General features: G+C 36.0%; 1 protein-coding gene across 1 annotated transcript; it reads right to left on the reverse strand.

The window, feature by feature from the left end:
* Positions 1–22,683: 22,683 nt before the first annotated feature.
* Positions 22,684–31,528, reverse strand: LOC120092995 (endoglucanase 4-like). The gene is made up of 7 exons (XM_039051281.1): positions 31,334–31,528; positions 29,715–30,122; positions 28,058–28,150; positions 27,602–27,829; positions 26,257–26,365; positions 24,908–25,074; positions 22,684–23,013 (listed from the first exon to the last, which is right to left on the reverse strand). Exons 1-7 carry the CDS (start codon positions 31,526–31,528, stop codon positions 22,684–22,686), a joined length of 1,530 nt encoding a protein of 509 aa, XP_038907209.1.
* Positions 31,529–59,758: the final 28,230 nt, after the last annotated feature.

Genomic DNA, 59,758 nt, shown 5'->3' on the forward strand with positions numbered 1-59,758 from the left:
AGATGATGCATGATCAATACATAACCAAAGGTGAGATTTTCGATATGTGCATACCATATGACATATAAATAACCATACATCTCATGTAATAAATTAAAGATTAATAGACGGGATGAACCTTTATAAAATCAGAATGAAATAATTCTATCTTTTACATTTTTCATCGAGCAAACCGGCTCACAGGCAAAACAAGTCTTGAACCGCCAGGTGAAGCTCTATCGTTCAGTAAACGCTGCAGGTAAACGATCACTTAGCGCACACTAGATGATAGCGCGAAAAAGCAAAACGATCACTTAGACGACAATGAGGCTGCGAAGCCTAATCGTCTAGGCGATTGCTTAATGTACAAAGAGGTAAACAATTTATCGTGCGTTACTCTGCGATCGTTTAGTCAGTTACTAAGTGATGAAGCTTGTTGAGCTAAACGATCATCTAGTGCGCGCGCGCGTTAAACGACACTCGAGTATCCGATACTCAGCGATTGCCTACCCCATCGTCTGCACGACCCGATCAATTCTTTTTCTAAATAACTTCCTTGAGTGGGTGGTTATATGCGGTTTAAGGTAACTGTGAGATGAAAGGAAAAATAGTTTTCGAAGTTCACTATTGTCGCAAATATGATCTATTTGCATGCATTAATGTATGCGATTTTTAATGTGTGGAATGCGCTAGGTTTCTTTGCATCTTAAAACATTAGGCATGCACTATCATAAGTTTTCTCACTCACAAGCCAAGCATAACTTGTTTACAAGTTTCTCATGATGACTTAAGATCGAACACGAAGATCTATGACTGATGCGATAATTAAATGTGATTCATGCAACAATAACAAAAATAGCGTGTATGGAGTTGATTATATGCTAAATTGAAATCAAAATTACCGGTGCCTTCTTTAAACTAATTTTTCAAAGGAAGCAACAAAGTAATTCTTGAATTAATTAATTTGACGAGAAGGTTCGAGGGGGGAGGGCACTAACGCATCATTAAGATCGATTAAGGAGAGCCTCTAGGCTCATGTCCTTTCGCTGCACTTAACTTTCGGTGCTCAGCCACAATTGTCATATTTCTAAGACTCATGAATGAATGTACTAAGGAGAAAAGATTTGTTTCTATCTCTAGAATCACTCCTACTTAATGGTTTAGATAATTTCTTCCCTCTCAAGGAGTAGTGTAAAAATGGCAGCATTCATGGTTAATGAACACTGGGCATTTTCTGTGTTTAACCATTAAGCAAACGAGATGCTTCCCTCTGATCTTTCTTAACTGGCAATGGCTAACTCCCCCTTGTCCCCAATTAAGTTTAGCTACTCATGCTTAGAATGTAAAAGACCAAATATAAATGGACCAAAATAAAAGAAAACATAGTATAAATAACTATTAATTCAATTAAAGATATGAAATGGAGGGAGTTCTAAACGAGTTCAAAATACAACAATAATTCTATTCTAGGATTGAATGTAAAATGAGTGATACCAATCCCTTGCTATCACAATGTTACAAAGGGTGCCGATTGAAATGAATGCTCAGGTGGAGAGGGCCTTCTCCGACTGATTTTCCAAAGATACTTCAAAGAAATTCGGTGAAAAAGTGGATGTGGTAATCCTTCCAAACTCTAGGGATTCTTTCTAATTCTTTTCCCCTTTTCGCTTTCCCCCTTCTACTTTCGGCAAAAGCCCTATTTATAGAGGCTCACACTGATCTTCATAGGGATTCCCAGCATGTCCAATCGTTGTCGCCTGACACATTAGGTAAGGATGTCTTCACAATCATGGTCAAAGTTTTGCAAAAAAACCATTATGCCTACTTCAGGGATCTCGAGGCAAGCGATCACTGCTTGCCTTTGATCAATTAGCGTATGTTGCATCCCTTGTGGTCATTCTGCGAAATAATCATCTTTGGCACAATATTTCTTATGATATATGGTTAGCGCAACCTTTCTTCATATTTAAATGCAAACATGTTGTATGCTATGATTTCTAAGCAAGATTGCTGCATATTTTCTTCCTTTGCCCTCATTATTCTAAGTAAAAGGCTACAATAACTTGTATTTGTACAAGTTATCACACCCTGAAATTTAGAATATTGCTTGTCCTCAAGCATATCTTATATAAAGAAATTCATACTCTTGTTACCTCTTAACGCTGCGTCAATTAGCTTCTCAGATTGCTCTCACTCTTGCAGACTTGCCCGTATCGGCAATTTCTTTCAAGTCCGGTCATTATTTTAAGCAAATCCTTTCTTAATCTTGATCCGAACAAGCTTTTGCTCAAACAATCTTTTTCTCATTTCAAATAGCTTTATATCATTTTTCCTTATTTTGAAATTTGTCAATGTGCGAACTTGACTAACTACGTTTTTGCTATATTTTCTTTTAAGTGTCGCGTTGATTTTGGTTACATTCTTCATTTTGGCTCACCCCCATGGGTGTCATACGGGCATCCAACTTCGGTTGCGCGCCATATTCAACTCAACTCTTATCTTAGCTAAATTTTAACTTTCGTCAGATAGTGGCAGTTGTTATTCTAACGTTGATCCTGGTCACCTACTCGTTTTGCTTACTTGCACAGGTGTCATGCGAAGTATCCAACTACGAGCAAGTGCCTTTCTCAACTTAACTCTTATCGGGTTGGGTTTTCTTCCCTTTGTGCTGATAGCGGAGTTGCTGGCTTTTTTTTTTTTTTTTTTTTATTATTATTATTATTATGTATTCACTTTTTTTTAGTATAAACAACTTGTAATGCTTATTATAATTGACGCATCTACTCAGACTTCTCCCAACCCCAAATTTTTTAGAGTAGCAAGGTCCTCATTGCGTTTAAGGAAAATGAAGTAAAATGCATTAAAATTTTTTTAAAGAGAAGGTTGAGCAGAAGTTTGCACTTGAAAACGTTAAGTAGGAATTTGAGTAAGAAAGCTACTAAGTTTGATAGATATAGGTGATATGGTGGAAGAAAACAAACATCAGAAAAAATAAACTCATCACTGATGCTATATATATCGGCGCAACGAAATAAGATAAATAACTAATGAATTTCAAAAGGATGAAATAAAGGTGATAACAAAAACAAAAGGAAAAGATAATGCGCAATAACAAGCAGAATTCGTATTACAATAAAATTGGCGCATAAGTAAAAGAGTATTAGAGAGAAAGATTCAAAAACAAAATACAGGAAGGACACCTTCAAATTTTATTGCGGTGCTGGAGGGCCAATGTTGGGAGGGGTCGAAGGCGCAACACCTTGCGAATCAGGGAAGGTTAAGAGTTGTTGCAAGTGAGGAGAAATCTGGGGACCATTCAAGTAGGCTGTTAAAAAGTTAAAGTATTCATGATTCCTCTCAGCCTGTTATTGTTGGTTATTATGAAGAATGAGAAGGTTGCGATGGATGGTAACAAGGGATTGGCAAAAAATGTTATTATGTTGCTAGAGGTCGTATATACTTTGGCGAAAGAAAGAAAATTCAGAAGTGAGAAAAGCCCTAACTTCATCAAATGGAACAAAGGGGGGCTGCGGAGGTGTTGAATGGTGCGAGGATGATGCACCAGCAGTCTCGCCAGCATCGGGTTGGGACTGGGTAGATGAGCCAACACCTTCCTCGTGTGCTTCATCAACCACCAGCGTTAAGAGAGAAAGAGGAGGACTGGGCGATGATCACGACGATGGCGATTTTTGGGTAAGAGATTAGTGTGGTTGATTGGTTAAGAGGAAAGGATTTGTCAAGTAGTCAGGTAAGGGAGATAATGGCTCGAAAGGGATGATAATGAGTGGAGAAGGTGGATCCAGGCGTGCATCAGGACTTGAGCGCTTGGGACTTGTTGGTGTAGGCTTGCAAGTGGAAGCTTTGGATAGTCGACGTCACTTGGGACGGGGAGGCTGTGTGTCATTAAGGTCGATGACCGGCCACTTAGTAGGAGCTGGGTAGTATTAAAAATCGTGCAGAATGATTCATAGGATCTTGGTGCTTATGATACTATGGGTTTCCACCATGGGCTCTTCTTCAATATCGTAGCGCACAGAAACACATAAACTTGTGATGGTCCACGGAAAGAAGAACTAGCTTCGCTGCTTTTCGATGTTGCTTCGAATCTGCCTTGCGACTAATTGCCCTATGTCAATTGGGATGCCTTGCTTTATGAAATATGCGGCCATGACCCTATCCCTTGAAATTGTCTTATCATGCATTGTTAGGATAAGCCGTTTTTTGACCAAGTAGATCCACAACCACACTTCAGGCAGAACCGATTTGATGCCAAAGTGTAAATACCCTTAGGTGAAAAAGTCCATTGGGATTCGGGATTTGCTAAAATCCTCAAGGAATCTTCCAAGTGTTCATCACCAGGGTTATCGATCAAATAATTGCCTGGCGCATCAGGGCGATCCACCAACTTAAACATCTGATTGATGACCCGAGCATAAAACGGAATGATCCGATCGTTAATGAACACCGCATCTTCCGATTCATGCTTGGTCCCTTGGTAGAACGTTCGAACCACACTCAAAATAACAATTGACGAGCATTGGCAGAATGTCTCCCACCCAAGCTCCACTATTAAACTGGTGATGAAGTCGGGTAGAGGTGTTAGCACAGGGAAGTACCCCATTTCCATTAGCAGGTCCTCATTATCCTTCCTTCCTGACCCTGTTGGCCTCAACAAACTTAGCCTTTCCTTTTAACTTGGTGGCCGCAAGCCTGGCTTTCTGCCGCTGGACTTTTTCTGCCTGCTTCCTTTCTTCCTTCTCCCACTCGTATTCGTTATTCTCTTTCTTTTTTAGTGCTTTGTTTTGGCACACCTTTGCCTGCATTCTCTTTTCCTTTGCTTCTGCCGCTGGACCTCTTCTTCTTCTTACAATTCTTTTTAAAACTTCTTAGCAGCAGCCATAATGCACCACTCATCTTCCTCTTTCTTCTTAGCTTCCTCGGCGGCTATCACATTTAAGCACCAAAACTCCTCGTCGTGCAACCTTCTAGCCAAATCAGCGAATGCGATGATTTGGCGAGCCTTTCCTTTCTTCTCCTTCTTAAACCTTTTCTTCTATTCCCTCTTGTCCTTATTTTTTTTCATGCGCTTAGTTAATTTTGCCATTTTGGGCTCTACCAGTGGCCCTGACGCAGGGACTTTCGTGTTATCGGAAGGAGTTGCATCGTTAAGCCTCATTTCAACATTTCTTTTTTCTTTCCCTTTTGACCGCCTGATAAGCAGCGCAACGGGTTCTTCTTCCTTTTCATCTTGCTCTAGACGAGTTGAGCCTCAGCCATGGCCAACCTCTCATGAAGGCTATGCGACCCTGGCTCAGAAGCAATGATTGCTAAGTGTGCTTCTGCCCCTGCAGTGTTGATTCTCCTTTAATTGCTAAAATCAAAACCTTTTGTCTGCATTGTTCTTCCTTCTGTATATGCTTCTCCTCCTGCCTTCTTTACTTACTCTCAGCCCTCTTATATTCCTGGTTCTTTCTTCCTCTTCCTTTTTCCTTTTCTCTTCTAATTCATCTAGGACTACTCTTTTGGGTCCTTCATTGGAGTCAGCTGGCGTGTCTTCCTCATGATTTGTTATCACAAAGTTTCTCTCTTGCGGCAATGGCTGGTTTACTACCCTAGCTTCTAGCATTCCTCCGTCTTTCTCCATTGTGCTTAAGATACTGCCAAATACTTTCTTGTCATCTTTCCGATGTAGTTCACTGTCTGATGGGAGTTTGGTTGAGGTCACCTCAGGAACAATGACGAGGGCACTCTCCTTATGCAAACCTCCATAGCTGCCAGATGAGGACGAGGACGTTGGAGCCAACAAGACTATCCCTTGGCTTTGGAGAGGGGCTTCGGCTAGCAAGGACGATGAGGCTAGGAAACTGAAGCTTTGTTTGGCAATTGATTTCAGGTAAGGGATCAATGAGCTCGAAGAGGATTGAGGATTGAAGATTTAGGAGTCGAAGAACTATTGATTGGCTGGAGTTTGAATGAAGGTTTCTGAAGAACGAATGAATTTGGTGAAGAGAAGCATGAGAGTGAGAGCGTAATCGACTGATAGTGTAGTTGATTAGTAGGAATGGTTGTCATTCAGATTACGGGGCGCTAAAACGTGCCTACCAATAAATGCTAATCAGAACAAAGGATATTTCATCTGATGGTGCAATTTTGACCTAAATGGGGATTCCCTCCCATAACATTTTCAGATTTCTCTAGAAATATTTTATGTATTATTTGGACAAATAATGCATACAAATTTTAGCATAGGCTTTTCTTTCTTACTATCACAATTTAAACAACCGACAAATTCAAAACAGTGCAATTAAAAAAAAACAGAATAACGCAAAACAAACAAATAAAGAAGATATCTAGGAAAGTAGTAAAATCGGATAAATAGATGCCCTTGAAAGAATTAGATTGTCAATACCGTAGGGCACATCCATGCGGCCATTTAATCTGGGCCGACGAGGTCAATGGTTTCCTTGAAGTGTTCCACCAAGCCTCCATAAAAAGGCTTTATGCATTGTCCATTGACCTTAAAGACATTGGTTTCTTCTTCATTAGAGAGTTCAACAACACCATAGGGAAAAAGTTCTTTGATGATGAAAGGGCCAGACCATTTTGACTTGAGCTTTCCAGCAAAAAGACAAAGACAAAAGTTAAATAGTAAGACCTTTTGTCCTACCTCTAGATCTTTCTTATTGATTCGCTTGTCGTGTGACAACTTCGTTTTCTCCTTGTAAAGCTTTGCATTTTCATACGCTATGTTACGCCATTCAGCAAGTTCGTTCAGTTGTAGCTTCCTGGCTTCCCCTGCATTTGCTAAGTCTAAGTTCAATTTTTTCAATGCTCACTGTGCTTTATGTTCCAATTCTAATGGAAGATGACAGGCCTTTCCATAAACTAGCACATACAGGGACATGCTTATGGGCCACTTATATGCTGTCTAGTAGGCCTAGAAGGCTTCCTCAAGTTTTTGTGCCCAATCCTTCCTGAAGGTATTGACCACCTTTTCCAGGATCGACTTGATCTCCCTATTGGAGACTTCTGCTTGTTCATTAGTCTGCGGATGATAAGCTGTTATGACCCTGTGATTAACATTGAAATTAATTAGCAAATTAGAAATGATGTGATTCACGAAATGCGTACCTTCATCGTTGATCAGAGCTCTGGGCATTCCAAACTGAGAGAAGATGTTCTTCTTGAGGAACTTGGCTATGGTTAATGCATCATTTTTGGCGCATGAAATTGCATCGATCCATTTTGAGACAGTCAATTGCAACGAGGATGTACTGATGACCTTTAGAGATAGGGAATGGACCCATGAAGTCGATGCCCCACACATCAAATAGCTCTACTTCCAAGAGGGAAGTTAATGGAATTTCATTCTTCTGTGATATATTGCCTGTTCTTTGGCATCGATCGCAGGCTACTACACAAGCACGGGCATCTTTAAATAGAGTAGGCCAGAAGTAGCTGCACTGTAGGACCTTTGTCGTAGTTCTTTGTGCACCAAAATGTCCACCATAAGGGGACTCATGACATTGCTCTAAGATACGTTGAATTTTCGATATTGGAATGCATCTCCGTAGAATATGGTCCAGACCCAGCTTATACAGAACCGATCATCCCAATGATAGAATTGGCATCATGTTGCATCTTCTTCTTTTGTTGCGGAGAGTAGTCTTCTGGTGTTTGAGCACATACCAGAAGATTCACTATGTCCACATACCAAGGTTCCTTTTCTCTTACCATCATCAGTTTTTCGTCTGGGAAGCAGTTTTCAATCTCTTTCTCCTTTCTTTGAGTTTCTTGGTTTTCAAGTCGTGATAGGTGACCCGTCACCTGGTTCTCAGTCCATTTCCTATCTTTTATTTCCAAGTCAAATTCTTGCAGCAACAATACCCATCAGATCAGCCTTGGTTTGGCATCTTTTTAAGCCATAAGGTAACTGATTGCAGAGTGATCAGTGAATACCACAACTCTTGATCCCACAAGATACTGTTGAAATTTATCTAGTGCAAAAACTACCGCAAGCATCTCTTTCTCGGTAGTGATGTAGTTCCCTTGTGAGTCATGAAGAGTTTTACTGGCATAATATATTGGATGCAAAATCCTCTCTTTCCATTAGCCTAGGACTACGCTAACCACATAATTACTGGCGTCGCACATCAGTTCAAATGGTTGCGACCAATCAAGAGCAACTAAGATGGGTGCTGAAATTAACGCTTCTTTTAAGGTATTAAAGGCCTAAATGCATACGTCATTGAAATCATAAGTCCTATCAGCTTCGAGCAATGCACTTAGTGGCCTTGCGATTTAGGAGAAACCACGGATAAATCTATGATAAAACCCTACATGGCTGAGGAAACTTCTCAGTGTTTTGACATTGGTTGTCGGAGGCAATTTAGCAATTGCGTCAATTTTTGCCTGATCGACCTCAAGTTTTCTTTGGAAATTTTATGACCCAACTCTATTCCCTTAGTCACCATGAAGTGACACTTCTCTAGATCAAGACAAGATTCATTTCTTCATACCGTTTCATCACATTCTCTAGATTATACCCTGAATAGCCATCAAGGGAACAAAAGAACTCATTCCTAGCGAGTCTGTTCAACATTTGATCAATGAATAACAAGGAGAAATGGTCATTCTTAGTAGCCAAGTTTAGTATGCGGTAATCCATATAGATGCGCCAACCCATCACGGTTCTCATAGGAATCAATTTGTTTTCGTTGTTCTCTACTACAGTCATTCCTCCCTTCTTAGATACACATTGAATGGGACTTACCCAACTGTTGTCAGAAATTGGGTATATGACTCCTGCGTCCAACCACTTAATGGTTTCCTTTTTCACCACCTCCCTCATAGCTGGATTTAACATGCATTGTCTCTTTACCAAACCCTTCTTCCCTTCCTCCATCCTGATCTTGTGCATACAATAAGAAGGGCTAATCCCTCTAATTTCAGCCAAGGTCCATCCAATGGCCTTAATGTTCTTTCTCAGCATGGCTAGGAGGGCTTCCTTGTCTTGCATATCTAAAGTCGCAAAAATGATGACCGAAAGTGTCTCATTTTTGCCCAAATATGCATACTTGAGGTGGGTAGGTAATATCTTCAGCTCTAATGTGGATGGTTCTTCTAAGGAGGGCCTGATTTTTGCTGTGACCCATTCATTTAAGTTTAAAGCAAAACTTTGGTCATATTGAATTATTGCATGGGTTTTTTCTACCTCTTCATTGTTCTTTTCTTCTTCCCATTCGTTAGGCGTTATTTCCCATGATGCATTCCTAACAACATCAATAAAGTGACAGTTATCTTGATCATCCGGATATGTTAATGTATTGAAGACATTAAATTGAACTTCTTGGTCGTCAACTCTGATGGTTAACTCTCCCTTTTACACATCTATTAATGCACATCTGGTGGCTAAAAATGGCCACCCTAAAATGATTGAGGTTTCTACATCAAGTTCATAATCGAGGATAATAAAATCACCTGGGAAGATGAATTTGTCAACTTGAACCAGCACATCTTCTATTTTTCCTTCCGGGTGCGTTATTTACCTGTCAGGTAATTGTAAGGTCACCGTCGTAGGTCTGGCTACGTCAATTTCCAATTTCTTGAATATAGACAGGGGCATCAAATTGATGTTTGCACCAAGATCACATAACACATGGCCAACTTCTTTTCCTCCTATAGACCATGGCAGGGTAAAGCTCCTTGGATCATCTTTAAGCTTCTCCGGGATTCTTCTTTTTAACAAAGCGCTACACTCGTATGTTAACACAACTATCTCATATATTCCCAACTTCCTTTTGTAGGCTAAAAGATACTTCAGGAACTTCACATAACTGGGCATCTGCTCTAGTGCCTCAACAAGGAGAATGTTGATGTGAAGCTGCTTTAAGACATTTAGAAATCTTTTGAACTGTTTACTATCATCCTGTCTTCTTAGCCTACTAGGGAAGGGTGGTGGGACTATCAAACCTTCTTTGGTTTGTTTTGCGCTAACTGGTGCATTGGATGCCTTAAGTGCATCCTTCTCATAATTGGATGGATTATCGAGGTGTTATTTGGAAGATTCAGGTTTTGTAGTAGGTACTATTGCTTGTGTTGTGGAATTTTTATCTTCTTGTAGTTAAGAATTTGCGATGGATTGTGGTCTTACTCTTCTGTTGCTACATAGTGTCACTGCTTGACACTGCTCTTTTCCATTTTTCCTCAGTGCTTTCGAGGTGCTGAATAAGGAACCTTGCTGTCTATTTTCTAAATCACTGGCCAACTGGCCCACTTGTATTTCTAGATTCCGGGTTGAAGATGCTAGCGAATGGATTAGCACATCATTATTTTGGATATATTTTTTAAGCAACGCTTCCAGAGTGGATGACGAATTGGAACTTGAAACTTGATGATTGTTGAATTGGTTTCGATGTTGGTTCGATGGATGCTGATTAAACCTTGGGGGATGCCCTCTGTATGGTTGTTGATTGTGTTGCAAATTTTTCGAACCTGATTGTTCTACATTACCTCCCCACCCAAACTTAGGGTGGATTCTCCATCCAGAATTGTAGGTATTACTGTAAGGGTTGTTTGGATAGATAAAAAAAACTTGTGAGTCTTGCGAGTATGCTTCAACCGAGTGAGGTTCCCCACATTGAATGCAACTTACTGCTGCCATGTACGACATCATGTTTAACTGTGCGTTATTACGGTTCATTGCACCTTGTGTGATGGCCATGGTTTGGAGAAGGGAAGTTACTGTGGCCATTTGCGCAGCTAACGAGTTGACTGCATCTGCTGGTACTATCGCCCCTTCCATTTTTCTTTTCTCAGTATGCCGACTATCATAACCATCGTCAACCCAATCGTTCGTATTTCTTGAGATTCAATCCAAGATGACCTTTACTTCAGTATAGGTTTTGTCTATGGTGCCTATGGCAGAAGCATCTGGCATTTCCTGTGTGGCTCTGTTCAATCTATTATAAAATATATCCATCAAAATGCAATAAGAGATGCCAACGTGCGAGCAGTTCTTTACTAATATCTAGAATCTCACCCATGTGGTGCTTAACGTCTCAGTATCGCCTTGTTTGAAATTAAGAATGTCACGCTGCTTTCTTGCGTTAACTGCAAGAGGAAAGAACTTCTTCATGAACCTCTCAACTAGCTAATCCTTGGAAATTATCTCATTAGGGTCTGATGAATAAGCCCATTTCTTGGCTTCATCCCTCAGAGTGTAAGGAAAAAGTGATAGATGAATCCCTTTCGATGTTACTCCCACGATGGAGAATGTGTTGCACATTTTCACAAAGCTAGTAAGGTGGGCATGTGGGTCCTCCCCTTGCATGCCTCCAAACTGTCTAGCATTCTGGATCATTTGTAGCATGAATGGTTTAATCTCAAGTCTTGCTTTTGATCTACTGTTGGCCGTGTAATTCCGGGTGAGAAATCATAAAGGTTTGGTGCCGTATAGTCCCACATCGGAATGTTACGATCAACAACAAGGAAAATAAGATCCTGAGGTGGCTGACCAAATACTCCATTTGTTCCTTCTTTTGATTATTTTGATTGTTATCGTTGTTAGCCATGTTTCTACAATGTCTATTATGGTTTTGCCTGGCTCTGCGACGGAAAGTTCTCTCTATCTCAGGGTCAATAAGGAATTCAGGTTCTATCCCTATACTCATGTACTGTCTGTGGCTTGTCTCTTGGGCCTGTAGTTTTCTTGAAGTAAAGAGGGTTCCTGCAATAAATCGCAAAGTAATAAATCTTAATCAATTTCAAAATCCCCGAAAACGATTCCAAAAACTTGTTGTTGCAAATACGATCTATTTGCATGCGTTAATTTATGCGATTTTTAGTGTGTGGAATGCGCTAAGTTTCTTTGCATCTTAAAACATTAGGCATGCACTATCACAAGTTTTCTCACTCACAAGCCAAGCATAACTTGTTTATGAGTTTCTCAGGATGACCTAAGGTCGAACACGGTGCTCAGCCACAATTGTCCTATTTCTATGACTTATGAATGGATGTACTAAGGGCACAGGTTTGTTTCTATCTCTAGAACCACTCATGACTCTACTTAATGGTTTAGATAATTTCTTCCCTCTCGAGGAGTAGTGTAAAAATGTCAGCATTCATGGTTAATGAACGTTGGGCATTTTCTGTGTTTAACCATTAAGCAAATGAGATGCTTCCTTTGGATCTTTCTTAACTTGCAATGGCTAACTCCCTCTCGTCCCCAATTAAGTTTAGCTACCCATGCTTAGAATGTAAAAGACCAAATATAAATGGATCAAAATAAAAGAAGACATAGTATAAATAACTATTAATTAATTGAAGATATGAAATAGAGGGAGTTCTGAACGAGTTCAAAATACAACAATAATTCTATTCTAAGATTGAATGTAAAACTAGTGATAGAAATTTCTTACTATCACAACGTTACAAAGGGTGCGGTTGAAATGAATGCTCAGGCGAAGAGGGCTTTCTCAGGCTGATTCTCTAGAGATAGTTCAAAGAAACTCAGTGGAAAAATGGATGTGGTAGTCCTTCAAAACTCTAGGAATTCTTTCTAATTCTTTTCCCCTTTTCGCTTTCCCCCTTCTTCTTTCGCCAAAAGCCCTATTTATAGAGGGTTGCGCTGATCTTCATAGGGATTTCCATCATGTCCAATCTTGGTCACCTGACACATTAGGTAAGGATGTCGTCACAATTATGGTCAAATTTTTGCAGAAAATTCATTGTGCAGACTTCAGAGATCCCGAGGCAGGCGATCACCGCTTGCATTTCATTGACTAGCGCATGTTGTGTCCCTTATGGTCATTCTGCAAAATAATCATCTTTGGCACAATATTTCTTATGATATTTGGTTAGTGTAACCTTTCTTCATATTTAAACGCAAACATGTTGTATGGTATGATTTCTAAGCAAGATTGCTACATAATTTTCTTCCTTTGCCCTCAATATTCTAAGTAAAAGGCTACAATAACTTGTATTTCTACAAGTTACCATTCACCATTTAGGAAAGCGATCATTACATCCATTTGATGTACTACGAGGTTATAAAGGGCAACGAGAGAGAATAAAACACGGATTGAGGTAATTCTAATGACAGGGGAGAAGGTGTCAAAAAAGTCTATGTTTTCTCTTTGTCTAAAGTCCTTTACCACTAACTTGGCTTTAAACTTGTCAACTATTCCATCAGGTCTAAGTTTCTTCCTTAAGATCGGTTTGCACCCTATTTCCATGCAACCTGGTGGTAGGTCTACTAAGTGCCAAGTCCTATTTGACTCAAGAGAGTTCATCTCATCATTTATGGCTTCTTGCCATAAGTTAGCATCTACAGAAGACAAGACAGCTTTTAAGCCTTTAGGATTTTCTTCTATATTATAAGTTTGGAAGTCATTCCTAAAATCCTTTGCGGTTCTAGTTCTTTTGCTTCTTCTAGGTTCTGGATCGACTTCCTTCCTATCTAGGGTTAAACTATTGGATCTTGAGCCCCCACTATCTCTCGATTTAAAAGGAAATCTATCCTCAAAGAAGTTGACATCGTTTAACTCAGTGATTGGTTTACTAGGTCATAGAACCCATTGGCTTTACTATTTATGGCACAACCTATAAAGACACATTCATAGGCTCGACTAGCTAGTTTTCCTTTTTTAGGGTCTGGAGTCCTTACAAAGGCTAGACATCCCTATGTTCTAAAATATGACAAGTTTGGTTTCTTATTCTTGAAGATTTCATAAGGTGAAGTTGTGTTTTTAGACTTTGGTATTCTATTCAGAACATAACACACTGTAAGGATGATTTCACCTCACCAATAAAGCGCGATTCTTGAACTAAGTAAAATAGCAACTACTGGCTCAACTAAAGTTCTATTTTTCCTTTCAGTTTTTCTGTTCATTTCAGGAGAGTAAGATGCAGTCTTTTCGTGTATTATTCTATGTGAGTTAAGGAACTCATTAAAGTTGTCTGAGTCGTACTCAGTTCTCCTACCACTACGAAGTCTTTTAACCTTTCTATTAAACTGATTTTTTTTTTACTTCAGTTACAAACAATTTAAAAGCATCAAACACATCACTTTTGTTTTTCAGCAAGTTTACAAAAGTAAAATGAGAGCAATCATCAATAAAAGTAGTAAAATATCTTTTATTTTTCCTAGTCAAGATGCCATCAAATTCACATAAGTCAGAATGAAGTAAATCTAGAGGCTTAGATACCCTAAGTACAAATTTATGCAGAGTTTTAGTTATTTTAGCCTAACTATAATACTCGCATTTATCACATTCATTCATGAATAACTTAGGTATCAATTTTAGCCTTACCATGTTACTAATTAATTTTTTTATTAACATGACAAAGTCTAGCATGCCAAACATTCAAAGAACACAACATATACACAGAAGATTTCACTTTTTAATGTCTAAATTTAATATGAACATTCCCTCAGTTGCATACCCTTTCCCTATGAATACATTACTCTTAGTAAGGGTATATAAATCTGTCTCTATGGTTTGAGTAAATCCGGCCTTGTTGAGGAGATAGCTCGAGACCATGTTCTTTCTTATCTCCGAAGTGTGCAAGACATCTTTCAATGTGTGGGTTTTCCTAGAGGTAAACTTCAGCTCCACCTCACCGGTTCCAGCAACTTTCGTTGAGTGGTGATCCCCTAATAGAATATTCTTATCCTTATTTTCAGTATAAGTTTTAAAGAGACTAAGGTCATGATAGACATGGCGCGTAGTGCCAGTGTCTATTCACCACCGCTCAGAACTATTGATCACATTTACTTCTGTGATCATGCCAAGTAACAGTTCTTCTTTCAAGTTTGCCTGACCAGTAGGACGACACATGTTCCTACAGTTCCTAGCCATGTATTCAAGTTTTATACAGTTAAAGCAAAGGAACTGTACCATTTCTCCGATGGGAGTTTCTGCTTCTTTTGTTGGTTCTAGTTGCTGGAACCACGATTCTCACATTTCCTCTTTGTCCCCTTGGAGTTTTGGTCAGGCTTTATCACAGCAGAGGCAGATCTCCCAGGTACGATGTGCACCTCCTCCCTCTGGTCCTGCTTTCGGGATTCCTCTCCAATCCTTAGCCTGGTGATAAGACTTTCCAAGGAAAATTCCTTGCTCTTATGTCTCAAGGTGTTCTTAAATCCTTCCACAAGAGGGGGAGGGGGAAGGGGGGAGAGGGAGGATAAGGTTGTCAATAATAACAACAACTTGGAATTGTTCGTCTAAGGGGCATACCTTTAGTTATTATTTCATGGGCTATCTTCTGTAGTTCATGGGACTGAGCCGCCGTAAATTTGTCATTCATCATCTGGAACTTGAGGTAATGGATGATAACATATTTTTTCGACTTGGACTCCTCGATATCGTACTTCTTTTGTAGGGTGTCCCAAACTTCCTTTGATATCTTCATTGTGCTGTGGTAATCATACAGATCATTAATCAAACCATTTTAAATTAAATTTTTACACAAAAAGTATTTTTTCTTCCCAATCAACAACTGCTTTTATTTATTGTTCAGTCTAATCTTCGTTCAGAATAGTTGGCTTATTTGTGGTACAAGCGTCGGCCACTTTCTTGATGGTAAGAAAAAACAACATCTTCTGCTTTCACTGTTTGAAGTTTGCTCCTTCGAACCAGAATAGACGGTTAAGGTCAGATGTCATAATGTTGTTATTACTTGTGAGGGTAATCGCAGCAGCGACAGATAAACATCTTAAATTGTTGGAACTGTCTACCCTCGGATAGTGAAACTTGACAATAGCGAATAGTCACGAATGGCAGTCGTCGAAAATGTGGAATCTGCAAAATAGAAGCTCATTATAGGCTAAGTCGCGAATCTTGCTCTCTCTAAAACGTTTCACAACTCTGCCTAAGTGTGCAAGTAGTTCAACTGAAATGTCACATCGTCCCTAAGATAAAACAACCAGAATAGATAATATTCTTGATTGGAGTAGCACCGTGATCAATTGAAAACTCACACCCTTAAGACTGACTTGCTTGGAAAACTTGAACAAAAGAAGGAAACAAAAAGAAAAAAGGAGCAAGAGAGAAATGGTGATAAGAAATTGTGTTGTGTCTCACTCCCAAAAAGGCTTGCGCCTTTTATAGGCCTCGAGGACCAACAGAAGATGACATAGAGAATGCATAAACCTGCAAAATGCGTGGAGCCACTAATCATGCATGTGCGTGCCTAGAGGAATACTTGACCGGCTCGCAAGCAACACGTGTTGGTTCAGTTTTAAAAAATATTTTTTTTATTAAAAAATAATCCCACACGCGCCTTGCCCGTCCGACCCAGTGGACGTCGGCGTACGCATGTGGGATGTCCACCGTACCCACATTGGTCTATCTCCTCACTCCCTCTAAAATATGGGTATTCCTTGGGGCCCAAACCCAAAGTTCACTTCTCAACTTAAGCAACATGGGATTCTCAAAAGCAATTCTTCCTTTTTTAAAAACTCAAATTTTCACCAACAATAACTATCGAAATTGAGGGATATTATATGAAAACATCTTTATTAAAATAATATTTACTTTTCGGTTGTAGTTAATTTTTCGTACTGGTATTTTCAATTGTTTTAATTTTAATTTTTTTACTAGTGATAAGTCGTAGATTTTACTACTTGTTCTTCCAAAAAAAATCTTTGAAAATTAATTTTTTAATTGAAATTAATTAAATAATAACAATAAATTTCATGCAAGATACTATATGAATATATTTTTATAACGTATAAAGAGGGCTAATATAAACATTTTTAGGAAAAAATCAACAATAAACTAACTACGTTGTACATGAGTTTGGAAAAAACTATCACCACCACCACCACCATCATCATCAACTAGACCAAACCAAAGATAAAACCCACATACCAGAAAAATTTCATTATATAAAAAATTATTACAATCAACAGAAATATCTCCCTAATCCCAATTACAAGAGTTCTCTCAAAGTATTATACCACTAACACAATTGACTAATTGAGCTAGTATATCAAACTTAACGTGCTTTAAATTGGGATAGTTTGAAATAAAATATATACTCTTTTTATAGTACTTGAAACTATCACTTCCTTGAATCTTTCTAGTATGGACAACCACGATTCTAATATTTTGTCAAAATCCAACAACACAAACCAAAATTGAATATTTAAAAATATGGAGACTAAAATACAACAAAATATACAAAACCAAAATATAAAGGCCTAAAATAATATTTTGACAAAACTTTCTAGTATGAATCAGGCATATTTTGTTGTTAGATTTTTGTAAAATAATAGTTCATATCGAATGGTTCTTCAAACTTGGTCGAGGTTAATTTTAACAGATCATATACAGGTACGAATCTATGAAGGGATCAAGAGGCACATACCCCTAAGATCTTCTCGTTTTATATATATGTGTATTGTTTTTTATTAAAAATAAAAAAGTATTGTTTATATTTTGAATATATATCTGCGCGTGCCCCCCCTAAACACAAAATGGAAGCTTGCTTCAATGCTCAATAGGTGGTACTTTAGGTCTTGTCTATCCTGGCGACTGTAGCTTGAAACGGCTAGAATTATTTTTTTTTTTCTTTTTTCTTTTAACCAATTTTTGTTGGTTTCTTTTTCTCTTTTTAACCAATTTTTGTTTGTTTAAAATTTCAAATATATATAACTGGTTAGAAAACTAAATCCCATTTTTATTTTTTCCCACATATATGTTCATATATATATATATATATATATAATTTTAAATTTGTTTGGTAACTATTTGGTTATTAGTTTTAACTTTTTAAAAATTAAGGCATATATAATTTTTTTGTTTTGTTATTTACTTTTCCATGATTTTAAATTACATTCAATTTAGTACAAGTTAATCCTTAGTTTTTAAAATTATGACTAATATATATCTAAACTTTCAATTTTATCTCTAATAAATCTCTTAAAAATGTTTAATAGATATATAAGCTTTCGATTTAGTATCTAAAAATTTCTTACAATATAAAAATATTTAAAAATTAACCATTGTACTAGACAAAAAAGTATATACACTTTTTTCTAATTGAATCTCAAAATTTTCATTTTGTTACCAATAGTTACATTATTTTTCTTAAAATATCTAGTACTACATATTAGACACAATCAAAATATCATTGATCTAGTATATATTTTTTTAAAGTTTAAGAACTATATATCACACAAATTGAGACGTTAATGAGCTAAAATTTTAACCTTATATAAAGTTGTGCCCGCTTCATGAAATTTTGGATCTGTCACTATCCGTATGTTAGTTAGTGCTCGTTCTTTGCGATATTAGATGAGTTGAATATTATATCGATGTATCTAAAATTATATTTATATGAACAAGTACTCCCTTACATAAAATCCTGGATCTGGCATTGATCATATAAGGCATGACTTAATGTTTAGTTAAGTCTAGCTTGTTGAGCACGTATATCCTATCCATGTCCCTTGTCATTATTGATTCAACTCATAATAATATCACTCAATTTTATTATATGACACCGACAATTTGGTTAAGGCTCTATTTGAATTTATTAGAGAATAAAATGTTTTTTTAAAAAGTCATTTTTATTTAAATTTTTTTTATACAAATTCTTTAAGATACACTTCGAAAGTGTTTCAAAAACTATTTTAACTAGTTTCCAAATATATATTTTTTGTTTCAAAATAACTTAGTTTCAAAATTGAAACTTGAAAAGTTAAACCAAACACACCTTATATATTCACTTATATATATATATATATATGTCAAAATATTTGGCAACCAGTTAGAAACTATTATAACTAGTTGCCAAATATTTTATTTTTTTTTCAAAATAACTTCGTTTCAAAATTAAAACTTGAAAAGTTAAACTAAACACACCCTAAATATAATTGAAACTTGAAAAGTTAAACCAAACACACCTTATATATTCACTTATATATATATATATATATGTCAAAATATTTGGCAACCAGTTAGAAACTATTATAACTAGTTGCCAAATATTTTATTTTTTTTTCAAAATAACTTCGTTTCAAAATTAAAACTTGAAAAGTTAAACTAAACACACCCTAAATATAATTGAAACTTGAAAAGTTAAACGGAACACACCTTAAACGTAATATTCATTTGACTATATATATGTATATATATATATATATATAGTCAATTTGGGTATTTACAAGAATCTTGTACAGGCAGTTGGATCCTTCACTCTTGTGATTTTTATAAATTTGACTAGTGATGATGTAAGGAAGAAGACAATTTTTTTAAGTTTCAAGAAGTGTGGAAAAATCATTTGGAACTTTGAGAGTCTTTTTATACCGCTTTAAACATTACTTTAAAAATTTTTGTGGTATGTTTAATCTTATATATGTGTCATCATGTGCACCTTACTTGGAACAATGAAGTAGATTAAAAAAATATCATTACCAATTTTCTCTATAGAACTTTTGAATCAATTTCCTTCTTTTTCACATGTCAAATGTTTATGGTTGGATTCATTGCACGTATAATAGTTTTGGACCCACATGAATTAGACTTTTATGAGATTCGATTTTCTATTTTGTTGATAATTTCTTAAAAGTTATTGGTCACACACTTTATTATATGGTTACTTTTTCCAAATTATGATGGCCCATAAAGGATGACAAAGTATCTTGAAGCCACAATCAATCCATCATCAATGACAATCTCTAATGATCGAGAGAGTCTTATCTCTAACCAAAATCCTTCTAGTTCATCTATAAATCCCGCCTGTGTCTTAACTTAAAAGGATACGTTTTAGGATCAAAATTATTTTTGTCATTATAAAATATCACTTGTTTTTTTCTTAATAATACTGGTATTTGGCAAATGATGAAATTGATTTTAGAAAAATCTATAATCATTTAAACTTGATTTTCAAAAAATTAGTCGATAGGTGTTTTTTTGTTGGATGATTAACCGAAAATCACCTAAAAGAATTCCTCACATTTCATTTGTTTATTCAAATATCGAGTTTGCCCATACACTTAAGAATGAACTTTTGTAGTTAAAATTTCTCAAATAGAAAATGTGTATGGTGGGTTTCATCCGACTTCACTTTGGTGGGTTTCATCCGACTTCTCTTTGGTGGGTTTCATTAGAGTTCACTTACTGAATATTTTAATAATACTTATCCTTTCCACTTTTGTTTTCTCAAGTAAAGATAAGAGTGTCCGCGAGACGATTGACAGGTGTAGGAATGAAAAAACATGCAACGAAAAACTTCAGAATCAATAAGCACTTAAACTACATTTAATTTGAGTTTTAAGCATGCTGTTCATATGATATTCAAAAGAGGGTTTGAAACATATATTACCTTTGAAGATATCCTTCACAAATTCAGCTGAGATCCACCAAGATAGAGCTTGAAACTCCGAGAGGACTACCACCGAGATCTTTTCTACTATGCTCAAGTTGGAACGTGCCTTGGAAATACTAAATCAGGTTGAATTGATGAAGAACAAGAGAGAGGTTTGTAGGGTTTTCAGGTTATCACTTCAGCAAGTATAACACATAATGCTTATTAGTTCTTCATGCATGGAGGTTCTTTATATAGGTAGAATTCATGCAAATGTATAGGGTTGCATGAAGAGCAGCTCAAGCTTGAAGATCATCATTAACTAGAAATGGAATTTGTTGACTATCCATATGGTTAGTGGATTTTTCCCAAAAAATGGAAAAATCCACTAACCTAAAATGATTTAAAAATCATTTATTTTTAAATTATTTTTATAAAATTAATTCAAAGATAATTAATTTAAATGAAACTAATTTTAATTTATTTTAATTAAACTTTTAATTAATAATATTAATTTAATATCTAAATATTTATTTAATAAAATATCAATATCCAAGAAATTAGTTTTATAAAAATCATAATTTAAATATTAATTGATTTTCCATTTTCGTTTAATTTCAATTAAATTAAACGTTTATAATTGTATCATATACAATCAATCCAAAACCCCTAAAATTTGATTTTAAACATTTCAAATTCATAACTCTAATTTCATACATCAATACTCAATTCGTTATTCTAAATTAATAAGCTAGTAGATGGACCTAATGAACCACAGATCATGAGCTCCAACGATCTGTAATTAATTCGTTAAAACTCTTTAATTTGAATTAATTACTATTTGTTAACTATCAAGCACACCACTATAGCTCGATAGTTGCACTCTTCTAACTGTATATATATTTCTATCCATCTAAACCATAATCATTAAGTTGATCCTTCATAGGTCGTTCGTAATTACAGCTGGGTCAAAATTATCGTTTTACCCCAGTAAATACATCTTGTTCCTTAAGTTCCCACTGACCCTCTAATGAACAATTCGATTCATAATACTATTCATGAATCATATCCTTCTCTACCATGAGAAGACGGTGCTCCGATTGTTCAAGACCTGGAATCAGCACTTAAGAGAACAACCTATCTATTAACCCTAAAATGAGTAGGAGTGGATTTCATTTTGCAGGGCTATGTCCCCAGCTATCCATCCGGTCTTATCCCAAAATGGAAGGCTTATTGAGCTGTACTGTTGGACCACTCTCATCCATGCATATCAAAGGATAATCCTGAATAAACATGAGTTCATAGCTAGCTCAAGATTAAGATCGAGTTATCCTAGTTTATTTAAGTATGAAATAGTCAGTTTTAACAGTAAATGGTCGTTATAAAGAAAAAATGATTATTTTGTTGCATAGGATGTCCTCACTCACATGTCTCTACAAGAATGATCTGTGGATCACGTCATTTGTATTATCTATACAAAATGGGTCGCATCCAATTGTGTTACCAGGATGAGATACCCAATTTCATCCATATACTTATAGACCATTTAAGCTATATACTATTAACTTGATCTTGTTTATGTCACCACATAAAGTTAAAGTATTCATACTATAGCGATGGATATGTTTATTGAATTTTCATAATAGAATGCATCAATAGCTTTATTGATAAATAGAATGTTTAACACAAAATTTACGAACTGCGAGTTCTAAAACATTCCCAACAACAGGTTGTTTCTGCATGAGCCTAGGGAATTGTTTTGGTCATGAGCTTCTACATGGTGGTTTTGTTTTGGGGGCATTTTTAAATATATAAAAAATATTAAAAATATTTACACTTTATAGTAAAAAGTTTCAAAAGTATAAAATATTTTTGAAATTTTTATTATAAAATATAAATATTTTTGAGATTTTCTTGTTTATAAGAATTTTCCTTTGTTTTGTTGAATTATTTAAGAATATAAGGACTAGCCTCAAAATAAGTCGAACGTTCCGTTTTGAAACTTCTATTTTGACTTAAATTATTATTTAAGGGATTTCGAACAAACTAAATTGTTACTTTATTTAATAAAGTATTTGTGAATTTTCTTGTTTTTAACTATATTTTCAGTCCAACTTTATATTTTCTAAACCCTACATGCACAATAACTTCCAAAGTTTGTTCTAGGAAAAAGTCGAGTGTTACTGTTCATGTTAAGAAATTTTTTATCATTAATCCCAATGGAGAATATCGTGGTATACTTATTGATCCCTGACTCTGATATATCTTTTTTTTTTTGAAAAACAATAATATAACAAATAGATATAACAATAGAACAAATACATAGATTCATATAAATATTCCATTATTATATACACATTACATTTAAAAGCCAATAGTATGTAAAATCTATGAATTAGGATGAGATTTGAAGTAAGCCAAGAGACCGACAAGAGGGGCATTAATATAAGTAGTTGGTTCAGAAAAAACAAAATCAAGTCGAGAATCTGCATAAAAATCTTTGAAATCAGGTCCTCCAACAACAGCTCCAATTAGCAAATTAGGGTTTGGATTGTTGCTTTGAAAAAATGGTTTCCCTTTTGCACATCCAATGGGCTCTGGATGGTTGGCCATGGATGGCAATGACGAGCCACGATGGTGGATCCTTTGTGGGAACTTTTTACCATAACCCACCATATAGGACATCCCCAATGGGTTGCTTCCTAGTATATAATCCACCTACAAATATATCATGGTCACTCAATTACAAGTTTAGTTCTTGAATTTTAAAGAGTGTTTGCTAGAATGAATTAAACTTATAAAATCGTGGAGGTCAGAGTACAGGTAAGAAGTTAATAAAACATAAAATTGATGTTTTTAATTGTTGGGTTCACGAACTCCTTACATTAGTGGAGTTCACAACTCCAACTCCCTAGACTTAATACCATTTCCGTAAGTTTGTATACTAGTAAGATTTCAAACTTTAAAAATATCTAATAAGTTTATGAATTTTTAGTTTTTGTCCAATATGACTTTGAACTTTATAAATATTTTAATTAATAGGCCTTTAACTTTTAATTTTGTATTGAATAAGATTCTTAACATAAAGATTGTTTAATAGATATTTGTACTTTCAATTTTCTGTTTAACATGACCTTAAATTTTAAGAATATCAAATAAGTCTTTGAACTTTCAATCTTTTGTTAGGTCTCTAGACTTCCAAAAATATTAAGTCCATCTCCATAAACTTTTAGTTTTATGTCTAATTTGTTCATAATATATTCAAACATTTTCAAAATTAATTTTTTTAATTAAAAAACTATTGGAAAAGTTAGGGTCAGGATGACGCACCCAAACATCTCAACTAAGTTGAAACATTTTTTTTTAACAAGGTACTTGTAGGAGAAGGAGAAAGATTAGAACTACACTAGAATATCTCAACTAGATTGACACATCTTTATCATCTTTCTCATATCCCGAACCTACAAGCAATGCATTAATCAAAAGATATCGAGAGTTATATACGGACAAAGAACTCGAGGAAAGCTCAAACTACAACAATATACATGATGAAAGACTAGAGAAAAAACATTCCAATTGATGGCCATTGTTGAAGCATCATAATTACAAAAAGAGAGGATCTTTTTTTTTTTTTTGCACGAAAGAGCCGCCAAATTGATGATATCTTCCTAAGCCTCCTTTGTTCACTATTTAATTTTTGAAAAACAACATCATTTTTAACTCAAAATTTCTTGTTTTTGTTATCTATTTTGATTTGTACCAATATTTTAAAAAATCAAGCCAAAATTTGAAAACTAAAAAAGATAGTTTTGAAAAACAATGTTTTGTTTGTTAACCATTTCGTTTTTTGTTTTTAATTTTTGAAAATTAAACCTATTTTCTCTCCATTTCTCACTATGATTTGCATCTTTTTGAAGTACAAAAGTTGAATTCTTAGTCAATTTTTTTTTTAAAAAAAACAAGTTTTTAAAAACTATATATTTTTTTTTAATTTTCAAAATTTGGTTTGGTTTTTGAAAATATAGATAAAAAAAAACAGATAACAAAGCATGAAATTTAGAGGTAGGATGAGTATTTATAAACTTAATTTAAAAAAATGAAATGGTTACTAAACGGAAGCTTTGTTTTTGTTTTTGGAATTTGACAAAAAAATTAGCTCTTTTACTTAAAAAAATTTGTAAAACATTTATAACAAATTGAGGGGAAATACACTTGCTTTTCAAAAACTAAAAACTAAATGGTAACCAAACGAGGTCTTAGATTTAAAATTAAAATTTTATATCCAAATTTAATTCTAAATTTTGAACTTTCTTCCTAATAGAATAGATTAGGAATTTAATTTTTTTTAAAAAATAAATTAAGGACTTCTTCGACACAAAATTAAATAAATAAAACTAAAAATTCAAAAAATTATTAGACACATAAGGGTAAGTTTAAGGATGTATGTGAAGTTTTTTCCTTTTTTCCTTCTTTAAGTTTAGAGATTTATTGGGAATAGAAGGAAGTTGATGATCAAAATAGAATAAAAATCTAAAAATTTGAGGATTGAAGTTGCAATTTAACCTAAATTGAGTGGCTTAAGTTTGTTATTTGAAGAAATATATATATATACCTGACCCTTGGCAAGTTGTAGGAGACGAGATGGAGAAGCTACAACATTATTTCCACAATGAAGGAGGCGTTTGTTTTGATTCAAGTAATTTGAGTAAACAATAAGAAGAAAAGATAAGGCTGTCGAATGCTGCATGTTACTTCCTCCAGGTTTGAATAGAAGCCCACCTATATTAATACCAACATTAAAAATCTAGGGTTAGCATTTTCATTCCAATCAGTAATTATTTGGTTTTTAAAAATTAAATTTTATAAATACTAGATACTAGTCAAAACGAGTTTAATTCAGTGATAATTACTCTATCGTAGCCACTTTATAGACTATTTAGAATGAACGTAATGGAATTACCTTCTCGAAATCATCAAATAATATTACATAGCTCTGGAAAGATATTTGCGTGTTGGTCTTACCTATCAAAGTTGTTTAAGCATTACAATTCACCTTCTTTTGCTCTTAATATATTTGGGCTTTTTTTTTCAGAAAAAAAACTATTGGGCTTACCTCCATCTTTTTTATCTTCTCTCATGTTTATTGAATATCAATGAGTAGGATATGATGAAGATGCTAAGATTGTGCTAACCTAGTTGGTATAATCCGATGCATCTACTGACCCACGTCATGTAGCTTTTTCAAACAAAAAAAATTGGCATGATCTTTTTTTTTTTCCCCTAGAAGTTAGAGGTTCGATCCTTCACCTTGTAATAGGACATAAAATTATTACCAAACGAGACTTAAACTTTTTATGTTTTAATTGAAGTATGGTATACTATATAATACAATTTATGGTTGAATTACAAGGTTAGTGTTTTCACTATTATAGTTTTATGGGCTATGTTTAACAGCTTTTAGTTTACATTATTATGAAGGGTTAAAAACTACATTTCCTCTTTTTCCTTTTTTATATAATGATAGCAGCCATTGTTGAAATGCGCATCATTCAAATGGCATAGAATCATCAATCTCAAAATTAGATATTGATTCCTTCTCAAATTTTGAAGTAATTTAACATTTAAATCCTATGCCGTAAAAAATTCACTAAATTATTGCATATTAACGTTATGAAAGTCTAAATTATCTTTTATGTGAAATTTGTAGAAAAATTTTCACATTAGAAAAAATATCAAAATATTTATAGAAATAACAAAAAAAAAAAAAACAATGATAGACGTATCAGCATCAATCACATAGTATAAAAAATAGACTAATATTAATTTCTATAATTGATAGACACTAATAGATTTTTTATTAGTCTCTATTAACCAAATAAAAAAATTATTTTGTGTAAATGGTTTCTTATTTTTCTACCAAATTTGTAACTAAATGAAAAATAGAGAGAGAGAATGAATTACCTGGTGAGTAAGAGACGGATACAGAGGGCGATTCAGGAAGAACTGAGCATATGAACTTATCAGCATTATTAATAAACATGTTGGAAGAATCATTTCCACTCATCACAAACTACAATAAATAAACAATTGGGTCAAAGTATTTTCATTTTTCTTTTAAAAAAATCAATTTTTGCACCAGTAACTATTTTGATTTTGTTTTTAATTTTTTGAAAATTAAGCTCATTATCCTTCATTTCTTATAATGATTTACATCTTTCTTAAATAAAATGATTTAGTATTTAGACAAATTTTAAAAACAAAAATAAATTTTTAAAAATTATTTTTTTAGTTTTTAAAATTTGGCTTGGTTTTAAAAACATTCATAAAATGTAACGGACAAAATTTGGAAACCAAACTGAAAGTGAGATTTGTAGGCTTAAGTTTTAAAAAAACAAAAACTAAAAATCAAGATCCCGTTTGGTAACCATTTAATTTTTTTTAAAAAAAAATTAAGTGTATTTCATTCACATTTCTTACAATAATTTGCATATTTCTTAAGTACAATGGTTGATTTCTTCGCTAAATTCTAAAAACAAAAACAATATTTTCAAGCTACTTTTATTTAGCTCTCAAAATTTGACTTTGTTTTCTAAACCTTTGTTGAAAAGTAGAAAACAAAGGAAAGAATTTAGAGGTGGAAGTAGTCAATAAATCTAATTTAAAAAAAAAATAAAAAATAAAATGATTACTAAATGGATAGTTACCAAATAAATCTTAATTAGCCGTTCTAATAATCTTTGAACTTTCATTTTAATCTATTTACATATCCAATTTCATAAATGTATCCATTTACATTTTTAGTTACATTATTTCTATTTCAATCATCTCAGAAAAGTTTTGCGACATGTTGCTCCATATTAGGTACTTGTTGCCGACATAAATTTCCTTTTGAATAAAAAAAACCCAAAAAGTAAAGTTTGGCTTTAGGTTCGAGAGGTTTACATGATGATGGTGGTGAGACTAGATGATTTGATTTTAAAAAAAGAAAAATAAATAAATAAATGTCTTCCATAAATCAACCGTACGTGACATTGGGCGTGTATGAATAAATGAAAACTTAATCGAAAGTGTAAATTTTAGTACACCGATTTAAGTATGCAATTTAAAAGGGATGAAATTGAAAGCAATTCGTTAAGTTTAGGTTCAAATTAATCATTCTTTCCGATCTTTTTTTTTTTTTTTTAAATCAACCCTAGCATAACTCATTTCTTAATCATTCATCAAATTTAGAGATTCAAATTTACCAAAATTAAACTCCGAAATATGAATAATAATAATGAAATTGAGAAACGATGAAAATATATACCTTAGAAATGAGGACATTAATCCCTGCATTTTTGGTATCCCATCCAAACTCAGCAAAACTACCACCAGAATAATGTTGAAATTGAAGGGCATTATTATTTTTAGAGTTAATCACATAATCGACAGCAGGGTTATTCTCTATTTTGTTGATGTTTTTAGTGATATAGTTCCAATAAAATGCAGCCTTTGTTGCCTTGAATAACCAAGCAGCTCCCCATATTAATTCGTCCTACATGGATAATTAAATTAACTTTTTCTTTTATTAAATTATCTATTGAAAATATTTTATTTTAGGAAAAAGTTTTTAAATAGAAATTATTGAAAATATTTATAAATATAACAAAATGTCAAACGTGATTGATGAACTGTGACATTTTCTTATCTTTATAAGTATTTTAGTTTATTTTATTATATTTCAAAACAACTATTTCAAGAAATGTGTATATATAATACATACCTCATAGCCACTGTAATTACAATAAAATGGACAAACCCATTTTCCAAGACTTTCGTTGTAAGACCCTCGATAAGTATCTGCAAACTCAAAAACCTAAACCACCAAAAAAAAAAAAAAAAAAAATCAAATTAATTTAGGCCTGTTCGGTAACTATTTTATTTTTTAGTTTTATTTTTGAAAATTAAGTCTATGGACACTATTTCTATTCCCAAATTTCTTCCTATGTTATCTACATTTTATCAATTGTTTAAAAAAATCAAGCCAAATTTTGAGAACTAAAAAAAGTAACTTTCAAAAAGTTGTTTTTGTTTTTGGAATTTTACTAAGAATTTAACTACATTTTATCAATTGTTTAAAAAAATCAAGCCAAATTTTGAGAACTAAAAAAAGTAACTTTCAAAAAGTTGTTTTTGTTTTTGGAATTTTACTAAGAATTTAACTACATTTTATCAATTGTTTAAAAAAATCAAGCCAAATTTTGAGAACTAAAAAAAGTAACTTTCAAAAAGTTGTTTTTGTTTTTGGAATTTTACTAAGAATTTAACTATTATACTTAAGAAATATGCAAATTATGGTAAGAAATGTGGATGAGATATGTTTCACTTTAAAAAACAAAAACAAAAAACTAAATGGTTACCGGAAGGGGTCTACATGGTTTCACATTTCTTAAAGAAACTATTTTGTTTTTAGTATTTTTTTAAGCAAAAAAAATCATGTTTGTTCCCTCATAAATCTTAGTATGGTTTTGCATTTGTTTAAGGAAGAATTTGAATTCTTATGAGTTAAAATTTATTTCTAAGATTTAATTGATAAGATTTAGTCTAACATTTTCAAAAATAAAAAACCAAATAGATATCAAATAACATACCAATCAAAGACGTGTAGTTTCTCATATAGAAGGTTATTCATTGTATTCTAAAATAAATAATATGTTATTATCCTACCCTTTCAATTGTGTGTTTAATAAATTTCTAATTTATAAAACACATTTTAAAATTTAGATATGTATTACTCACAACTCTAATTGAGTAAAGAAAAACCAGTGTCATTAACTAAATTATCAAATGTGTGTCGGTAGATCAGTATGAGGCATCTTCATTTTTTTCAATATGGGGATCTTAAACATTCTTTCTCAAGATGGTGGAGATGGAATGTCCATATGAGTTTTATGAGCTTTGATATCATATTAGATAACATGAGATTCCATTTTAAAACCAATATTGACAAATAAAATAGTAACTCGTCTATTTTATAAAAAGAGTAAAGGGTCTCTCCAATGTGAGATCTGCGCCATATTTAAATATAAAGGTTATTGCATCGGGTAACACTTTTAGGGATAATAATTAAGTGTATAGCACATTTTTAAAGATTTGCAAATATAGCAAAAACTATTCGTATTAGACTCTATCCTTGATAGACTTCTACTAGTGTGGTCTATCACTTGTAGACTTCGAGAATTGAATCTAAATTTTGTAATATCTGCAAATTCTTTTACATTATGTTATACTTGCAAATACTTTAGACGTGATTGCTATATTTGCATCTCTATTTAGAAAAAAAAAAGTTCTAAAAAACTATACTTCTATCGTCAACCTGTTAAATCACATATAATATAAGGTGAGAAAAATGAGCTCACACAAAAGCAAAATCGTCTCACCATTCTAGCCCTTTTAAGAAGCCTGGCAGAGTAGCCTCTATCAAGGGGCTTAAACACGATGGAGGAGGCAGCAAGCGCAGCAACGATCTCGGCGGAGACTTCGGAGCCCGGAAACTGCTTGCTGACGGCATAAGGAGTTCTGGGCGTATCCATATCTTCGGGCCTCTCCCAACAGAAATGGTCAGCATAGGGTTCGCCAACCTGAGCAAAAACAAAGCCAGGGACGGAGGTGGCTTTGAGTAAGTAATCAGTGGCCCATCGGATCGAGTCCATGGCGTAGGGAAGGTCCGAACCCATGTCTTTCCCAAACTCCAACACGCTCCATGAAAGCATGGTGGTGGTGAACGCCATTGGAAAACTGAACTTCACGTTGTCGCCGGCGTCATAGTACCCACCCACCAAGTCAACCTATAACCATCCATCTTAAAACCTTCATTATTTTTAGTTTGTCAAATTTATGTGTATAGTACTTTGTAAGATACCCAAAGAAAATTTTAGGAAGATAATTAAACATGGTCACATGTTAATATTATTATTATTATGATTTTTTTTTAATCGACAAAGGTGAGTATGACTATACTTAACCATTATACTTTGAGGAAAGTTAGAAGAAATTTTGAGGAAGAATAATGTATATTAAATGTTTTTAAGTCTATCTCCAAATTTCTAAGATTTGCATATAAATTTTAATTTTTCACCAAAAATAAAGGGTTAAATTAAAATTACATTTTTAGGGGCTAAACAATATATTTAATTGCTATGAACTATTTTCTTTTTTTCTTTATAGTTTCAATATGGACACGAGATTCAAATCTTAGACTTTTCACTTCAAAGAACATATCTTTTATACCTTCAATTGTAACTATTATGAAGATTAAAAATTAGACGTAATGATTACAGAAAAGAGGATGAATGGTGACCTTTATATATCTAAAACGTAGGAGGTTCTCCTAACAATTAATATCTTTATATATTAAACAATAATATATTAGTCTTATATGTACGTATATATTCTTCTACGTTTTTCCTCACATAGGCTTAGAACTTAGGATATAGTTAAGAACTTAACTATTAATAATCATTGATGATAAAAATAATTTTCTAGAGGTATAAAACATATGTATAAAACTTCATGATTTCATATGTATATCAAATTTTTACTAAATTCAATCGTTTAAATTAAGATTATTGTATGTCCAGTCAATTTGACAAAAAGTATGTATATATATATATATTTGTAATGTTTAGTTAGAGGGAGCGAGTTGACTGAGGAATGTTATTATTCTTGTTATTCTTCTCCTCATTATTATTATGACAATATAGTGAGGGATATTATTGGCATATCTATCCAATAAAATATTATAAAATAATAGTGTATGTCCACGTCATCATTGAAATTAATTTTCAAAAGTGATAACCCCATTTAAATAACGTTGAAAATATATAATCTTTTATAATTTATAAGAGTGAGAGAATACAAATAAACTTTATATGATATAAAAAAGATAATAATAAATTTAATGGTTAGAATAGAAGCTTGATTGTAGATAGAAATAAAGACTAAAAACGAAGGTTGTATCATAATGACCCCGATCAAAGAGAGAAAATATTGATCTTACACCAAACTCAAGGCCATCACGAAGAGCCGAATCCTTTCTCCAAGTGACCCTCTGATTAGGAGGCAATTTTCCAGACCTCTGGCCTTCAAAAAACAATATACTTTTTGTCAAAGCATCTCCATAGTCATGAGAAGCCATGACCACAAGCTTCAACGTCAAAATCATCAGCAAAAACTTCATAAAAAATAATGCCATTTCTTCTCTCTTTTGAACGTTCTTCACCATATATCAAAACTTATATCCTTTGGCAAAGCGCTTTATATAATGCACACATAACAATCAATTATGAACTATGAATGTGTAGAAAGGAAAAAAAGCTAAGGAAAGAGTTTTGAAATGCAATCACTTAGCTATGAAGCATTGAAAAAGCTCTTCCTTTAGAGAGATTTTTGGGAGGGCCTATCTTGAAGGTACAGTTGGATGCTATGGTTTGAGTGTTGTTTTGTAAAGGGGAGTCAATGCCCTCTTCTTTTGTGCTTCTAATGCACTTTTCTGCGTTGACAAACTGGCGTCAATAAAATGTGAATTATTATCATTTGATAAATATGAGTTTATAAACGCTAGTTTCACGAATAAATTTCAATCTTTTTTTTGTTATTTAGTTTCTATTCAGGATTTTAAAAACCAAATTATGTTTTGAAAACTCAAAATAGTAGGCTCTGTTTGGTAATATATATTAAAAAAAAAAAGGTAAACCAACAAGTACCTTACACCCCGATTTCTTGCTTAACTATATATTTAATTCTACTGATGTTTTCGGGGCCAAATTTTGAAAGCTAAGGTCCATTTTTGTTACTATTTCATTTTTTTGCCTTTAACTTTTGAAAATTAAGTTTATTTTCACTTCATTTTGTATAATAATTTGCATTATTGTTAAGTACAATGGTGAATTCTTAGCTAAATTCTAAATACAAAAACAAGTTTTTAAAAACTACTTTTTTAGTTTTCAAAATTTGACTTGATTTTTACATTAATGGTAAACTAGATAAAAAATGAAGAAATTTGGAAGTGAAAGTAGTATTTATAAGCTTAATTTTCAAAAATAAAAATCAAAACCCAAAAAGTTATCAAATGAAGCCTAAAAAAGTGAGTTTTTAAAAACATGTTTTTGGAATTTGGAATTTCGTAAAAATTCAACTCTTTTACTCAATAAAGACAAAAACCATGGTAAGAAATTGAGAGAAAATATGCTCAATTTTCAAAAATCAAATGGATATCAAATGAAGTGATTTAAAAACTTATTTTTATTTTTAGAATTTGGCTAAGAACACTAGTATTTTTTTAAAGATTGGTGAAAATAATAATAGAGAAATTGAGAGGAAACAAACATAAGTTTTTCTTTTGGGTTGGTTACACAAATAACAACCAGACCCAAAATAATAAAAGAAGTAGAACAAGGATAAACATATTAGGGATATGACACAAAATTAGCGTCATATATCACTGATAGCAGCTATCCGTGATAGCTACATAGGTAAATGACTAAAAATCCCACACATATTCCACCATTTTGTGCTTCTTTCGGTTTTCTCAAATTGAGAACTATTACTGATAGCATCTTTTAGTAATAACAATTGATAGCTACTATTAGTTGCTATCAGTTATAGCTTTCAATTTGGGAAATAATAATACAACCTTAAAATAGTAACACTTGAAATATCACCTTTTAATTTGCTATCAGTTTCCAATGGCTATCATTGATATACTTTGATTAATTGGAATCAAACTTGAAATATTAACACCTAAGGCTATTAGTAGATATCAATGGTAGTTTTTAATAAGTAGTTGTCAACTTTTGAAAGAAAACTATCATCTTTTAAATATTAACATTTAAAGCTATAGGTGATAGAATTCTACCAATAAGAGGTCTATAAGTGACTATCTCATATATTTACCTAAGTCATATCACCAATACTATTAATATCAATCATTTTATTGATATATACCTAACTCATATTACTGATATACGGATATCACTGATAGTTGTGACTATCACAAATAGCTTCAATCAGTGGCTATCACCGATAGCTTTTAGCAGTGGCTATCAATGATAGACTTTCATCAAATGGAATTGACTTTTATATCATTGATATCATCGATATACGAATATTACCTAAGTTCTATCACCGATATCTCTGATATCACTTATATTGTAGTTATCGATGATAAATTCTATTATTGATAACATGCTATTAGAGATAACTTCTATCATTCCTTTTTACCATCAAATAACATGTCATCATTGATAGTTTCTATCACTTCTATAATTGATAACATGCTATTGGTGATAATTAATTCTAGGCATTTCACTTACACTTTAGTTTGAGATTCAATTTTATTAATTGAATTGGTTATCAATGGTAAACTTCTATATGCGGCTATTAACTGTGAAAAACAATCATCAAAGATTAAGCTATCAATGATTGAAAATATGAATGCCTATAATTAATAGACTTACATTAGTGACTATCAATTTTGAAAGATTAACACTTAAAGTTATTAGTGGCTATTATCGAGAAACTTTTTTCACGGTTATCAATAATAAACTTTTATCTCTGATATCTACTTAAGTTTGATATCGCTAATACATGAATATGACTGATATCTAATAATTTTTATCATTAATATCACTAATAATTAATATTATCAATATACAAATTATACGATACATAAATACACAAATATTTCAATTTGTGACCTTCATTTTGGGCCATCTATGTCATTTTTTCAAGTTTATTTTCGATAGACATCATACTTTTTAAGTCCTATAAAAGAAAAAAAAACTATTGACTTGTTTAATATCGTTCACATTTCTCATTTTTTGAGAAATAAACTTACTTAATAACTATTCTCATTTCTTATTTCAAACTTCTAAGAAATGTTTCTAAAAATGATGCAAATTTGTGGACTAAAAAAAGTAGTTTCTTTCAAATCCATTTCCATTTGCTATTTATATTTAATGTTTCATTATTACACTTGATGATTGGCTTGTTGGTGTTAATCACTACAAATTGGGTATTTTTACTTGGGTACGAAACTCAACCTCATAATTCTTATGAAAAAATGGAAGAAACAAAAACCGGATAAAGGAAAGAAAACTAAAAAGGGAGGAGGAGGGGGGGGGGGGGATGAAGTAAAAACTGGAGAAAGGAAAGAAAATTACCAAAAAATGAAAGCAAAAACTGGATAAATGAAAGAAAATAAAAATAAAAAAAGCAAAAGAAAAAAATACGGAGAAAGAAAAAATAAAATATATAAAAAAGAAAAAGAAAGAAGAAAAAATTGGAGAAAGGAAAGAAAATTAAAAAAGAAAAAGGAAAAAGAAAGGGAAGAAGCAATATCAAATAAAGGAAAGAAAATTAAAAAAAAAGAAAGCAAAAGTTGGAAACAAAAATTGGAGAATGAAAATAGGTTTGCAATTGTTGAGGAGAGTTGTAAGGGTATATTCCACTTTATTAAGAATCGCATTGCTAATAAAGTGGAGGAAGCTCTCCGACAATAAATGCATGATTATGTAACTTGACTGCCCTCATAAATTCTAGACCCATCTCATATCGCCACATTAAAGTGGACCATCATATTAAGCACATGTTCAGAACAGAGGTGCCTTCCTCCATTTTTGGATTGAAATGTATTTTAGAGCCTCGTGCTTGAGCTGTCCAGACGGTTGTCCGAACATCCTCCACAAGGACTCCATGATCTCACGCACTGAGACCATGGGCTCATTCTTCTTAGCCAATACGTCGCTAAGACTAGCCAAGATATAGGCTCGGGCCTTCTCGTTCACCTGTATCCATCGCTTGTATGCCTCCCGAACATTTTGAGTGGCGTTTGGAGCTGGAATAGAAGGACGCTCTTCCATACAGACGAACATAAGATCCTCGATGATCAGTATTGCTGTGAGCATATGTTTCCAACTAAAATAATTGTCCCCAGTTAATTTTTTAGCACTTAGCAAAGCTATAATGGCTGTAGCCATTTTAAAACGATTGCTGAAAAACGAACAAACTTTTATAAGTCTTTTGCTAAACCACATTTTAACTAATTAGTTTTAGCAAAATAGTTACCAAGTACCCTAAGTGATTAAGACTTCTATTTTGCAATGATACCCCAGCGAGGCAGGACAAACGTCACCGGTGGTGTGATTAGATGCCCCTTCACTGGGATGAGACATTCTCAGCCATTAGGCAGAACCAACTCTTGGAACTGAACCTAATATCCACCATTTTTTTGGTCTAGAACAGTTAACCCTTAACAATTCTGTGTAAGTGTAACCCCTCGTTTTTTACTCCAGAGTCCCGCCCTGATGCGCCCACCATAGGGAAGAAGCAAATTAGGACAAGAGACTAAGTAACCTTATCCTATACAGGAGATCAAATAAAAAAACGCCCAAAACTGCCATCCTATAGGGGGACACTCCCAGGGTGCCTCGAGACGATGCGTAGAAACTTTATTCAACCTAACGAAAGAGACCGTGGGATATGCTATCACACTTTTCGCTCCCACTTACTACGAACATTCTCTCCATCTACCTTGATATTGACCTACCTAAACACCATCCTTTAGGGTGACACTCCTAGGGTGCCACGAGGCCGAGGATAGGTCTCACGATGTGGATAATAAAGGGAGAAACGTGAGAGGTTTAAATGAAGCATCAGATGCCCCCAAGTACCTCCCACTGAATGTTCTACCTAGGGCTTCATTAACCTAGACAATCCGGCTACTGATTTTAGTCTAAGTCATTTTAATCTGCTCAAAAAACAACTTTTGTCTTTGAATAAAACAAGTTCAAGTAGTCACATTAAACTCTTTAATAGACTATCCTTAATCTTGCATGCATGTATCAAATCTATCTAATTCACCTTTCCAGGTAGGTTCCCAGGTAAGGGTGTTTTGTATTCGTCACCTTAAATACCCTAGCCTAGACAAAACCTGCCTTAAACAAAAGGTCCCTTATATATAGATTTGCTACACTTTAACCTTTTATTAGTCAATTTAATCCTACAAAACTGATTAAAAGATTAAAGCTTAAGGTTGCTAATCATATTAGAACCGTGATCTTAGGTCTATCTCATCCAAGTTTTAAAACATTTTTAAAACAATGATTTAATCCTAAGTTGGCATGCATGTTTTTCTTATAAATTTTAGTTCTAATTTCTTTATAACTTTTACAAAAGAAACAATTAAAACCATACATTGCCACACAATAAAGTATTTATAACGCTTATAAATTTAACCTATGTGTCATGCTTCATGCAATGTCCGGTCATTACTATATATAACTTTTACATACTAGTAACAAACCAAGCACACATGCTTTCCATACACCCTTATACTATAACACTTATAATATAAATATGATGCATGTCAATACTTTATGCATGCATAAATATAACTCTTATATTATATGATGCATGAGCATGCTCTTACGTAATTTAAATCATGCTTTTCTAAATCATAACACTTATAATAAAGAGATAATACATGACCAATGCATAATTTAAGGTGGAATTTTTCTATATGTGCATACCATATGACATATAATAAACATACATCTCATGTATTAAAACATAGATTAATGGACCGGGATGAACCAACACAAAACTGGAATGAAAAATTCTATCTATTACATTTTTCCATCGAGTAAACCGGTTCACAGGCGAATCGGGTCTTGAACCGCTGGGCAAAGCTCCATCGTTTAGTAAACAGCTTTACGTAAACAATCGTGCAGCGCACACTAGATGATAGCGCGAAAAGCTAAGCGATCGTTTATATATCATTTAATTACGCTCAAGTGCTAAGCGATTGTCTATGAAAAGGTAAGCGATCGTTTAGGAAATCGCGAGCGATCGTTTAGGAAAGCGTGGGTGTACAATCGTTTAGTAAGCGGGCGCTATCGTATAGGCTCTCAATTGAACGAACTCTTATACAAGAGTACCTATGAGCAGAAGCGAATCTTTCCAATTCATTGTGACAGAATTTCCACATATTCATTCAAACATAAAGACAAGCATTGCTAACGCTAAATTACTGGCATGCTAAAAGGATAAAATAAGAGATTTAGAGAACATACCAATTGAAGACTTTTCTTCATGTGAACAAATGCCTCTTGCTCTCACTAGTGTACCAAGTAATCGCCCAACAACAGCTCGGTCGTCTACGAACAGCTTCGCATGAAAAAAAGCAAACGGGGACAACACCGCCACTCGGAGCCCTTAGTATGCTCGGAGTGAGAATCCAAATGGTGGACTTTAATGGAATTGGTAGAGGGGAGAAGGAAAGGCTATCGTGTACTACGATCTAGCAAATGGGAGAATGGAAAGACTATCATATAGTCGGGTGATTGATCGCTTAGTGCAGGGTACACGATCGTGTAGTAAAAGCTATACGATCGTTTAGTTACGCTCATACGCTAAGTGATCGTTTAGGAAATCGCGGGCGATCGTTTAGGAAAGTGCGGGTGTGCGATCGTTTAGTAAGCGGGCGCTATCGTATTAGCTTTCAAACATTAAGTGATAGAAGGTTAACATACCTTGAGCGATTATGCATCTCTTTTGCAAAATGAAAACTATTTTCATTTTATTCTTCATTTACAAGAACTGAATTGAATTTTCCACTAACGCATTAATTCGGAGAAAACGCCGACAATTATCTTCTAACTGCCCAATTAATAAAATAATAAATACAATCATATATTCTTAACCTATAGTTTGATATCATATATCGACTATAGTGTTTTTCTCGTCAACTTGATATAAATCATATTTATATCTAATTTCCTCCAAAATAATGTATCTCATACATTTAGTCAATCATATCATATATAATTAACCAGTTCAATTATATCATATATAATCGAACTCCCACTTGTCAATTTGAACATTTCAATCTGACCCAAAAACTGATTCTCAACTTTTATCCAAGCTACCAAGGGGACCTTATGGACTTATGGCTCAAAGCTACAATGGTATGTGAATAGCTGAATAAACTCTTTAGCCACGAGATCCACCATCCGTTAACTGCCAAACATTCCACTAAAGACCGACAACTGAATTCTTCTTACCATAGATATATTTCTATGTCCATTGTATATAACCAATCACGAGTACGATAACCCTTTACAAATGCTTGTAAGTGCAGCTGGGCCAATTTACCATTTTTCCCCTGTAGTTACATCTCGCTCCTTAAGTACCACTAACCCCTTTAATGAACAATACAACATAGTCCAACTATGTGTGAACACCTCTCGGGCCATGAGAAGGTGTGTGACACCACACAGTTCAAGCCTTGGAATCAGCCCTTAAGGGAGCTATCTATCTACTTGCCTTTGCTTCGGGGAAGGAGTGAATTCCATCTTATGTAGTTGAGCTCCTAGCTCCCAAATCAGACAAATCCCCAAAGTGGTAGGTTTGAGTCAGCGGCCTGGCCACTTGCAGCCATGCAAATCAAAGGACCGCTCTCAATGGCAAGAGTTTCCAACTCACTCAAAATTGAGGTCATGTTACGTATGGTCATCCTAGTGAAGTGAAGTCTCTGTCATGAACGGTGTTATATAACGAGACATTAACAATTCGTGGTCAGGTCTTATACAAACTCTTTGTATAGGACGCCATCGCTCACATGTCCTCTACACGAATGATCAGGATCAGACCATCTGTGACAAATCACAACATTTGTAACTATTCCACAAAGTGGGCCGCATCTGTTGCATTACCAGGATAAGGTTTCCCTCCTACATCTATATACTACAGACCATTTTGGTTATCATTTAAGACATGATCCACTTGTATGTCACCACATATATGCTTAAGTTTCATAAAGACAACCAAGGATTTTAGTTTATTGGTTTGTGGTAAAACAAATAAAACATCCAGATGAGCAAAATCGAGAAGTAAAGTAAATATCATATATTATACATCATAAGCGTTTGTACAAACTGTTTATAAACTACAGGACACGAGACTTTAGGGCATTAACCTCAACAATCTTCCACTTGTTCTAAAGCGAAGTGGGGTGTACAAAAACAAGTACAAAACAATAAACTAGGGCACAAAAGCCCAGTACAAAAAAATCTCCCACTTGCCCTAGTTCAGCCGCGGGCGGTCCCGTAGACCCGTGCTCTGAAGGTGACCCTCAAACACTGTAGCCGTGAGAGCCTTCGTAAATGGGTAAGCAACATTGTGCTCCGAAGTGATCTTCGTGGCGATCATGTCCCCTCAATGCACTATCTCGCAGATCAGGTGATACTTCCACTCTATGTGTTTGTCGTGCTTGTGACTCCTAGGCTCCTTAGAGTTCGCCACGACCCCACTATTATCACAATAGAGGGTGATTGGCCTAGACATATCTGGAACAACATCTAGTTCTATCAAGAACTTCTTCAACCAAACAACTCCTTAGCAGCTTTGCAAGCCGCTACGTACTCCGCCTCCATAGTGGAGTCGGCGATGCACCCCTGCTTAGTGCTTCGCCACACTATAGCTCCTCCGTTAAGAGTAAAGACTGACCCTGAAGTAGACTTACGAGAGTCCTTATCAGTTTGAAAGTCAGAATTCATGTTGAAGGAAATCGAACACGAGGATTTCCATGAGCAGCAGAAAGTTCATTCTAAATTACAATCATATATGAACTTTACAATTACAGTCATAAACAAAAACATACGGTTATGCATTCATTATAGAAATTACAGCATGAAAATACAAATGATCAAGGAGAAATGCTACACAGATTTATAGACTCATCGCCAAGCTCCTTGATCATGAACGCTTGAACACAGCAACACAACGACCTTGAACGCTCATCCAACATGACCGCTACACAACACGAACACCGCGTACTCGAACTCAGCGATCGCCTCAATTACGAACACCCCAACAACACGATCGACCTCCATAGAACCTCGACGGTGTCAAGTTGAGTATGACACCACCAAGAAGGCTACCTTGGTATTCTCGGTGCGAGGGTGGGCTTTGTGTGGACTTGGTTTAAGGCAGAAGATGGAGGAAACAACAATCATGTAAACGATTGAGCAAGTGGGAGATGGTTGAACCTATCGTATAGGTCGATGCCCAATCGTTTAGCAAAAGCTAAGCGATCGTCTAGTGATAACTTGTAGAAATACAAGTTATTTATGTTGTCTTACTTAGAATATGCCGCAATAGGAAGGAAATGTTGTGTCGAATGTGGTGAAATTGGCTTAGAAACATGAAGCTTGTAAAAGTATCGCAAACACACCCGCTGACCACATTGCGAGGGCAAAAAGGATGTCCAAGCCTTTGTTTTGCAGGTAGCAGGTATCATTGCATGTGGCAATGACTCATGGACAATAAGATCAACGTAGTCACAGGGATTTCTGAAATTGTACAACTTTTTCTGACGTACGGCTTGACAAATGGAACGTGGAGCAGAGTGAACATTCCTACTAGCCGCGACAAGAAAAACTAACTTTTCAGAGTGGGACCACTGAGGCAAGAGAAGCTAAAATCTATAAATAGCAACACTCAACACAAGCTGGGGGCAGACGAGAAAACGAAGAGAATAACAAAAAAAAAAAGAAGTTTTATGCAAGAAACACTTTTCTCCCAAGAACTCTCCTGAGAAGGAAGTTCTCCACCTCATTCCTTCACTCATCCAACGCGCTGGCAAGCAATCAACCCCGATCGAGATTTATGCCAGGACATTGACACGCAGCTCTCGACTGTTCTTACTTTTTGTTCATCGTTTGTTGTTCATTTTCTGTCTATCATTCATATCTCTGTAATAAATGCTTTGCCAATTAATATCACTACCATGCATCTTCATCTTTCTGTTCACCATTATGCATCCATTCTTCATTTCTTTCACCATGAGTCACTAAACTTCAAGGGTGTGGGGGAAGGATTGAGCAAGTGAGTTAATCCATGTTGAAGATGTCAGGTAAGTTTATTTAAAGTATACTCAATGGCATATTCACCTGTGAGAGCAGAAGCGAAGATGTTAATCTACCTCTCGAAAGAAGGTTGATAGAATACGTTAACTAAACAAGAAGTATTTATAGAAATGGAAACAGCCTTGCATTTGGAAACGTTCGTCCCTGATTATCATAGAAATATGGTGACACAGGCGATCACCGAGAGGTGTAAGCCAAGGGAAGATGGAACCTTAGTTGCATCCTTAACAGGATTGACAAACTCGTGATAATCTTCTCCTTTAACCCGTTTCACCCTACATTTCTATCCACAAGACTTGCCATCACATTCACTCACACACACCTTGCACAATTTCAGCTTTATTTGTTCATTTACCATCGCATTTTACTCTCTAGCACCTCACAATCATAATTTGTTTACGATCGCACATATCACCTCATTTTCGCACAAACATCGCAAATCCCCGCGTTCGACCTCGGATCATTCTGAGAAATTCACGGTGGAATTATACTTGGCTTCATCGCGAGAAAACTTGTGACGCGCATAACACTATCTAAACGCATCAATTGGTATTTTACAACAAAATTTGTAACATCGTATATCATTTATCATCTGATAGCGCAATTAAGAAATAGAAGATAGATCACGCAATTTCAGAGACAACAAACAAGTTTTTGGCGTCATTGTCGAGGATTTACCACGACTTTAGTGCTGATATTTTTTTGATATTATGCAGGGCATGTTTTTGGAGTACGGTGAGCTTAAGCGAAGAGCCGCTGACAGCGTATGAGTATTGGGACAGATCCAGAATTCAACGCCAACCCAGAAATCGAGAGAACCTATCACAGGAGAGCATGCCAAAATCGTAATAGGTGTCGCAGAAATATGGCGCACAATAACAATGATAGGGCCGAAGTAAACCAAGGAATGAATCAGTCGCCGCAAGACCCAGTCTTCTTGGCTGCTAATCGCAATATTCCTATGCGGAACTATGTTGCACCCAAATGATAGAGATTAAATGCCAGGTTCTTGGCTGCTAATCGCAATATGGCGCACAATATGGCTTCTTGGCGCACAATAAAATGCCAGGTTCGAGATATGGCACCCAAATGAGTCTTCTTGGCTGCTAATCGCAATATGGCGCACAATAAAATGTCAGGTTCGAGATTAAACCTATTATGCTTCAAATGATACAAAACACAGGCCAATTTGGAGGTTTTCAAGAGAAGACACGCATGCACATCTCACCAGTTTTGTCGAGATGTGCAATACGTTCTCCATTCTTGGCGTGACACCCGAAGGCATCAGACTTATCTATTTCCTTAACACTCCGAGATGAGGCCAACAAATGGGCCATTCTTTGGAGCCAAACGAAATTAACTCCTGAGATCAGCTGGTAGAAAGATTTATGAAGAATTTCTTCCTTCCCGCCATTAATGCAAGAAGACAATGGGAAGCACTAAATTTCGAGCAGTAAACAATGAAACTCTAAGCACAGCATGGGTGAGCTTTGACATTTGGTGAAGAACTGTCCGTATATAGGAATCCCAAATTGCGTTCTTATGGAAAATTTCTATAATGGCCTAAATAGAGTGATGTAAGCGGTCGTAGACGCCTTAGCAGCGGAAGGTTTTATGGATAAGACATATACCAAAGCCAAAGTCATCCTAGATCGCATATCTCGAAATACGGATGATTGGGTTGATGATGGATATGGAGGTAGGAGCATGGCTGTCTCTTATACACATCTAGATGTGTATAAGAGACAGGACATATACCAAAGCCAAAGTCATCCTAGATCGCATATCTCGAAATACGGATGATTGGGTTGATGATGGATATGGAGGTAGGAGCACGAAACGAAGGAAAACAGACAGCGCCATTGTACCAGTGGACATAATGACAACACTGGCCGCCTAGATGGCCACAGTCACCTCGCTCCTACAAACCATGGCCATGGCCATAAATCAAGGAGCACTTTCTCAAAATGTAACGCAAGCCAACGCACTGACGCAAGTGGCAGCAGTAAGTTGTATACAATGTGGAGAGTCTCATTCAGTGGAAGTCTGCCCGTCAAATCAACAATCAGTATATTCGATCCACAATAACCCCTTCAGCAACACTTATAACCCAGGTTTGAGGAATCATCCCAACTTCAGTTGGGGAGGGAATACTAACCAGGGAAGCCAGAGGAATCTACAGATCAACTATTCAGGAAATAGAGGAAATCTTCTAGGCTTTCATCATCAAGGTCAAGGCCAGAATCATTATCAAAATAGACAACCTCACAACCAACCCTCTTCATCCAACACTTCAACCAATTCATGGTCTTTAGAATCACTGCTCAAAGAATACATCCATAAGAATGACGCGCTCATTCAATCGCAAGCATCTTCCATTAGGAACTTGGAGGTACAGGTTGGGTAGCTTGCGACCGAATTGAAAAATAGACCACCTGGTACACTACCCAGTAACTCAGAAGCACCCAGATCTAGTGGAAAAGAACAATGTCAAGTGATGACATTGGGAAGCGATAAAAAGGCGGTCCTTGTGTCAATAGTACCAAAAGAAGTAAGACGATCGGAAGAAGAAACCATCAATAATGACCACCCAACTACGAGCAGTAGAACCACCAGTCTGGACAAAGGACTACTACACAAACGCAATCTGCATGACTCTTCAAAGACCCTAGAATTAGAATCATCACAAACACCCTCACCGGAACAATCTTTAGCCCCAAGAGCATAGAAAATTAGGGACCTACAAAAACAATCAGTCGATCAGGAAGTGCGGCGGGATCCTCCACCATTCCCATGTAGGTTGAAAAAGAAGGACGACAGTAAGAAATTCAAGAGGTTCCTGGATGTTCTCCGACAACTACATATTAACATCCCCCTAGTGGAAGCGTTGGAACAGATGCCCAACTATGTGAAGTTTCTTAAAGATATACTTACAAATAAAAGGAAGATTGGGGAAAATGAAATTGTTGCACTAACATACAAGTGTAGTGCACTATTCCAAAATAATATCCCTAAGAAAATGAAAGATCCGGGAAACTTCACATTGTCATGCTCGATTGGGGGGAAAGAAGTCGGAAATGCACTTTGTGACTTAGGGGCAAGTATTAACCTGATGCCGTTATCAATCTTCAAAAAGTTAACATTGGCGACGCAAGGCCCACCATAGTCACATTACAGTTGGTTGATAGGTCGATAACGCATCTGGAGGGCAAGATAGAGGATGTGCTTGTACAAGTAGACAAATTTATCTTTCTAGCTGACTTCATTATACTAGACTACGAAGCTGATACCGAGGTGCCAATCATATTGGGTCGCCCATTTCTCGCAACTAGGCGTGCACTGATTGACGTACAAAAAGGAGAGCTTACTATAAGGGTTGATAATCAACAAGCCAATTTCAACGTTCTTAATGCATTGAAATACTCGAATGATACAGAAAACTGTCAGTATATTGGAGAATTGCAGGAAGGATAATGACACAAGCTTCAAGAAGAAACTGAAGAAGAAGATTTTGAGATTGACGCAAAGATGGAGGAAAGTTGCGGCACAATACAGATGATGCGTGGTTAATGCGATGAAATAATGGTGTATAATGTGATGGTGGAGTATGCATTGTGCATGCAAGTTTTCTTAGCAAGATCCAAGTATAAACCCTACTAAGTTGCCTGGTAAGCCTAGGGTCGGAACACAGGGACTATGGAAACAGTATGCGACGGTGATTTCTGATGACTTTGCGATGACAAATAAAACAATGCGTTGGTTGGTATATTTGTTTAATGTATAGATTATGTGCAGCAGAATTGAGAAAAGAGTCAATAACAACGAAAATACAATGAGTATGCGGGGGAATGAGTTGAGAAGATCTTTAGCTAGCGCTTCTTAAGATTGCGTTCAAACTATGCGATCATGCTACACACATGCGACAGCAATTCATCTTCTAATGCAAATGCGATAGCTCCTAGTTTTAGGATGCATGCGATATATGCGATGATGTCTATAGGAGTTATTCCTAAGTCTCTAATTCTTGTCTATGCGATGATGAATGATGCACACAGATACAAGGTGACTGCATACCATTATATCCTATCTCTAGGGTTCATGTGATGCATGAATAACAAATAGAACTTATTCCTAAGTTTCTATCTCTTGATTATGCGGTTCTAATATGACTCTCCCGAGCATAGATTCTAATCTGACTTTTCCAAGCCTAGATTCTATCTTTAGACCACCCTCCCGAGTATCTCTAAAGGACGAATGACGCATACATAATACAAGATGATCGCATAAAGTGAAGATATCAGGTCATACTAGCTAAGTACTTCTCAACCCATTCGGCAATTTAGTTACTCATGCGTAATGTAAAGAGAGTGGATAGATATAAAGATGCAATTTCCATTTTATAAATAAGTTCAGAATATAGAATGACAATGGAAAGCAAGGTTAGAGAGCTTGGTAGCAATATTTTGCTTCCTAAGGCTTTTACACTGAGTTTTCTCTACTCTGCCCCAAAGATGATCTTGCTTCCGCAAGAGTTGGCCCTCTCTCTGTTTTTTACGCTTCCTGACGCTCTTCTGAGTTAACCAGGATGATCTCTCGACGTATTCTCCCTTCACTCGCCTCTGCCTTCTAAGTATATAAAATTATAGACTACGGCTATCTATGGTGAAGAATTCTAAATTCTGAATAGCGGAACCGAACTTCTTTAACGAAGGTGGCCTTCGGTATTTATAGAGCTTCAGGGTGAAAAGATTTTTCTCTCAAATGATTGCACTGATGGGATGTCATTAATTCTCTATCTGATGTGCTGAATAATTGTCACCGAAAAGTTGAGTGTACTTGCTACAGTGTGTCGTTAACAGCTTGTGAACTAAATTCGGATTCGACCGTCATCAGCTTTCTGTCCCATCGTGATTTATTAAGCTTTCACCTTGATACACCGGCTCTATGCGGCCACCTTGTTGAGCAGATTTTCGCGAACGCATATGATCGCATAGTCGTGCGGTCGCAATCTCTTAATGCTCTCGGACGCTAAATTCTTTGGATTGCAATTCTGCCTTGTGCCAACGCATTTTCCTGCACAAAATACATAAGTTGGCTACTTTAATGCGATGGACGCATGCGATCACAATGTTCTAAACTTAATGCTTTTGGATGCAATTTATATATTTTTACCGTCGCAATCCTTCATTGTTTTATATCTTTGCGCTATAATAACGTGCATTTCTACTCGTTATCACACCCCCAAATTTAAAACAATGTTTGTTCTCAAGCATAAACTAAAGATTTTCTCTAGAAAGTCGACTGCCTTCTTCTTTCCTAGATTTCTCAAGGTTGCCTTATTCAAATCCTATGTACCAAAATATCCTTAATTCTTATCTGGGTCTCTTCTTAAAATATTTCTAAAATTTAGGGACTGCAAGTTTAACATTAAAAAAAAACTTTACTAGTTTCCAGAGCATCACATGATTTATTTCATATAAAAAAACTTTTTCAATTGGGGTGTTTTCAACTGATTTTTATCCTTGCGTAGTTTAGACAGATATATTTTTTTCTCTATGACCTTGCGCTGATCCAAGTGCCTAGGCTTCGTTTGGCTTGCCCCCACGGGTGTCATGCGGACATCCAACTACGAGCAAGGGGCTCTTTCTCAGTCTAAACTCATGCCCATTTGGCAGCGGAGTTGCGATTTTCTTTATGCGTTGATCATGATTCCTACCCTCGTTTTGGTTTGCCCCCACAGGTGTCATTCAGACATCCAACTACGAGTACGATCCGATCGCAACGTTATGATGATTTTTTTTTGTAATGCCTAAAAATAGCAAGGTTGAAAATGAATACCGCACCTCCAAATTTAAACGCAGCAATGTCCTCATTGCTGAAAGATTAAAAGAATTCATGCGATGCTCTTGGGAAGTTTCGTAAAAGTCAGTTTGAAAGAAAGTTGGTGGACTATAACTTCTAGAAATATTTTATGAGTTGACTATCCTAAAATTAAGTTGACTATAGTACATATGAAAAATAGAGGCATGCGTTTCATCATTGAAATCATAATTGGCAAAGAGAAATAATGTGGTGACTTACTAAATAATTAATGTGTAATGATTGCGTCAACTAAAGAGGATGCGATGATAAAATTATCAAAGTTAAAATGCGATGCGAGAGTGCAAAATTTGGAATAGACAAAGTAAAGGAGAGATACAACCCCCAAATTTGCTCTGTCGCCCACATTATCTGTGATGGCATCCTGCTTTGCGATGAACTGCTGTCTTCAATTGTGGTGGCGGACTAAACTAGCTGCGTCTTTCATGTAGATCATCCACAACCATTCACCACGATCATTGCAAAGAAAACATCGAGAGGGTCAAATAAAAGACAGAGTTAGCAATTTTTTTTTTTTTTTTGTCATTAGTTCGAACAAGGAGTAAAAAAAAGACAAGTAAATGGTAACAGATATAAAAGAAGGGTAGTGTGAGTTCATTAATCAATGGTAGGAAAAGGATACTCCAAAAAACTTGCACCCCTGATGATTTTCTGTCACATAACAACGTAGGGACCGCTCGATTTTTCTTCATTCAAGAATTCTCAGGTCTACTGAACTATTTTCCCGTTGCCCTTCCTCATTAGTCAATTCGACCGCACCATGCGGGAATACTTCTTTGATTATAAAGGGTCCGGACCAATGTGATTTTAATTTACCGGGAAAGAGTCGTAGCCGCGAATTGAATAATAAGACCTTTTGTCCGACATGAAGATTCTTCTCGCATAGTTGTTTGTCATGCCATTATTTTGCGTGCTCTTTGTAAATTTTGGCATTCTCATAAGCTTGCGTTCTCCATTCATCAAGCTCGACCAACTGAAGTTTCCTTGCTTCCCCTGCAGCCTTTAAGTTGAAATTAAGCTTTTTTACCGCCCACATTGCTTTATGCTCCAGCTCAAGCGGTAAATGACATGCCTTTCCGAACACCAGCGCATACGGGGACATGCCTATAGGTGTCTTATAGGCGGTCTTGTACGCCTACAACGTATCGTCCAACTTCATTGCCCAATCTTTTTGTGAAGGTTTTACCACCTTCTCTAATATCGGCTTAATTTCCCTGTTGGACACTTCAGCTTGACCATTTGTTTGTGGATGGTATGCGATGGCCACTTTATGGAGGATATTGTATTTGAGCAGCAAATTGATGACGATGTGATTAATAAAGTGGGAGCCTTCATCACTTATTGGCACATGGAGTGCCAAAGCGAGTGAAAATATTTTTCCGTAAGAACTTGGAGACTACCACCGCATCGCTTGCGGTGCATGATATCGCTTCTACCCATTTGGGAACGTAGTTGACGACCAATATAATGTATTTGTGATCATTTGATGGTGGAAATGGTCCCATATATTCTATGCCCTAGACGTCGAACAATACCAATTCTAAGATGATGTTCATGGGCATCGCATGCTTTTATGAAATGTTTCCCATGTGTTGGCACCGGTCGCACTTCATTGCATAGTCGCTTGCGTCCTTGAATAATGTTGGCCAAAAATAGCCACTTTATAACTCCTTTGTTGTTGTGTGTTAGCCTCTAAAGTGACCTCCATATGGCGAGTCATGGCCTTGTGATAGTATGCGTTGGTGAGCGGCATCTGGTGCGCATAGGCGCAAAATCTGGTCTGATCCCCTCTTATAGAGATTTAGCTCATCCCAATAATATGATTTGCATTCATGTTTGAGCTGCCACTTCTGATGGGCTATGTAATCCTCAGGGAATTGTTCGCAAACCAGAAAATTGACCACGCCCATGTACCATGATAATTCAATTTTAAATAGTTGCTAGTCTGGGAAAGTTGCGTTCACCTATGACTGGTTGCGGTCAACTTCTGGATTTTCTAACCTGGATAAATGGTCCGCAACCTGGTTCTCCGTCCCCTTGCTTTCAATGATCTCCATATTGAATTCCTAGAGGAGGAGAACCCATCTAATCAATCTCGACCTCACATTTTTCTTTGTCATCAAATATTTTATCGCTGAGTGGTCAGTGTGAATGATTACTTTAGTCCCCAGCAAATAAGCTCTGAATTTTCCCAACGCAAATATCACTGCAAGCAATTTTTTTCTGTGGTAGTGTAATTTGTTTGAGTAGGGTTCAAGGTTTTACTCACATATGCGATGGGGTGTAACATTGTTTTCTTCTTTTGCGCCAGCACTGCTCCCATCGCATAACCGCTTGCGTCGCACATTAGTTCAAAGGGCTGTGTCCAGTCCGGTGCGATCAACACAGGTGCGGTTGTTAATGCGTTCTTTAGTATCTTGAATGCGTTGAGGCATTGGTCATCAAAGTTAAACGCTCTTTCTGCCTCCAGCAACGCACTCAATGGTCGTGCAATCTTTGAAAAGTCTTTCATAAAACGTCTATAAAAGCCAGCATATCCTAAGAAGCTCCTAACGGCCTTCACATTCGCTGAAGGTGAAGCTTTTCAATCGCCTCAATCTTCACCTTGTCCACCTCCAGCCCATCCTTGGAGACTTTGTGCCCAAGCACAATACCTTCCTTCACCATGAAGTGGCATTTCTCCCAGTTTAGCACAAGGTTCATCTCTTCACATTTTTTCAGTATCTTCTCCAGATTGTTGAGCTAGACTTCGTATGTTTGCCCATACACCGAGAAGTTATCCATGAAAATTTCTTCAGAATCTTCAAGATATTCAGAAAAGATGGCCATCATATACCTTTAGAAAGTGCTCGGCGCATTGCACAAGCCAAGTGGCATGCGTCGAAACGCAAATGTTCCATAGGGGCAGGTGAATGTGGTTTTGTCTTGATCCTCAGAAGCAATCATGATCTAATTGTAGCCGACATATCCATCCAAGAAGCAGTAGAAATCATTTCCTGCTAGGCGGTCTAGCATCTGGTCGAAAAAAGGCAAAGGGAAATGATCCTTCTTTGTCGCCGCATTCAGTTTCGGTAGTCCATGAAAATCCGCCAGCCAGTGACGATTCTCATTGGTATCAGTTCATTATTTGCATTTGGGACTACCGTCATTCCTTCTTTCTTCGGCATACATTGCACGGAGCTGACCCACATGTTGTCGACTATTGGATAGATAATCCCTACGTCCAACCATTTGATTATCTCCTTCTTCACGACTTCCTTCATCACAAGGTTGAGTCTGCATTGATGTTCGATCGATTATTTCTGATTGTCCTTGAGACGAATCCTGTGCATGCAATATGCGGGGCTGATTCCTCTAATGTCTGCTAGCATCCAGCCAATTGCTTTTATATGCTTTTTCAGGATGCTCAGCAGCACATTCTCTTGATCTTCATTAAGTGCAGAGGAAATTATTACTGGAAGTGTTTCATTCTGCCCCAAAAAAGCATACTTCAGGTGGTTTTGAAGGGGTTTTAGCTCTACTGTCGGTGGTTGTTCCAAGGATGGTTTTGGTGTTTTTCTTTCTTCATTCATTGTCGGCTTGTCTTCTTCTTTGTATGCGATCGTTTTGTCTTCTTTTGTTGTTGTTTCTATGATCGCATTGCAGGCTACTATGGATGCAGTCGCATCCTCATCTTCATTTTCAACTTCTTTCAAACTTGGTTGATCGTCAGATTCAGCGAGGTCTTCTTCTTCTGGGTATTTCATGGCTCTGATAATATCAAACCTGAGCTTCTGTCCATTCATGCTTAGTGTGATCTCTCCTTTGTACACATCAATCTGAGCGCGACCAGTGGATAAAAATGGTCGTTCCAGGATGATGGGTACATTCTTGTCCACTTCGTAATCTAGGATGATGAAGTCTGTGAAGGATCTCATACCGAGAGTACCATGAGCATTTCAGATCGCTCCGATCTCACCATGACAAAAATACAAACAATATACATTCATCACATATAGTTATGCAAATAAATCTAATTACCGGCATGCTCAGAACAAGATAGTTAAAAGGGAAAGGGTTCCATACCAGTTGAAGACTATCTTCGAACTTCAGAACCCCAATGCAGCGGATCCCTCCAACAGATCTACCAACACCCAGCGGGAACTTCGACTGCAACAGCACGATCAACGCGAACACAAATGCCACAACGGGGACGACACTACCACTAATGAGCCCCGGGTATTCTCAGAGTGAAAACCCAAAGGGTGGGCTTTGTTGAACTTGGTAGAGGACGGAGGAACAATGAGTCTTATAGGCGATAAGTAAGTGGGAGAGAAAATGATGCTATCGTATAGCAGAAGTGCTTATCGCATAGAGGAGCTACACGATCGTGTAGGAAAAACTGAACGATCGTTTAGAAAAAACGTATACGATCGTTTAGATAAATCGCGAGGTAGACAATCATTTAGATGAAGAAGCAACTATCGTATAGGCTCTCGGGCGATCGTTTCACAAAATCTTTTGAGCGGTAGATTAAATCTTGATTGCACGACGCAAAAATGAAAACCCCTTTTCATTTTTAACCTATCGGTTACCATAAACCGACGCTGCCCACTACCCATGTTCGAACGTGGAAAAAAGGATTAATTATCATATAATTAATCAATTAATTAATTAATAAATATAATCATAATTTATATTTATATCCTATAGGTTTGATTTATCAACATATCTACTATAGTATTTTCTCCTTTACTTGATATAAGTCATATTTTATCCTCATACATTTGCCAATTAAACATATATAATTGACCTCAGTCCAAGTATTATCATATATAATCGAACTTCTCTTGTCAAGTTTGAACTTCAAATTAACCCAAATACTGGTTCTCGACTTTATCCAAGCTCCGCAAGGACCTAATGGAACTGTGGCTCCGAAGCTCCAATAGTAATGTGATATGCTGGACTAAAACTCTTTAGCCACGAGATCCACCATCCGTTAACTTCAGTGATTCCACTAAAAGACCAAAAGCTGAACTTTCTTACCACAGAATATATTTCTGTGTCCATCTTAATAACCATCATGAGTACGATGAACTTCATAGATTGCTCGTAAGTAAGTTGGGCCAAATTACCGTTTGCCCCTGTAGTTAACATCTCACTCCTTAAAGTACACTGATTCTCCTATTGAATAATAAACATAGTCTCCAATTATTGTGAGCACTTCTGCAGCCAAGAAAGGTGTGTGGCGCCATAACTGTTCAAGCCCCGGAAATCAGCCCTTAAAAGGAGCCATCCTATTCTACTTACCCCTACCTCAGGAAGGAGTGAATTCATCTTGTGTACTGATTTCCCACTCCAAAGTCAGACGATCCCAAATGTAGGTTTTGAATCGGTAGACGTGGCACTCGCACCCATACAATCAAAGAACCGCCTCAATTGGCAGGAGTTCCAACTCACTCAGGATTGAGGTTATGTACCTATGGTCATCCTAGGAAGTGAAGTCTCTGTCATGGAACGTGTTATATAACGAGACGTTAACACTTCGTGGTCAGGTATTATACAAACTCTTTGTAAGGCCCCTCGCTCGCATGTCCCAACACAAATGATCAAGTATCAAAAATCCATCTTGTGATAAGCTCACAACACTGTTGATATTCCACAAAGTGGACCCGTGTTCGTATTGTTACCAAGATAAGTTTCCCTCCTTTATCCATATAGTTCAAGACCATTTTGTTTATCACTCAAGATATGATCCACTTATATGTCACCACATACATGCTTGAGTCCATACAGATAACAGGGATTTTATGTTTATGGTTTGTGGTAAAGCCAATAAAAATAATTTAACCGAACAAAATATAAGATGTGAAGTAATATCATATATTAACAATACAAGTGTTCGTACATACTGTTTACAATACTTAACACGGACACGAGACTTTAGAGAAATCAACCCCAACAATCTCCCACTTGTCCCTAAAGCAAAGTGAGGGTGTACAAAAAACTTAGTACAAAACAATAAACTAGGGCATAAAACAAGTACAAGAAAATCTCCACTTGCCCTAGTCCGCGTGGGTGATCCGTAGACCCATGCTCCGTTAGTACCTCAACACTATAAGCCGTGAAAGCCTTCGTAAACGATCAGCAACATTAAAATGGCCTGGGTTACACTGATCTGTCTCATCTCCTCAACCTCTTGAGGCGTCTTAGGACACATTTCCTTAGACAAAGTGACTTTATGCCTGAACGATAGTAGGCCCCTCTTGGAGTCCTGCATCGGGTACTTGAGCAACATCTTGTCAATGTACGATGCCTGAGACAGTGCTAGCATTTTGTTCTTACGATCCCGAAAGATCTGTATACCTAGAATAAATTGAGCCTCTCCTAAATCTTTCATTTGGAATTGGGTCGCTAGCTAGTTCTTAACTGCAGTCAGTAGACCTACATCATTCCCAATGAGTAGGATATCGTCTACATACAACACTAAGAAGACTACTGAAGTGTTGATGATCTTCTTGTAGACACAAGATTCATCAACATTTTGGTCAAAGCCATACGACTTGATCGCACTATCAAACCGTATGTTCCAAGGTCGAGACACTTGTTTCAGTCCATAAATGGACCGATTCAGTTTGAAAACCTTTTGTTCTTGATCTTGGGCTATGAATCCCTCGGGCTGCACCATATAAATGGCTCCTCAAGATTGCCATTCAGAAAGCCGTCTTGACGTTCATTTGCCAGATCTCATAATTATAATAAGTTGCAATGGATAGAAGGATGTGGATCAACTTTAACATGGCAACAAGCGAGAGAGTCTCCTCATAGTCGACTCCCTCTACCTGGGTATAACCCTTTGCACAAGTCGAGCCTTGAAGGTCTATACCTTCCCATCAGCACCCCGTTTGTGCTTGTAGATCCATTTACAATCTATAGGGTGAATCCCATCAGGCTGATCTACAAGATCCCATACTGAGTTGAAGTACATCGACTCCATCTCGAGATTCATGGCCTTGACCCATTCATCCCAGTCAACATCCTCTATTTCCTTCTTATAAGACAACGGATCCTCAACGTCGCCATTTGCTACCATAGCAAGGATTTCCATGAAACCCAGATAGGGAATGGGTGGGTTCGCAACTCTTCACTACATCAAGGTTCCCTCAACTCTTGAGGTGGAACCGACCTACTGGATGAACTTTTATCAACAACTCTTGTTGATGTAGCAAGCTCTTCAACAACTCTTGTTGAAGTTTCAATAGTTTCATTGGAAAGCTCACGTAACACGACTTTGCTTCGTTGACTGTGCTCCTTTATTGGATCATAAAAATAACCCCGTCGTGTACCTTTGGGGTAGCCTATAAAGAGGCACAATCTCGACTGTGGTTCCAACTTCTTGGGATTAGCCTCAAGCTCATGTGCAGGGTAACCCCAAATGCAGAAGTGACGTAAACTAGCATTACGCCCATTCTACAACTCCATAGGTGTTCTTAACACTTTTGGAGGGAACACAGTTGAGTATGTACACCGCAATCTCCACTGCAAAACCCCAAAACGAGTCCGGTAAGGAAGCGTAACTCATCATCGAGCGAACCATGTCTAACAAAGTCCTATTTCTCCTCTCCACTACACCATTTTTCTGAGGTGTATCTGGCGTTGAGAGTTGGGAAATGATTCTATGTTCTATCAAATAGTCCTGGAATGCAGAGTCTAAAAACTCTCCACCCCGATCCGATCGAAGTGTTTTAATCCGTCTATCCAATGCATTTTCAACTTTAGCCTTGAACTCTTTGAATTTTTTCAAAGGATTTAGACTTCCGTTGCATAAGATAAACATACCCGTACCTGGAGTAATCATTAGTAAAACTGATAAAATACTCATAGCCAACTCGAGCTCGCACATTCATAGGATCACAAAGGTCAGAATGTACTAACTCAAGAGGCTCCTTGGCTCTAGAACCTTTTCCAGTAAAAGGTCGTTGAGTCATCTTACCCTCAAGGCAAGATTCGTATACTGGCAAAGAATTTTCTTCTAACTCACTTAGAAGTCATTCTTCACCAATCTCTCAATCCTATTGAGATTGATGTGCCCTAAATATAGATGCCAAAGTTGGGCATTTTCTTTTGGAGAAATTCGTCGATGTTTTGTGGGCATTTTCTTTTGGAGAAATTCGTCGATGTTTTAATTGAGTTACGGCAGTTATGAACATTTTAGTATTATGGAGGGAATTAATGGGTAATGGCCTTATCACATATAAATTCGATTCCAGATTTGCTGTGTAAATAAAAAACATCATCTTTATAAATAAACGCTTTATTCAAATCAAAAGAAACGTTATATTTACATTGCAATAAACACTTTACAGTAATAAGGTTCCTTTTTAGTTTAGGAACAATATATACATCACTTAAAACAAGAAACCTATTCTATAAAGCTAACTGGAGTCCTCCCACTGCCACAACTGAGACGACGTGTGATAACTAAATATGTTTATCTTTATCTATATCTTATATCTTTATCAAAAACTTGTAATGCTAAAAATTTGTACTTCTTATCTAACTAATGCGTTGCTTATGAATGATTCAAGTTCTTTCCGATAAAGATAATGTTGCAATACTACGTTCTAAATGTATGCGATGATAATGATATGCTTCGTAGTATGCGATGATGTAGTGCGTGTCACAAGTTTTCTTGTGATGGAACCAAGTATAATTCCAACGCAAGTTTCTCAGATTGACCTGAGGTCGAACATGGGGATTGTTGTTGTTAATGCGATACTAATGTGGTAAATGCGACCGGTTTAAAATAAAGAAGAATGAATTGGGTGTGCAGAAAAGTAAATTGCGATGAAAATTGCATTGTAAATAAAATGCGATAAAGTAAATTGCGGTGATAAAATAAATGTCTAAACTATTAATGATACAGGGTGAGGACTGGCTGTGAAGTTGTGCAAAATAATCTAATGAATATGGTGGCAAGTCTTGTGAATGATTCGGAAAGAGATTGGATTGAGGGAAAGGACATCGCAAGTGCATCAATCTTGTTGAGGACACAACTGAGGTTCCGCTTTCCCTTGGCTTACATCTTTCAGTGATCGGCCGCGTTCCTATACGTCTATGGTGAAACAGGGATGAACATGATGAACGCAAGGTTGTTTCCATCTCTGGAAATACTTCTCGCTTTAGTTAACACATTCTTCCAACCTTCTCTCGATAGGCAGAATAATATCTTCACTTTTGCTCTCACAGGTGAAGATGCCTCGAGCATGCTTTAGCAAAATTCAGCCGACTTTCTTAACAAGGATTAACTCACTCGCTTAATCCTTCCTCTTTACCCAGGGGGTTAGTGACACATGATGGAGAAAATGGATGATAAATGTGTGGAAAAGAACAAAGAAATGACAATGATTACGATAATGATACTAAATTTAAGGATCAACGTTTGATACAATTGTGAATAAAAGATTAAAGAAAACTTGATAACTAAATTTGTTTATCTTTATCTATATCTTATATCTATCGCCAAAAACTTGTAATGATTTAAAATGATTGAATTTTGATGGCTCTATGCATTCAAGTTCTTTGCGATAAAGATATTATTGCTATACTAAGTTCTAAATGTATGTGATCATAATGATATGCTTCGTAGTATGCGATGATGTAGTGCGTGTCACAAGTTTTCTTGCTCTGAAACCAAGTGTAATTCCAACGCAAGTTTCTCAGATTGACCTGAGGTCGAACATGGGGACTGTTGTTAATAATGCGATACTAAAGTGGTATATGCGACCGGTTTAACATAAAGAATAAAGAATTGGTTTTGCAGAAAAATAAATTTCGTTAAAGAATAAAATGCGATAAAGTAAATTGCGATGATAAAATAAATGACTAAACTATTAGTATACAGGTTGAGGACTGGCTGTGAAGTTGTGCAAAATAATTAAATGAATGCAGTGGTAAGTCTTGTGAAGTGAATCAGAAAGAGAATGGGTTGAGGGAAAGGATATCACAAGTTAGTTAATCTTGTTAAGGACGCAACTAAGGTTCCGCTTTCTCTTGGCTTACACCTTTCAGTGATCGGCCACGTTCCCATACGTCTATGGTGAAATAGGGATGAACGTGATGAACGCAAGGTTGTTTCCATCTTTGGATATACTTCTTGCTTTAGTTAACGCATTCTTCTAACCTTCTCTCGATAGGCGGAATAACGTCTTCACTTTTTCTCTCATAGGTGAAGATGCCGTCGAGCATGCTTTAGCTAAACTCAGTTAATTTCCTTAACAAGGATTAACTCACTCGCTTAATCCCTTCCCTTTACCTAGGGGATTAGTGACACATGATGGAAAAAATGGATGATGAATGTATGGAAGAGAACAGAGAGATGATAATGATTATGGTAATGATATTAATTCTAAGGATAAGCGTTTGATACAGATTGTGAATGAAAGATTAAAGAAAGATGAACATAGAAGATGAATAGAAAAATAAGAACAAATACGAAAAGAGTGTCAATGTCTTGACATAGATCCCGATTAGAGATGTTGTGCTTGTCGGCATGTGGATGACATGGAGTGGAAAGCTTCCCTCTCAGGCTTGCTTTCTTGGTAGAAGTGACCTCTTGCACAGAGCTTCTTCTTTGGAAATGGAAAGAATTTCTTGCTTGGAAACTTACCTTTCAGTCTTGTCTCATCGTTCTCCTGGATTTTCTCTAGATTGTCTCTTCAGACTAGCTTCCTTTACATTGAATTTGAGGAAGCTATTTATAGACCTTGGCTCTTGTATTAGTGGTCCCACTTTGTAAATCTGATAATTTGAGCCATGGCGTAGTGGAAATGTCCGCTCTGCTCCACAATCAATTTGTCAGAATCGTAGAAAAGAAAAGCTGTACACTTGTCAGAAATCCATGCGGATGCATTGCTCTTCTCATCTTTGATCGATCGCCACATGTGATGTAGTTGTTTTGATCTCTTATCGATTACCGCATGCGGTGGAAATGCATTGATCGCTTGAATCCATGATCGATCGTCGCATGCGCTGCAATTGCGTTGTTCTTTTTCGTTCTTGATCGATTGTCGCATGCTGTGATAATACGTTGTTCATTTCGTCCTCGAGCGATTGTCGCATCCGGTGACCTATTTCCTGCAAAATAAAGACTTGGACATTCCATTTCACCATCGCAATGGGGTTAGCGGGTGTGTTCACGACACTTTACAATTTTTGTATTTCTAAGCCAATTTCTATATTGTCGACACAACTTTTCCTTCTTTTTGCTGCATAATCTAAATAAAACGATATAAATAACTTGTATTTCTACAAGTTATCACACCCCCAAATTTAGATATATGCTTGTCCTCAAGCATATCTTTGATTAAGGCAATTCAGCTAAACTTCAATCCTAACTTTCCGTCGATCGGCTACTCCGAATGCTCCACCTCTACAAAATTACTCAACACTACAAGTTCCTTCTATCCTTTAACATTTCTTCACATGTTCTACTTTATTCTTGTATAAAACAAACCTCTGTCCAAAGTTCCCTTCTGGTTTTGAGAAGAATGTTTTACCTTTTCTTGCAAAAACAAAGAAGTGTGTCTTTATGCGGTGGCCTGGTTTGCGTCATTGTATAGAGAATATTGATCATGGTTACACCCTTCGTTTTGGCTTGCTCCCACGGGTGTCATGCGAGCATCCAACTTCGGTTGTGTACCAACTTCAACTTCAACTCTTGATCCTCAACCAAGTTTTACTTTTGCTGGTCAGAGGAGTTGTCTCTTTTATCCTTATTTTCTCTCTTTTTTTTTCCTATTGCGTCAATCCTGGTAATCTACCTTCGTTTTGGCTTGCTCCCATGGGTGTCATGCGAACATCCAACTACGAGCAGGTTTCTTTCATGACTTAACTCTCATTAGGTTGGGTTTTTCCTTTGTGCTGACAGCGGAGTTTTTTTTATTTTAAATAATGATGAACCCATTTTCCTGATATTACTGCATCCGCTTGATTGCATCTGCTCAGAACTTGCCCACACCCAAATTTAGAGATGCGCAAGGTCCTCATTGCGTTGTTTTGAATAGAAAAGACAAAAAAGTTAGTCAAAAATTTAGAAAAGAAGGTTTGAGTAGAATCTTGTAATAGAGAAGATAAAGTAGAGCTATTGCGATGAATTATCTAAGTGTTAGGCAGAAAATGCAATGTATAAAGAAATTTTTCTAAGGGTATGCATACTACTCATCATGGCAGCGCAATTAACAAAGCAAAAGAAAAGACAAGATTTACCGCAATAATTGACAAAGAATGATAAAAGTAAAGAGGCTAATGCATATGGAAAGAATAATTACTCAGTTGTATAAAATTTGTCTAAGTACACAAAGAATCATAAATATCGCAACACAAAATTGTAAGTATGTACAAAAGAATACAAGGTATAGCTTCTATAAAAAAATGAATGGTTGCAAAGAAAAAATGCAAAATTGAGGAGAAGGTGGTACACCCCCAAATTTAGAGTTGCGGCGGGGGATCTTGATGAGGAGGATGTTGCAGAGGAGCTCGTTGTGGCGTTTCTTTAAATTGCAGAGGTTGCTGTAGATGTGGAGGCACCATGGGACCATGTAGATATGCTGTTAAGAAATTAAAGTACTCATGGTTGC

This window comes from Benincasa hispida, chromosome 12 (assembly GCF_009727055.1).
Source record: "Benincasa hispida cultivar B227 chromosome 12, ASM972705v1, whole genome shotgun sequence".
NCBI classification, from domain to species: Eukaryota; Viridiplantae; Streptophyta; class Magnoliopsida; order Cucurbitales; family Cucurbitaceae; genus Benincasa; species Benincasa hispida.

What these genes read in the sequence shown, in the direction of transcription:
- LOC120092995 (XM_039051281.1), bottom strand. Translation starts at nt 31,528, where the DNA reads ATGGCATTATTTTTTATGAAGTTTTTGCTGATGATTTTGACGTTGAAG. An exon ending in GTGATGGCCTTGAGTTTGGT is followed by an intron (nt 30,123 to 31,333) that starts GTAAGATCAATA and finishes GGATGGTTATAG; the next exon opens with GTTGACTTGGTGGGTGGGTA. An exon ending in TTAATGTCCTCATTTCTAAG is followed by an intron (nt 26,366 to 27,601) that starts GTATATATTTTC and finishes TATTTATTGTAG; the next exon opens with TTTGTGATGAGTGGAAATGA.